A 67,765-nucleotide genomic window follows, 5' to 3' on the forward strand; every position below is an offset into this window, starting at 1 on the left:
AAAAAAAAAATGACTCATGCAATCATCCATTCATTGCCTTCACAGGCATTAATTAAATGCCTACTATGTGCTAGACACTGTTGCGGTGTGTGTGTGGGGGGGGGAGGCAGAATGCACCCAGCATTTAAGAGTATTTCTGTGGGGGTGGATTTAGGAATCATCCAACCACCCCATTCAGTAAATGTTTATTGATCATCTACATACCAACAGTGCAAGGGTACTGGGGCATGCACAGTGAAGAAAACAGACAAAACCCATGCCCTCCTTGAGCTGACATTTCAGTAGAGGGAACTACCAAAAAACAATAACTACAATTAGCGAATCATCTCGTTTGTTAGAAGGTGATTACAGCAGGAAAATTTAAAAGAAAAAAGCAGACAAAGTGAAGGGATTAGTAGCTTGAGAGAAGGTTGTTTGCTGCTTTAGTTAAGGTGCGAAGGTGTAAGATCACTGATAAGGTGATACAGGAGTAAAACACTGAAGGAGTCAAGAGAGGGAGCCCTGGGGTACCTGGGGGGAAGGCTACTCTGGACAGAAGGAACAGACAACGCAAAGACTTTGAGGTGGGAGAGCACCTGATATTTTTCTGGAAGGGCAAGGTAGCTGGCGCCCAGTGAGTGAAATCACAGGACAGCTTGTCTGGGTTTAGTTTAAGGATTTTGTTGTTTTCTGGTAGTTTCCTTTTTTTTTTTTTTTTTTGACACATTATTCACTTTTTAAAAACTTATTAAAAAGAGTAAGATCAAATAGTGTCTTGATTTCAGGTCAAGTTCCTGAACTCAGACAGACTGTCGTTCAAAACTCATTATCTGGGGCGCCTGGGTGGCTCAGTCGGTTAAGCGACCCACTTCAGCTCAGGTCATGATCTCCATAAGTTCGAGCCCCGCGTCAGGCTCTGTGCTGATAGCTCAGAGCCTGGAGCCTGCTTCAGATTCTGTGTCTCCCTCTCTCTCTGACCCTCCCTCGTTCATGCTCTGTCTCTCTCTGTCTCAAAAATAAATAAACATTAAAAAAAATTAAAAAAAAACCTCATTGTCTATGTCCTGTAATCCTGAGGCAGCTAGGTCACCACTTTGAGCCTCAGTTTCTTTATCCGTAAATTGGGTATTAACAATAAAATAGGGATTTAGTGAGCGTTTAGCGGAACAATGCAAGTAAAGCATTTGGTCGGGTGTCTGGCACATAAGAAGTTCGTCATAACTGTTTCTGGCCACTATTGCCCATTACCGCTTTCCACCCACCAACTCTTTTTAGTGTAAGGTGGGTCTGTTACAAGAGAATAGTCATTTCCCCTTTAAGAACTCGATCCGGCGGGGAGCCAGCTTCCCGGCACCCTTTCCAAATTTTCCAATCCCCGCTTGGCATTTTCATCCCGAAGGCCTCCGATTGGACAATATGCACCAATCAGAGGCTGGAGCGGGTTCTGCCAGCGGCCCAGCTCCGCCCCCGAGTGGGCCCGGCCCCCTGCCCGGTCAGCCCCGTTGCTATGGGGACTGGTGGGCGGTGAGGGGGGAAAGCCCCGGATGTTCGTTGGGGATTTAACATGGCGGCGGCAGTGGCCGCGGTGGCGGCGGCGCAAGAGAGTTGAGGGCCGTGTGAGGGTTCGGAATTCCGAGTCGAGCGGCTAGGCCGCGAGCGACTGCAGCGCCGATCCGGTAGGATAAACGGTCTGGCCAGGGGATTGGGGTGGGCCGGGCGATGGCGGTGGGAGATCGTTTACACAAGTAGGGGGCGGGGCCGCTGGGGTCAAAGTTCACTCAGCAGGGAAGGGTCGCGTCCGAGGGGTCGGGGGTCAATATTGCTGGGGAGGGTGGGGTAGGGGAGGTCAGAGGTCAAACTAGCGAAGGGGGCGTGGCGAAGGAGAGCGCAAATTTCGAAATTTAGAATGGGGCGCGTTCGAGGGGGCTCGGGGCGAGTGTCAAAAATGGGGGTCAGAACTCATCACTTGAAGGCCGGGTGCGCCTACCAGGGTCAGAGATCGCAGCTAAGGGGGTTGGTGGTTCGCAGGTTTAAGGCAGCAACCAGCGGAGCAGATGCATGAGATTTAGGTTGGGGGACCTCTTTTTAAGGGATCAAATGTGGGGCGTGGCCAAAGGAGGGCAAAGGTCAGAATCTGACAGATGATGTACCTGAGGGTCAAAAGTTACAACCCTAGAGGGATGCATTGCTGGGGAGGACGGGAGGAATGTCCCAGAGAGAGGTCAGGGAAGACCTGGTGGAGTAAAAGCCCCCTCCCGCAAATAATGAAAATAATAGCAAACACTTACAAATCACTATGTGCCAGTTCATTTAGATGCTTTACATATGTTTAATCCTCACTACAACCTTACAGGGTTGGCACTATTATTAAGAGCCCAAGTGATTAGCCCAGGATCATCTAATGAATAAGTTGTGGGGTTGGGATTCAAACTCTGGAGTTCTGGGCGCAGAATGGTACGATGCTCTCAAACATAATCTTGTCTATCATTTAATGACGGCTAACTTTGTTCTCAGTGCTGTTTCATTCTACCACAATCTTGTGAAGTGGGTACCGGATACACCCACTTTGCAGACGGGGAAACTGAGGATTCCAAGCTGGGTCTGACTGATTCCAGAGCTCCTGCCCCCAGTCCTCATACTGTAGATTGTTGAAGGTCTGTTCCTGGAAGCAGGGGGCCGGGCAAAGCTGAGCCACTCCCTGGACTGGAATGGATTGTCTCTGGGCTTCTTGGAAGGGCGTGATCTGGGAAGAGAAGTTCCCTCGGACCTATGGGAGTGGGGTGTTTGTGGGTGGCCCAGAGTTCAATGAGTCTGATGGGCTTCTGCCTGGAGAGGGTGTCCTTGAGTGGGACCCTGTACAAAGTTGAGTATCCTCTGTACTGAAAGCCCCAAGCTCTCACCTTGGTCCTCAGTCGCCCTCACCTCATTTCCTCCCCATCCCTCCTCGAGGTCCAACCCCACTGGCCTGTTTGCTGTTCTTACTCTCTGTAGGCATATGCCACCCTCCAGGGCTTTGACCTTCCTGTTCCCTCTGCCTGGAATCCTTTCCCCACCCTGCCCCCTCACTCCCAGTCACTCCACCCAGTTCTCACAGTCCCTCACACTCTTTATCTCACTATCTTGTTTTCTCCCCAGCCCTTTGCTCTGTTCTTACTTGGTTTTTCAGGGCACTGTTTATTCCCTGCCTCCTCCCCAGAATGTGGGCCCCCCACGGCGGGAGTTTCTCCCATGTTGTTCCTTCCCTGAACACCCACCTGAAGCCCTGCCCGGCGGTAGAGGATGCTCGGCTGTTGGTGGTCGAACGATGGACGCTGCTGGGCGCCGGGACCATAGCAGTGGAAGAGACACAGAATTCCTGGCCTCCAAGGGCTCTCGGCATCCCTTCGTGGGAGCAGACTGGAAGCAGACCCCCAGCCAGTGACACATGGCTTCATCCGTACCCCTGGGGTGCCTGGCCTGGGAGGGGCGGTGGAGCAGGGAGGGGATGGGTACCTGCCCTGGGTCTGTGGAGCAGTACTGGGGACTGGTTCGGAGCGCGGGCGCTGGAGCGGGGATTCACACGCAGCTCCAGCACTCACGGGCTGTGGCTGTGGGCAAGTCGCTTAACTTTCTGGGCCTCCGTTTTCTTCGTCCGCAAAATGGAAATAGCGATAGTGGCCACCTCGTGGGATTGCCGTGAGGGTGCAAGGTGTAAAGCTCTTGACCCAGGACCTGGCACACGGTGGGTGCTGTGTTAGCGTTTGTCTTCCTTGGGAGGACCTCAGAGACCGTGGAGGGCCTCTTTCCATCCGCCTCCTGGCTTTCTCAGCCAGCCGCCCCGCCCCCTTCTGGGCAGGGTCACTGGGTGGGCACACTGCCAGGCAGCCCCATGAGGTCAGCCCAGCCTCGTGCCCTCGCAGTTCCAGCTTGCTCAGCATCCCGGGCTTGGCACAGAAAAGGAGGGACGGGGCTTTGGCACTGGGGACCCAAGTTCGGGTCCCTGCCCTGTCACCGGCCGAGGGACCTTAGGCAAGTCATTTCTTACTTGCCAGTCTTATTCCTGACGATACATTTTAGACTAGGGAAGAAAGTGAAGCATTCAGTGTAACAGAGCACTCCCCCCTCCAGCTTGGGCCTGTGACGAGCTCAGAGCTTGCAGTGTTGAGTTCAATGCCCAGCCCCCTCCCCAGCCTCCCTGCCGGGCTGCCCGGCACTGGATTTGGGGTTCAGCGCTCCTCTGCGGGTCTTCCTACTTTTACTGCCTTTGAGAGTGTTCCCGAATGACAGAGCAACGGCCCTCAACCCTGGCTGCACACTGCAGTCACCTGGAGAGCTTTCAAAAATGCTGTTGCCCAGGCCGGCCGTAGAGATTCCGACTTGGATCCGCTTGGGTCTGGGGTGGGGCTGGGATCAGTACGTGGCTCTGGTGGCCAGCCAGGGTTGACCGCCGCTGTTTTCCGGTTTCACGGATCATGTAAGTGGTATCCCGGTAAGCAGCCTGCTTTTCCTGCTCAACGTTAGAGTCCGCCTGTTGCTCCGCGAGGATGCGTGTCGTGCTAGGATTCATGGTCTCGGCCGTGAGTGTTTCTTTTTGTGATTATGCCACACAGGAGTTACCTGTTCACCTCTCGGTGGACATTTGGGTGGTTTCCCATTGGGACAGTGACGGTGCTGGGTCAAACATTCTAGAACGTGTTTCCTTGGATACCGTGGCCAGAGTCTCTCGCGGGCATGGGACTCGCAGTGGAACTGCTGGACCTTCCAAATTGCTGTCCTAAGCAGTTGTACCAGTCTGCTTTCCAACCTGCTTTGGGCGAGTTCATGGCCCCCGCTGAAATGGCTTTACTCAGCCATGAGATGGTGGCTTTATGCCCACCCCCCGCCCCCGGGCTGGCTGGGAGCAGTTGAGGAGGCGGTTCACGCGATGGGCTTAGCTGGGGCCTGACACCCACCGAGCCCCACACCCAGGCTTTTGCCCCGTAGGGCATCCGGGGCAGTGACCACAGCTTTGACGCAGCTCTCCTGGGGAGGCATCTCTCAGGGCTGACAGTGGGGAAGGAAACCGCACTGACTTGAACCTCCTCAGGAACGGGGCAGGGAGGAAGCAGGTGAAGTGTGGAAAGCGACAGGCAGAGCCTGTCACACTCTTTGCGTGTCTGACCACGGGTCCCACTGGCAACCGACACGGCCCTGGCCCTGCCTGCATGGGTTTTGGCATACAGGGACACGGGCCCCATCCCCAGACAGTGACGGCCCAGAGCGTCAGGGCTGGGATGGGGAAGCACAAGCAGAAGCGTCAAGGTTAGGATCCGGGAAGCCCCTGGCCCAGCCTGGGGAGTCAGTGAGGGCTTTCTAGAGAAGGAGACATCTGACCGGTGAGAAAGAGTGAGCCAGGCCTAGAAAGGAGGTGGAAAGAATAGAGCGGGTAGTGGGCATGGGAAGTGCAAAGGCCCTGAGATGGTCAGGTACCAGCACGGAGGCCAGTGTGACCAAGCAGGCACTGAGCTCAGGGAGGCGGGGGAGATGTGGCAGATGCACGGGGGGCCGACGGGCTGAGGCGAGGAGTGTGGGTTTTGTTCTGTGTCTAATGAGGATCGTTGGAAGGTTTCAAGCAACATTTGGTGTCTTTCTTTAAAAAAAAAAAAAACTTTGTTTTAAAGTTTATTTGTCTTGAGAGAGAGAGTGAGAGAGCACAAGGTGGGTAGGGGCAGAGAGAGGGAGAGAGAATTCCAAGCAGGCTCTGCACTGTGAGAGAAGAGCCCAACTCGGGGCTCAAACTCATGAACCCTGAGATCATGATCTGAGCCGAGATCAAGAGTATACTTAACAGACTAAGCCCCCCGGGCGCCCCCATCCCGTTTCTCTTTTATAAGGGTTGCTCCTTTTGCCACGTGGGGCCCAGATCATGGGGGGCGGTGGCAGGGAGACTGTAGGGAGGCTGCTGTAATAGTCCCAGCAGATGAGGGCGGAGAGGATGAGGGCGGCAGTGATGGAGGAGGGATCTGTGTGCTGTCGAAATTGTGGGTACTTTCCACATATTAACCCATTGGATCTCCACAGACAGCCTACGAGGTAGGTACTGTTATTGTCCCCACTTTAGAGATGAGAAAACTGAGACCCAGAGAGGGAGGTGACAAGTCTACGATTACGCAGCAGGCAAGCGGCAGAGGTAGGACGTGAACTCCAGGCCTTCAGACTCTGGAGTCACTGCCTGCTGTGGCTGTCCTCAGTGATTTGGAAGTGGTTTTGATGAGACAAGGTCTCTTCCTGTCCATTTGGGCCTGACCCAGGCTCCTCTTTATTAGATGGAAGCTCCTTGGAGGTCTGTTCAACCTGGGCTGTTTCTGGGCCCCGGGTCCCTACCTCCCTCGGGGCCCCCCACAACCCCTTCGCTCTCTTATCCACTGCCTCGCCCCTCCTTGTCCTGCTGGCTCACAGTAGACCAGACTTCCTGGCCAGACGCCGGTCGGGGTGTCCCCAGCAGCTGTTTATCCCATCACCCGAGCCAGGCGGCCACAGATGCTGCCAGCAGGAAGCGGTCTCCTTCCAAGTCACGGCCAGGGAAATGGGACCCTTCCCGCCCCAACCACCCTTCCGGGGCTGGGGCTTGTTGTCCGCCGGCCGCCTTGGCCCACAGGAAGGTGTGGGGGGAGCAGAGGGGGGCAGAGGGGAGCTCTGCCAGGTCCCAGGGGAGCTGGCTGTGGCGGATGAGACAGAAGCCACCCCTCACCGCAGCCTGTCTCCTGGGGCCCTCTGGTCCCGCCCTGCCTTTCCCCAGGTGCTGCTGCCGCCCTCAGGGGCAGTGACCACTTCCGTGCCGGGGGCCACGCCGTCCACAGCATCCCTGCTCCCCCTAGCTGGGGCCCCTGGGAAAGAGCCGGAGCCTCCCGGCCTCACGTTCCTCACCTGTGAAATGGGCCGTTGGGAGGGTTGTAGATCATGCTGGAAAGCGCTTAGCACGTTGCCCGGCCCACGGTGAGCTTGCGGTAACAGTTTAATAATTCAACAATTTTAACAGTCTCCGTTTCCGTGCGCCCCGTCCCCCTGGGCTGCGGCGTCGTCCTCACGGGCTCCCGGCCTCCGGGGCGGCCAGGCCAGGCGCTGGCTGTGCTTTTTGAGCATCCTCGCGGTGGCTCTGCCCAAGGGCCCCGAGGGGGAGGGCTGAGTAACCTCATTTCTCTCTGCCAGCGTCTTCTTCGTTTTAAAGAGGTACGTTTTTGCTCCGTGTGCACGTTGTCCCCTACACTTATAAGAGTTGCAAACCTCCGCACGGCACAGCAGGCTACAGGGTGACAAGGAAACCCCTCTCCGGGCCTGGCTGTCCGTCCCCTTCCCAGAGACAGCCATTGTTCCCGGCGTCTTGTCTTTCTTGCGACGTCTGTTCCTGCACACGATCTGCCCCCTTTTGTTTCTCCCCAGGTGGAGCCGACTTCCCATGTTGGTATTCTGTCCCAACCCTTGCAGTTTTCCCCCTTCCATTCTGTGGAGCGCTCTCTGTGGCCGTGTGATGTCCCTGATGCGCCTGTGTTCGCGTCAGTGGCCGTTCCCGCCCTTCCAGCCTTTCCCTCTTCTGGACAGGGCTTCACGCGTGTGACTGCGGCTGTGGGTGCGGCTCTGGAGGTGGGCTCGGGGGGTCTGAGGTGCGCACCCTGGTAGCTCTGCCCGTAGGGCTCTGGCCTGCCCGTTTACACCCCAGCCCCGGGGTCTGGTGGCTCCGAGTTTGAGGAGGTTGAGGTTTTCCTCCGGCCTGGCCGCGTTGTTGGGTGTTACCTGATACTTTGATCTTTGCCCGTCCTTACCTGTAAGGTCCTGATTTTCATGTGAATGAAATGGAGCATTTCTGTGTTTGTTGAAAGCCATCCAGGCTTCCTTTCCCGGGAGCTGTTTGTGGGATTTTTACTTTCCCTGAGAAGGGGAAACTGAGGCACAGGCTGGCAACCCCTGCGCAAATAAGTGGCAGATCCGGGACTCGAACCCCAGGCCCTCCTGGCTCCAGTCTGGAGTTCTTAACTTGAGTGACACGGTGGAGACTGAGGGCATGGACTCTGGCGCCAGCTTTGCCCCTATTAGCTGAGTGGTCACTTAACCGCTCTGTGCCGTGGCGTCCTTATCCGTAAAATGGGGACGACGATGGTACCTCGCAGAAGGGTTGTTGTGAGGATATAAATGCGTAATCTTCAGGCAAAGTGCATCGAAGGCGCTCAGAGACTTAGCTGCTAGTGATAATACGCATAGTCTCACCCGATACCAGGACTGTTCACCGGCCTCCCTCTGCCTGCTCCTGCGAACTGACTTATTGGCCCCCGCCAGCACCCTCCAGATCGGGGCGTTACTGTTACTCCCCTTCCACAGGGGAGGAGATTGAGAGCCTGGGAGACTTGCCTGGGGCCACTGCCGAGTCTGCCTCCTGACCACCTTGGCACACGACCTGTGCCGCCCCCGGAACTAAGCCTGAGGGCTTAGAAGGCTCTCGCGCCCCCCTCCCCCCTCCCCCCCCTTTGTGTCTTCCCGGGGTTCCAGGCCCTCCCTGCTTCCACCCCCAGGTGCCTGGGGCCTGGCTCTGGAAACTCCTGATAAAGTGGCATTGTGCTGAGGTTTCGGCCGGCTCACTTCCCCAGTCTGGCTTCAGCCGCTCCCACACAACGGGAAGGGAAGCCGCCTGGCTATCCTGGGCCTCCTCCCGCCCTCCTCCTGCCCCTTCCTCCCCTCCCCTCCCCTCCCCTCCCTTCCCCTCAGCAGTCAGTGCTGGGAATAGGGAGAAAGTAGGACATGGCCGGAGGGCAGGGCTCTTCAGCACCTGCCCCTCAGGTGAGGACCCCCAGGCCGGTCTGCCTCCTCTCTCCCTAGGGACCCCTCCTCTGCTGCCCGCGGGCGCCCCCAGATCTTCCACAGCAGCCTGACCCCAGATGATTTGACTCTGAGATGCCGCGTGTGTGTCTATGTATGTTTATGTACGTTTATGATTCTACTACTTTTATACGTGTACCAATCCTGAAGCGTAATATGCCTCCGGAAATGCGCGTAAGCGCACGCCTCGATTTCACATAATTATAGGAGGAACCGACACCTCACCACACCCGGGGGGAGACAGGACACCGCACCCTGGAAGCCTCCACCCCCACTCTCTCGATCACGACCCCAGGAGTGATCAACCCCCTGACCTTGGGGGTCCCTGCGTCCCTGCTTTTCTGGAGAGTTCTTACCAGGCATGCGTCCCCCACCTATGCCTGCTTTTGAACTTCACATACATGGAGTCCTCCAGTGCGTCCTCGTTTGTGCCTGCCGTCTTTGGTCCGCAATCTGGGAGGTCCAGCCGTTGCCTGTAGTGTGGCAGGCCCCTCGTCCGCCGTCACTGCTGTGTAGTATTCTGTCGTGGAAATAAATCAGAACAGATCTCTCTGTCTCCTGCTGTGCAGGGTATAAATGTCCTTGAACTTGTCTGCTGGGGCACGTGTGCATGCTTTTTCCAGGGAATCTACCCAAGGTGCCTTGCTTGGGTCAGAGGTAGGGTATGGTACCAATGTGCACTACGCATCCTCACCAACGTTTGGTCAGACTTTCTTTTTTAATTTTTTTAAGTTTATTTGAGAGAGAGAGAGAGAGAGGCGAGGAGGGGCAGGGGGAGAGAGAGAGAGAGAGAGGGAGGATCCCAGCTAGGCTCTGCATCAACATCGCAAAGCCCCATGCGGGGCTCGAACCCACGACTGAGAGATCATGACTTGAGCCGACACCAAGAGGCGGACAGGACACTTAACCAGCACCCCTGGTCGGTCAGAGTTTTTAATTGAGCTTGGAACATTTTATATTCTGTTCTGCAGAAGTAACATGTGCTTGTTTATCATTGATTGGAGTCCTCTCGTTATTCTGTCCTTCCCATGTTCCTGTCCCTGCCAGCTCTTACCCGTCCTTCCAGTAGGAGTCAAGTGCTTATTCCTGAGTAGGCGCTGTGCTGGGGCCACGGGAACCAGAGGTGACCACAGTAGGTGGGCCTTAGTGTACCCTGTCTTAGTGCACAGACCTTGGTCAAAGGTCGACACACAGACGGGTAAAGGAAGCCAGACTCCCAAGCCCCCGTCGTCCCCCAGTGACCCTGTCTCATCAACGGGCACCCCATCCATCCTGTAGATCCGGCCAGGAGTCTAGTATCATCCTGACTCCTCTTGTCCTCTTTCTTCGCATCCACCATGGTAGGAAAGCCACTCGCTGTACCTTCAGAACAGAACCTTTCACTCTCCCTGTGTCAGCCCCTACTTAATCCACTCTCTTCCCCCACCTCCTCACTCCCCGCACCCCTGCTGCCCCCACAGTCCATCCTCCCATGAAGACAGAGGGAGCTGGGGTGACATCGTGTCTCTGCCTGCTGGGGACCCTCTGTGGCTTCATCTCTTTGGGGCAGGGGCGGGGGGAGGGCGTGAGATCCTGGCCCAGCTTCCTTGCCAGCTTCCCCTTCTCTCCTGCCATGCTGTTCCTGGAACATTCTAGGCTGGGTCCTGCCTCAGGGCTTTTGGTTCATGCTGCTTCCTCTGCGACCTGTCACCGTCTCTTCCCGCCTTCCCCTGCTTGATTTTCTTTGTAGCACTCATCCTACATTACATTACATTAGGATTTGTGGGTCACTTGGCTTATTGTCCTCCCTGCCCCTCATAACTTGGCTTCATGGGCTGGGGGGTAAGCGTGGGAGACCCTTACCGTGTCCCTTGCTAGAACCTCAGCTTGATGTGTATGTGTCGTGATTGCTCAGTCAACGCTGGTGGACTAAATGTGAAAGCAGGAATGAATGAGCTGTGCTAAGCTGTGAGTGCTGCTGTCACCTGAGTGCAGTGACCAATGACGGGAGATCTGCCCCAGGTAAGGAGGGAACACCACTTGAAGGGTGGATAGAGGTTGGCTGGGGATGGGCATTTGAGGCTGGGAGAGCGCAGGGGCCTTCGGGGAATTGAAGGGTAGCAGTGTCAGTTCTGTGGTCAGTCTGGATTTTGAATGCAGACGGCCACGCGGGCCTCTCCACGTCCGGGTTCTTCTCTAGAATCGAGGCCACTCTGGGTGTTCTAGGGCATCTATGAAGTTCTGCTCCTAACATACTTAGCTGAATGCCTGGCGTATAAATATGAACGTGATTGTTTTCGTTTCCCTTCCACAAATACTCTGGCCCTTTGTGGCCTCCAGGGACACAGTGGTTGGTGGATAAACAGATCCCGTTGCTACCCACTTGGCGTCTGCCTCTTGGACTTTCAGCCTTCTGGGGCATCCCTGCTCAGAGGCAGGGGAGGGCCTGAAATGACCTCGGGTCTGGGGAGTGCTTATTCCCTAGACTGATTAATAGGGAAAACTAGTTGAAGGTTTGCACGTACCAGGCCCGGCGCCCCATGTAGCACTCCTGTGCGTCTGCTCAGTGCATCCCGGGATCCCAGAAGGCGGCCGTGACTATTTGACCCCTTTCATAGAGGGTAAGGGTGGTACCAGTGGGGAGTGCTAGCCTGTCCTGAAAGCTGGTGCTAAGCAGGTCTGGTGGTATCTCCTCAGCCTGCCGATTTGCCTTTGCCTGGTGGCCGGTCAGGTGGAGCAGCCTTTCACCTGTTCCTGGGACATCTGGAAGCTCCTCTCTTGTGAAGAGCCTGTTCAAGTCACTTGCCCATTTTCCATCAGGCTGTCTGCATTTTTATTTGTCAGTTCTTTGAGTTAAATCCTAGGTTCTGGATGAGAGCCTGTGTTTCTGAGATGCTATACGTATCTTCTCCTGGCCTGCTGCCTGTCTTTTCGCCTTCTTTGTTGTATCTTTTGATGAACAGAAGCTCTTAATTTTAATGTGGTCAAATGTATCACTCATTTCCTTTACGGTTTTATAGTCCTGCTTCTCACCTTTAGTCTTTCTTTGTCCTGGGTGTGTGTGTGTGTGTGTGTGTGTGTGTGTGTGTGTGGTGTGAGGCGTCCAGGTTCATATTCTTCATCTGGATCCCCAATCCTCCAAATACCATTTATTAAAAACAGGCTCACTTTTCTCCACAGTCAGGCTTCTCATAAATCACGTGTCTGTATAACTGGGTCTTTCTCTGAGTGCTCTGTCCTTTTCTCGCTCTTTTGGCCTATTCCTGCATCACTACCATGCTGCCCTAATTTCTGTACTCAAGAAGTTTTGATCATGGGGAGAGCAGACACTCTTACTTGTTCTTCAAGAGTGTCTGGGCCATTCCTGGCTTCTTGAGTTCTATTTAAATATTAGACAAGCATCTTGTCACACACACAGACACAACATTGTGTCTCCCCAGTCCATGAACATGGTATATTTCCCCATTTATTTGTCTTCTCTGACGTCTCTCAGGAACGTGCCCTGCTTTTCCAGCACTTGGACTTTTCCAGTCCTTGCCCACCTCTTGTTGGATTTATTCCGAGGTACTTCATGATGTGGCCGGGGGAGTCCGTGCCTTCCTCTCCCACAAGGTGCCTTGCACCCTAGGTTTGGCCTTTGCCAGGTGAGGCTCACATTAGGGGCAGGAGTCCCCCTCCCCAGACCCTGCTTCCTCCCTGGCATCACTCCTGGGCCCTGGGAGAAGGCGGGCAGGGTGCCCGGAGAGGAGGTTGTAATTTTCCTGAATGATTTCAAGGGCTAATTAAAGGTTTTCCTTGACTAATCAGCTTACAGTTTAATTATCGAGGAACAGGCTCAGGGATGCGGGAAGCAGTTCTGGAGGAGTCTCCTCACAGCGTCGCAGGAAGGAACCAGGACCCAGCTCTACCCCTCTGGGGTGGCAGGACCTGGGGATACCCTGGCACCCTCCAGTGGGCCAGCTGGTGTTTCCCATCCCCGTGAAAGAAGAGAGGTGGAGGGCAGCTGGTGTGGCTGAGGTCAGCGCGGGTTCCTTCTCCGCCTGACATCCTTCCATGTCTCCCACTGCCTGGGGGCGAGGACCCAAACCTGGAGCCCCCTCTGGTGGACCGGGCCCTGCCCCGATCTGCTTGCCTGCTGCACTTAGCCTTGCCCACCTTTGTTAAGTGCCCTCATCTCAAGTATTCCTCGCCGAGACTTGAACTAGAGGTCACCCTCTCTGGGAGGCCTTCTCAGGTCGCCCCTCCCCCTGCCCCGCCCACCAGAGCAGGTGATAAGCTCTGCTAGCTCCCTGCTGGCTGTCAGGGCCACTCACTCCACCCCTGCTAAGTGCTGGGCCTGGCGCCTGGTCCAGCATGTGAGCTGCAGAGAGCCCAAAAGGAGAAGGGGTTCAGGACGGGCCTTCCGAGAAGCCTGGGAGGGCTGGAGGACTGAGGGCTAGCTGATGCCTTCCCAGGGGAGGCTTCTGGCTGGGCCAGGCGGAGGTGGGCTCCTGGGAGTTTGTGCAGGGGGAGGGGACCTGGAGAAGGTCGTGCCAGGCCCGCCTGCATTCCTCTGCAGGCCCCAGATTCCTGGTGGCCCGAGGTGGGGGAGGATGAGCAGGCAGAGGGGCCTCCCAGGCGATGCCGATGCCCCTGCCCCTCCCCGGCCCTCCTTTCTACTTCGCTCCCCCTCTGTCATCAGTCTGTCTCACTTTACAAATCCCACCTCTCCCCTCCCACCCCCCAGGCCTCAGGCCTGGAGCTGTGTGTCCTGCCCAGCCCCTGACATCCCACTTACCCCCCGCCGCACCTTAAATCATCTGGGGGGATCGAGCCCAGATCGTTTGTTTGAATCCCAATCTCTGGCTGTGGGGCTCGAGCATTGATTAGTTTTTGTTTTGTTTTGTTTTGTTTTAAGTTCCCTGGGTGACTAGCTAAGACGAGAGCCACCGGCCTACAGAAATGATAGCAAACGTGTTCACTTCTGCAACGTTGGGGGCACTTTCCAGGCTCCTGACATGGCGTGATTGAGCCACGTCACCCCCACAGGCGCACTGTCGGAAGATAGGACTGTTGTTCCCACGTTACAGATGAGGCCGCTGGGCCGAGGGAGGGCTTCCGTGCTGGCGGTACAGCCTCTGCCGCAGTCCTGTCTTCCCATCCCTGGGTCCTCCAGGCTCCTGGAGGTGGCCTTCTCTGTCTCCCTGCCCTCCTCCTCTCTTTCTCCCCATGTCTCTCTGCCTTTCGCCTCTCTCCCCCTCTCCCCGGCCTCGATTTCTCACTCCCTCCTCCGCGAATCGAAGCTTGTCCGGCTTCCCGTTTAGCCAGGATCCTGCTGAAGCCACAGAGGGAGATGGTGTCCACCAGCCCAGGACAGGGATGGGAAGGATGCTGGCGTCACCCTCCCAGCCCCCATCACCTCTCCTGGCACCTGGAGTGGGGGTGGGGGCAAGCGTCCCACTGATATTTGGGGGTACTGGGGCCGGCTTGGCTGCCTCGCGGGAGGACTGTCCCGGCAGGTGGCAGACCCTGACGTGACCGATCCTGTGACCCAAGATCCCTCCGCGGGCCCAAAAGTCTGGTGGTGCCCTCTGTGGCCGGTTACCATTTCAAGCTTCTGCGGGACAACCCAGGGTTTGGTTTCAGCAAAAGCTTATGCTCAGGTGTGGAGGTTGCATCGCGGGGGCCTTTACATTTGAGGAGGACGAGGAAATGGGTCCAGTGCTCGCCAGGGCTCACTGGCCTCCTCTCCCACGCCCACTCAGGGCAAGGGCTCCCCACTGGGCCTACTCCGGTTCTGGCAGAGCTGCCCCTGGGGCCCCGGCCGGGCCCCGGAGCCCCGGATGCCACAGCGGCGTCGGTTCCCACATCTGGAGCAGGAGATGGGTTCCCGCTGCCTCCTGGGAGTAGCTGGGAGGAGTGAGCGAGTCAGTGGCGTGTGTGACGCTCAGCACAGCGCTGCCATCCGTATGTCGTCATGGTCGCTTTGGCCGCGATCGCTGTTACAGTTCTTAGAGGCAGGACACATGTTTGGATTTAGTAATAAAAGATTCACTGGGCGAGCAAGCCGTAATTCTTTGCTGTTATCAGTAGGTCACATTTCCTTTTGCAAAACGTGTAAAACCTTTGTGTAGAAGTGTTCATTCATGCTCAGAGGGGTGGTCTCATGCCTTCCCCAGGTCCCCGTCACTGTCCCTGTCACCGGCATCCACAGTTACCAATGATGTCACCGGGCTTTTTCATCTCGTAACGCAGTCCCCACCTCCCTGATTGTTTCAAAGCAATTCCCAAACGTCATATACTTTAGCCGTAAGTTTTCCCAATTTTCCTCCTAAAAGAGATTAAAGAGTCTAAAAGAACAAACCCACAATACTGTTGTCACAGGAAAAAAAGAGCTGGTAGCTCGTGAACATCCTCACATTTCTCCAATTGTCTTATCATCCTTTTTTTCAATTTGTTCGTTTGATTTGGAATCCAGACAAGGTCTGTGCTTTGCATTTGGTTGACAGGCCCCTTAAGGCGTCTGTCGTCTGTGGGACCTCTCGTGTCAGCGCTTTAGTGTGCTTGCTGTTTGCACTGTGTATCTATCAAAGACCCTAGTGCTTTGTCCCCTCGAGTTTTCCACAGTCTGGATCCAGCCGATGAATCCTTGTGTCTCTTAACGTGTTCCTCTGTCCCTTGTGCCTCCTGTAAATTGGGACTTAGGTCTAGAGGCTTGATTATATTCAGGTTCTGTTTCTTTCCCAGGTGGTACTATGTGTATGAACATCAGGTCAACATTAGTGCCTGGGGCGCTTTTAAAATAAACCTAGGGGGCGCCTGGCTGGCTCAGTCGGTTAGGCATCCGACTTCGGCTCAGGTCATGATCTCACGGTTCTTGGGTTCGAGCCCCGCGTCAGACTCTGTGCTGACGGCTCAGAGCCTGGAGCCTGCTTTGGATTCTGTGTCTCCCTTTCTTTCTTCCCCTGCCCCACTCACACTTTGTCTCTCTCGAAATGAATACATGTTAAAAAAAAAAAAAAAAAAAAACTTAAAAAAATTAAATAAGATAAAATAAAATAAGTTGCATTAAATTTTAAAAATTGAGTGGATCGAAAGAAAAATTCTTCCATTGCTCCCAGTCAGACTGGTATCCGGATACAGCAGAGTGGGGCGGGGCGGGGGGTACCTGAGGACAGAGGCCCGGGAGCTGCTGGGGCCTGGGCAAAGGGCTGTGTGTCAGCCACCAGCCTCCACGAACTGTCATCAGGAGCGCATGACTTCGGGTTCCTGCTTTGCCAGGACCCCTAGGCCCCCAGCTGAGAGCCATCCCTGTCCCCCAGCCCCATCCTTGAGTCACCCCCTAGCTGGCCACTAGCTGGCCTGGTGGTCATTTAGGCACAGAGCTGCTCTCCTGGCCTGGCTCTGCCCTTGGCCAGCGGGGCCAGCCTGGGAAGCTGTCCCATCCTCCACCCGCTTCCTCGGGGACACGATGGGGACCACGCCTCCCTAGGAGGGCTGTGGTCAGGACTCAGCCAGGCGGAGACCGTGCAGAAAAGGGTGTGATGGGAGCTACTTTTCTTCCACAGTCCGCGTGGGCTTCCTTGACCTCAACTGTACCACTGCCCCCACCGCTCCCGGCCACGCTGGCCTCCTCGCACATCCTGGTGTGTATCAGGCGGGCTTCGGTCCGGGGGCCTTTGTGGTGGCCATCCCCTCTACCCTGGGTTGCCTCGTGGCTTCCTCCCTGCCCTCTGGTCCAGCTCCAGTGCCACCCGCCTCAGAGACCTCCCTGACTGTGCTCCCTGTCGTCGCCCCCTTGTTACGTCCCATTTCGTTTACCTGTGTATTGTCTTATCTCCCCCACTGGAACTTCAGCTCTGGGAAGGAGGGACTGTCTTCTTTACTGCTGTGTCCCCAGTGCCTAAAACCGTGTCTGGCGCTCACTGTGTGCGTAATAATTACCGGGCGCGTGAAACGAGAGGATGAACACGGTTACGCGAGCAGACTTTGGCCTGCGTCAGACCTACCACGGACTCCTGGCTCTGATACACGCTGTGTGACCTTGGGCTGGCCCCTCCCCTCTCTGAGCCTCACTTTCCTCCTCTGCAGTGTGGGGTGTTAACAGCACCCTGCCCACCGCCTCGTTTTGGGCCAGCAGGGCGCCCGAACGGAATGCTTCGCAGCTGGCCTCGCTGCCGTCTTGTGTCTCCAGCATAGGGCACCGATGAGCCAGTAAAGTGTCCTCCAGGGGGACTCTTCACTAAATCTTAACTCTGTCCTTCTACTCTGTATGACTGGCTGTTGGTGCCCCAGGGTAGGGCAGGGCAGGGACACATTCCCTTGGCCAGAAGGGCTCACTCACTGAAGAGTGATGCACATGGGACACGGGAGTGTCCAGGGTACGGGGACCCGGGCCGTGGCAGCATCCAAGGGCTCCAGGGCTGGCTGCTTGCAGGCCTGTGCCTTCCTTGAAGGAAACAGGCCAAGAACTGCAAGGGGCCAAGGAGGACTTGTTGTGATTATGATAGCAGTTTACAGCTTGGGTGTGTGTGTGTGTGTGTGTGTGTGTGTGTGTGTGTGTGTGTTGAGAGATAGAGCTCAAGAGAGGGAGATTGTCTGAAGGTACAGGTGCATATAGAGGAAGCTTCCAGCCGTCAGAATTGCCGTCCCTGGTGTTTGCCACACGGGAGTGTAAAATAGGACATGTGTAGAGAAAAAGTACATCACTCCCTGTTCAGTTTAATGAATGATTCTAAGGTGTACCCCCATCTAACGACCACCCAGATCTGGAAGGTGGGTGTCACCAGCTTTGTCAAAGAAATCCAACCGTCTTTTTTTCCTTTTACTTTAAAAAAATTTTTTTAATGTTTATTTTTGAGAGAGAGAGACAGAGACAGTGTGAGTGGGGTGGGGCAGAGAGAGAGGGAGACACGGAATCCGAAGCGGGCTCCAGGCTCTGAGCTGTCAGCACAGAGCCCCACGCGGGGCTCGAACTCACGGACTGTGAGATCATGACCTGAGCCGAAGTCGGACGCTTCACCAACTGAGCCACCCAGGTGCCCCTTTTCTTCCTTTTAATTGTTGCTTCTATTTTTGTGAATTCTGAGAGCTATCAGATGCCCCAAGAGGACAGGGAATCACCTGACGGCCCCCCTTAGGCCCTCTTGCCCAGCTGAGAGGAGAGACACCCTGGCCCTGGGGAAGCCCTGTGTGCCCACCTGCAGGTATTCCGGCCTCACCGTGGTCCCTTGGTGCCTCCCTACACAGTCTCCCATATTGCTCCGCAGCTTTTAAAGCCGAGTGTAACGACACCAGACCGCCAGCTCTCGGCTGTAATTTGCTCTCAATATTTTGCTCTCGAGGTTTCTCTAGGTGGACAAATGAAGTCCTGTGCCAATAGGAATGTTCCCCAGTGTGGGTCGGAGCTGCCTCCCCCGCCCCCACAGTTGCCAGATGAAAGCAGCCCAGCCCTGGGGGAGCCTCGGGAGGGCATGGGGGGGGGGGGCGGTGGTTTGAAACCTCAAGTGACATCGGCATTTTCTGTCCATGGAGGGCACTGCTGGCTTCCCAGGTCACCACATGGGACTCAGTCACAGGCCCTTGACATGTAAGGGGTCTTCACTGAGCACCTGTAAGGGATAAAGGAACGCTGGTATCATCCGGGGTCTGTTTGTCCCACTACAGAGGAACGGATTGCAGGCTGAGGGCCAGACGGTCTCTTCTCTTGCCTGCCCCCCCCCCCCCCCCCGTGCCCCTCTGCTTCCCCTGGTAGCCAGGCTCATCCAGCCTTTCCGGAGAGGCCCTCGGGGGTGGAGATGACTATCAAAGGCTCTGGATGCGTTCCCTGGCTCTGCCGCCTATTGGCTGGGTGACCTTTGGCATGCGGCGACTTCCCCCTGTTGGCCTCAGTTTCCCCATTTATAAAATGGGACTGTATAAAGATTATTTCATCCACGGAAAGCACTCAAAAGAGACTTGCGCGGAGAATCCTTGTACTGAGTGCGAGCTGTGTTATTGTCCTCACTGCCACTCACTCATTGATTTTGTAGATATTCCCTGAGTACCGCTGTGCCTCCAGCTCTGTTCTGGCTGACGCCGGGGAAAGGCTGGTGGCCGGTCAGCCCATGGTCTTCCCTCATGGAACTTGTGCTCTAGTGGTGGAGACAGCACCAGTCGGTGACAGCCAGAATGACCGTGGAGCACAGATCACTGCCTTGGCTGTGGAGGAGGAAGCCCAGAGAACTGGGCTTAGGAAATCAGGGAAGGCTTCTTGGAAGAGGAGACTTCTGAGCTGAAGGCTAAAAGAGGCACAAGAGTTAGTATGCAGAATGGTGTTCCAAGGAGAGTGAATAGCATGTTCAAAGGCTAAAAGGTGGGCAAGGGTCTCTGGCATTTTATTTTTTTTTATTTTTATTTTTTTCAACGTTTATTTATTTTTGGGACAGAGAGAGACAGAGCATGAACGGGGGAGGAGCAGAGAGAGAGGGAGACACAGAATCGGAAACAGGCTCCAGGCTCTGAGCCATCAGCCCAGAGCCTGACGCGGGGCTCGAACTCCCAGACCGCGAGATCGTGACCTGGCTGAAGTCGGACGCTCAACCGACTGCGCCACCCAGGCGCCCCTTTGGCATTTTAAATAATATATATAATTGAAATAATATATATAAAATATATAATTCCAATAAACATTTGAAAAAAAAATATATATATATATATATATTTTCAAATGTTTATTTATTTATTTTTGAGGAAGAGGTAGAGAGCAAGCAGGGGAGGGGCAGAGAGAGAGGGAGAGAGAATCCCAAGCAGCCTCTGTAATGACTGAGCCACCCAGGTTCCCCTCAAGTATTAATATATTTGACTAAGCTTTTATTTTGAGATAACCGTGGATTCACTGGCAGATGCAAGAGATAACACAGAGAAGGCCCCTGTTTCCCCAGAGGTAACATCTTGCAAAAACTATAGTTAGTACAAGACCACAACCAGGATAATGACATTGATACAGTCAAGAGACAGAACATTCCATCACAAGGTTCCTTCCTGATGCCTTTTTATAGCCACATGCCCTCCCTGGCACGTCCCTACCTCCTGACAATCACTCATCTGTCCGTTCCCCATTATTATAATCCTGCATTTCAAAAATGTGATGTACTGTGAAACAATTTTCACAGCCCTGATGTAAAGAACTGTAACAATAAGGAGAAGTAAAATATAAAATAAAGCAAAAAAGCTTACAGTTTCAAAAAGAAAAGAATGTTATGTAAGTGGAATCCTACCGTATGTAACCTTTCGGTTGGCTTTTTTTTTTTAACTCAGCCTAAATCTTTGGAGAGTTCCCCAGGTTGTTGCGTGTATCGATAGTTGGTTCCTGGAGCGCCTGGGTGGTTCAGTCGGTTAAGTGTCTGACTTGGGCTCAGGAAATGAACCCACGGTTTGTGAGTTGGAGCCCCACGTTGGGCTCTTCGCCTGCTTGGGATTCTCTTTCTTTCTCTCTGCCCTTCCCCCACCCGTGGACACTTGTTCTCTCTCTTTCTCTCTCTCAAAATAAATAAACATTAAAAAATAGAATAGGTATTTTTTAAAAAAATCGTTGGTTCCCTTTTCTTGCTGACGAGTATCCATCCCATGGTATGGACGTACCACAGGTTATCCTTTCACCCATGGAAGGACCTCTGGGTTGTTTTCATTTTGGCGGCTATTACAAATAAAGCTGCCATAAACAGTTGCATACAGGTTTTCGTGTGAACGTAAATTTTTGTTTCTCTGGGGTAAATACCCAGAAGTGCGCTTGCTGGGCAGTATGGCCAGTTGCACGTCTAAAGAAATTGCCAAAAAAAGAAGAAAAGAAAGAAATCACCAAACCGTTTTCCAAAGCGGCTGTACCATTTTACGTTCCCCCCAGCAGTGTGCGAATGATCGTTTCTCTGCATCTGCACCCGCATTTGGTGTTGCCGCTGTTTTTGATTTTCGCCGCTCTGTTAGGCATGTTAACGGTAACTCATTGTGGTTTTAATCTGTGTCTGTCGCCACACATCCTTTCATGGGCTGATCTGCTGTCTCTTCACCGTCTCTGGTGAAATGTCTCTTCGTGTTCTGCTCATTTTCTCCCGGGGTTGCTTGGTTTTTTTACTGTTGAATTTGGGGAGTTCTTCTAGAGACTAGTCCTTGGTCAGATAGGTGGCTTGTAAATCTTGTCTCCCAATCGGTAGATTTTCCCCCCCTCTTCTTGTGGACTTCTGCAGAGCAAAAGTTTATAATTTTGATGAGGTCTGCTTTATTAATTTTTCCTTTTATGGGTCTTTTCATATCCAGTCTAACATTTCTGCCTAGCCTTAGATCCTGAAGGTTGGTTTGGTCGGTTGGTTTCTGAAAGTTTTGTGGTTTTATATTTGAATTTCTGATCCATTATAAGTTAACGTGGGTGCAAAGTGCGGGGTTGAAGATCAGGGTTCATGATTCCAGCACCGTTTACAGGAAATGCTCGTTGCTTGTGCTTTTTGGGGGGCCAGAAGTAAGTCACCACAGCGAGATACTACTTCGCACCTACCAGGATAAATGTTACCAGTAAAGGGAAACTAACAAGTATTGGCGAGGATGTGGAGAAGCTGGGAGCCCTCACGCATCACCGATGGGAATGTAACACGGTGCAGCCGCCGTGGAAAACAGTCTGGTAGTTTTTCAAACGGTTAAACACAGAACCATCATATAACCTGGCAGTTCTACTCCTTAGGTATATACCCAGAAGAGTTGAAAGCAGAGGCTTGAATAGATATTTGTACATCAGTGTGCGTAGTTGGATTATTCACGATAGCTAGAAGGTAGAGGGAACCCAAGTGGCTATCAACGGATGAATGGATACACAAAATAGGATGTGTATATATACAACACAGTGAGTTATTTTTCAGCCACAAAAATGAGTGACATTTTGAAAAATGCTCCCACGTAGATGGACCTCGAAAACATTATGCTTAGCGTAAGAAGCCAGACATAGGAGAAGTGTAAGATCCCACTTAAAGGAGACACCCAGAATAGGCAAGTTCCCGGAGAGAGTAGAACAGAGCCTCCCAGGGCCTGGGAGGCAGGAGGGAATGGGCGCTGCTGTCTCATGGCTGCAGGGTTTTTGCTGGGGATGACGAAAACATTTTGGGTGTAGACGGTGGTGATGGGTTCACAACACTGAGGAGATACTTAATGCCGCTGAATTATACACTTCACAAATGGTTGAAATGATAAATATTGTGTATATTTTACCACAAAGAAGGAAAAGCCAGTGTTTATTTATTTTAAGTATATTTATTGATTTTGAGAGAGAGAGAACATGCGTGTGCCCGCAGGAAGGGGCGGAGAGAGAATCCCAAGCAGGCTCTGTCAGCACAGAGCCCCAATGGGGTTCGCCCTCACCAACCGTGAGATCGTGACTTGAGCTGACATCGGGAGTCGGACGCTTAAGCGACGGAGCCACTCAGGCGCCCTGCAAAATGAGTTTTTTAAACACCAGTGTGTATATTTGTGCAGGTCTGTTTGCGGGTCCTCGCTCCGGCTCGCTGACCCGTATGTGTTTATCCGCACTGATTACTGCGGCTTTGTGAGTGGGCCTTCACATCAGGGGGAGTGAGGCCTCCACTTTCCTCTGTTCCAGAATTCTTGGGCCTGGGGCCTGTCGCTTTTGGAGTTCCTCTCAGGCCCCTTTGTGTGGAAGGTGGCACTGTGGTTTACCCAACTTCCGAGACCCCCTTGACGCCTGCCTCGTCCTCAGCCCCTGTATCTGACTCCTCAAGTATCGCCCTGGCCTGTCCCCCTCTCTCTGCGTCCCGCTGTCCCGGCTGCCTTCATCAGTTGCCTGGACCGATGCTGTGTCTTGTCACTTGTCCCCCACACCCACTCAAGCCACCTCGGTCTCGTCCTCCGCAGACGGGACAGCCAGAGTTCTCTCTGGCAAGGACAGGCCCCTCGCCAGCACCCACCCGGCTCCCCCTGGCTCGCCTGTGGCCTGGCTGCTGCCCCTCTCTGGCCCTGCTCCGCCGCGTTCTCGTCCCTCCAACCAGCCTGGCTCAGCTGGAATTTCACATTTCATTTGTCCGATCCTTGATCAGGGGCCCCAGTGGGCAGGGACCAGGCTGCACCCCCGCCCCAGCCCTGGTGACACAGGGCAGACATGGATTGGATTTCTCTTGACAGAAACCCTGAACGTGGGCAGGAATTTGCACCCGCGATTGGGGGGAAAGGGAAGGTGAGGATATGAGCCCAGAGAGGCTGGGAGAGCCTGGGGAACCCTGGAGAGGGGGTGGCTTTAGCCGTGCGTGCCCGCTAGCGTTTCGGCAGGAAAGGGACATAGATGGATTTACAGAGGTCTTCCTGGGCCCGTGGAAAATAGGCAAAGGCTTGGTGGAGACACTCGGCGGGAAAGGAGCCTGATGGCTTTCAAACTACGATGGGGTGTGCATCCTAAGTAGAAAATGCAAATGAAAAGTAGGCCGAGAGGGGCCAGACCTCCCCTATCTGACAGGCAAGGAGCGAAGAGAGCGAGACAGCACCCTGGGCTGGGAGGCCGAGGGGCTGTGGGGGGTGGGGAGCGCTCATGTGGGCGGCTTGGCGGTGATGGTCCTTGTCCAGCGAGCCCGCTTGTCAGCACGTGGCCCACAGACATGCTGGCACACCCGTGAAGTGACATCTGCACACGGGCGTCGTTTTGCCACACCATTTGTAAGAGCAGAAGGCTGGAAACCACCTACCTGGCCCCGTGGGGACTGGCTCGGGCATCCCGGTCCTTCCGCGCAACAGCTCAAGTGCACGCAGTGCTTTGCAACGATCGAGGCCTGGAAAATCACCTAAGACAGGTAAAGACTATGTATATAACGTGTGTATATTATACATACATAAACACATACACAGATACATATATATACGTATGTACTTGTGTCTAACATCGTGATTTTATTTATTTAAAAAAATTTTTTTAATGTTTATTTTGAGAGAGAGAGAGAGAGAGAGAGAGAGAGAGAGAGAGAGACAGCACAAGTGGGGGAGGGGCAGAGAGAGGGAGACAGAATCAGAAACAGGCTCCAGGCTCTGAGCTGTCTCGACTTGGGAACAGCAGATCCTGACCTGAGCCGAAGTCAGACCTTTAACTGACTGAGCTGCCCAGGCACCCCCGTAACATAATTTGAAATCGTTAGCCTGCATGCCGAGGAGGGTATCAGACACGAATGTGTAGCGTAACCAGTTACTGTGAAGGGGAAACCCACCTAGCGCCCCCGCCCCAGGAGAAGAAGCAGCTGGCGCCAGCCCCCCAGGACCCCCTCTCAGGCCCTCCCTGCCCCAGAGGCCGCCCCTCACCTGCCTTTGGAGACAGTCACCGCCTGGTGCTTCTCCTTGGGTTTTGCCGCCTCTGTCGTCATCCTTAAACAGCATATTTCATTGTGTCTAGTTTTGAGCTCTTTCTAAACGAAGTCATGGGACGCATTGTTTTGCGGTTTGCTCCTTCGCTTTCGACTGTCCATTCACAGGTAGCTGTGGCTCATTTCTTCTCACTGCTGCGTACCACCCCGCGGAGCCAGCACATCCCAGATGGTCATCCGTCTCTGGGGGACGAGCGTGTGCGTCGCTCCCAGTCTCTCTAGCTGATTCCGACTGTGCTGCGGGAACTTACCCGGGTGCGTCCCTGAGGCCAGCAGTCCGCTGGCCGGGAGAGCTCAGTACGTGCCCGGGAGAGCGCTTTCTAGGTGTCGAGGGAATGTGCCCGGGAGAGCACGTGCTAGGTCCCCAGGGTGTGTCTTCACCTCCGCTGGGTGCTGCTGAGCTCCTCCCCTGTGCCGGGAGTGCGGAGGACCCAAGGCACGTTTTTAAGAAAAGCAAGGTCGGAAGAGTACGCGTGGTGTGCTGCCATTTCTGTTTTGTTTTTGTTTTCTCAAACGGTGTGCGAGCACGTGTGCGCACACGCGTGCACACGCGCGCGTTTGTGCAGGCTCTCTCAGGAAAAGAAAAGAAACTGCGTAGAGGTTGCCTCTGGGGCTGAGCTGGGGCCGCCCGGGAGGGCGCAGTCCTGTCACTGTTTACCCTTTGGTGCCACTGGCTTTTGAACCCTGGGCCTGTGTCCTGTAGAGCCAGAGAGAAGGAAAGGGAAGAAAGGGGATGGATGAAGCCCAGATTGACGGAGTGTGATGAATTTTGCATGGGTTTATTGGTTTAGTCTGTACTTGGGGGTTATGTACACAGAGCCGTATAACAATCTGTTCCGGTGTGAGATGATCCTGGAGCCACCTCTCCTTGCCCCTGAAGCCTGTTCCCAGGAGGACCCCTTGTTTCCAGTGTGGCTTCTGGGGAAAGAGTGCTCCCTCCCTCTCCCCCCATCCCTCCCCTTGGGATCTAGTTTCCCTTGGCTGGCCAGAACTGCCCAATCCAGCCAGCCAGCCAGCCCGAGCCCAAACCTGCCTGTCCGGTCTGGGAAGGTCTGGGGGCCCACCCACTTGGCTTCTCTCTGGGCGGCTGCCTGACAGGTGCCCCACCCCATATAGGAGGGCGTGGCCTGGGATCTAGGACTTCTGGGGTCTCCTAGACCTGCCCTGCTGTGGCCCCCCCATGCCGGACCCAGCCTGGGCCTGACTGGGAGCCCCTGGCTTGGTGGGTGGGTGGTAGACAGGAGGAGGGAAGGTGGGGTTTCCAGGACCTTGGAGCCGGTGCGGTCCTCCTGGTCCCCGTGATAAAGTCCTCGGGGAGTTGGCCGCCGGGAGTCGTCACTGTAGAGGCGCCAGAGCAGGAGAGTGGGAAGGACACAGGCTTCTCTGTCCACCTGCCCGCCTGGGCCACTTGCTCGCTGTTCTCACGGGCTTACCATCGACTGGGCACCCGTCCTAGGCCACCTGTGAGAACCTGAGAACCTGGTCTCCGCCGCTCACGGGACCCCGCCCCCATAGGGAAGCAGTCCCACTCGACGTCAGTCCCTGGAGCAGGGAGTTTTGTCTAGTTTGTTCCCTGCTGAATTGCCAGGGCCTCCAACAGGCCGGCCTGGCAGGTGCCGGGAGCTCCGGAAATGTGTGAACGAATGAGGGAGACCGACATGGCAGAGACAGCGTGGCCTGGAGGAGTCAGCACCAGGATGGGGTCTGGAGGAGGTACCAGACCCAGCCCGGTGTCAAGGAGGGCTTCCTGGAGAAGAAGGTGTCTGAGGCAGGGCCGGAAATGTGGATAGGGACACAGCAGGCAGCCCCACCGTCTTGCCCCCCGAGTCCCCTGTCAGGGAGAAGACAGACAGACACACAAAACACATTTTACGCAGTGCGCTCTGACCTGGGCCGGTGAAGGCTTTGTAGAGGAAGTAAGATCTGGAAGGGGAGGGAAGAGGGAGACAGAGGTGGGGCGGGGTGTGCACACACCTTCTAGGTTTCCCCTCTCTAAACATCTCTCTCCTGTGTGGAATGGGGGTTCAGGGCAAGCCAGCCTCATGCTCAGGACAGCTGGTGAAGGGCACAGAGGCCTGTCCGGGAAGCCTGGTGCCCGATCTCCCTGCTGGGTGCCTGGGGCAAGTGTTTCAACCTCTCTGGGCCTCAGTTTCCTCCATTGTAAAAGGACCCTGGTAAAGTACCTCTCCCTTTTAGGGCAGTGGTGAGTGTGTTGTAGGTGCCGAGAGCGGGCCCAGCCCAGAGTCAGTTCTTGGAGAGTCGGGCCCCTCACTTGCAGAAGGTTAGTTGCATCCTCGAAGATGGGAGCCAGCGGGGCGTGACAAGGCCCCAGCCCTCCCCGCCTTTCTCCCTCCACATGTCCACCATTCAGGCCCACCAGTCCCACTTTTGCGCCTAGAGATGGCCATGTCAGGGGTCCGCCGTGACCTTCCCTGCATCTAATGAGAGAGTGGGGTACAGCAGGAGAGGCCCCCTTCGCGGCCCCTCTCGGAGCTCTTGCTGGAATCACGAGGTGGCCGGTGGGGGCAGAGACAGCAAGCTCTGGATCTCCAGCTGCCCCTCCGCTTCGGAGGGGCCCCCCACCCTGACCAGCGCCCCCCTCCCCCAGCCGGGACTGTCATCTCAAACCTGGCTGCCTGGCCAGCCACTCTCGAGTACTCAGCCCCATGCTGTGTGGCCACTGCTTCCCTGGCCCCTGGCACCAAGCCTGGCACGGGGGTGTGGGGTGCCAGTGGGGAACTACCCCGTTGAAGCAAAGGGCTGGGGCTTGGGTCCCCCGTTGCTGTGTCCCTGCCCAGGTCCTCCCTCCGCCGGGGCAGTTGTGGCCACGTGGCCCCGGCTTTCCAGGCTCGGCCCCTCCTTCCCTCTGTTCCTCCCTCCTCCCTCCTCCCTCCCCCCTCCGAGCGCGGCTCCTGCCAGGGCGGGCCTCGGCACCACCCGCTGCCAGAGAGGCTGGGGTGCAGAGCCAGCCAGCTCTCTTTGGTGGGCGCCTGCGTCGTGGGCCGGGGAACCCCTTGATCCCCGTTCACTGCTCTGCCGGCTGGAAGCCTGTCTGCTGGCCTGCCCCAGTGAGGGTGGCCCGGGACAAGGGAAGAGGATGGTGGAGGTGAGCCGACCCTGGCCTCGGGCAGCAGGGGAGGAAAGGGGAGGACCACATGGGGCGTGGGAGGGCAGTCCTACCGCCTGGCGACCAGAGCCACCCGGGCCAGGGTAACACGTGCTCAAGGGCTCACACCGATCTCGGGGCCAGGGGCGAGGTGGCCGTGTTTCCACGTGCTCAGAGGCAGGTGTCTGTCTCCTGGGGCTTCCTGCGTGCCTCAGCGCAGGCCCCTGAGCACCTCTGTGGGGGCACATTCCTGGGGCCTGCTTTCGTGGGGGTGGTCCTGAGGGGCTGTGCCCCGCTGGGTCACCCCAGATGACCCTGGGGTTGGCCATGGGTGTGCCTGGGTCTGGTGTGGGGTCTCGTTACCTTCTGTGTGTGGAGCTAGGGTTGTGTGGGTCTCGGGGTCTAACTCTGTCTCGGGGAGTGTTCCTGAGTATGTGTCTGGGTCCTTTCTAGGTAAATCCGACAGTTGTGGACCATCTGGGATTGTGTATATGCGCGCGGGTGCCTGTGTTTTAAGGTGGGTGGCTGGTCTGTATGGTGTATCTCGTTGGCATGTGTTGTGGGTCTCTTTCGGGAGTCTGTGCGTCTCGGCGGGGAGTGGGGGGTGGTCTCTGTACTCTGTGTGGAGAGGCAGCTGCGGGGCTGCCGATTATCCTGGCCCTTCCATTCTGGTTCCTCCGGGCCAGGCCCTTCTTCACGGCCGCTTCTCCCACTCGGAGCTTGGCCACGCGCTGCTGGGGCCTATATTCCGGAGGCGGAAGCTAAGGCTCAGGGTGGGATGTCCTTTCCTGCTCCGAGGCTCCTGTACGGCTGCTGTCACCAAGATGCGGTGGGGCGGCTTCATGTACTTCAGTGTCTAGGGCTCGTGTGTGTGTGTGTGTGTGTGTGTGTGTGTGTGTGTGTAGCAGGGAGTTGTTTGGCGCGGGGGGGGGGGGGCTCCAAACGCTCTTTCCTGCCTGTGACCCCCTCCCTCCTTCCTGCCCTCCCTCAGGGGAAGAATGAATGAAGTCCAGTCGGATTTTCCTGGTCCCTGGGGGCTCATCCACACTTTCAGGCTTGTTGTGGCCTCTGTCCCCACCCTGGGCACCTCTGGGGGTGCCCTTTGTGTCTGTGTCCTGTTGTGCCTGGTGGGGGGTGCGGGGCACCGGGCCCGGGGCTGCCGGAGGAGCCGCCTGGCCTCCTTGGGGCTCTGGGCACCTGCCCGGCCCGGTTGGGCACAGGAAATACTGTGTCTTCATTCAGCGCCGCTCTGAGCTGTGCGCCACCCTGTGTTGGGCAGGGCTGGGGACCCAGAGGGGCTGAGATGGCCCCAGGCCCTGCCCTCTCGGAGGGCTCCTGGTGCAGCGGGATCGGCAGACCCGTCGTCGGACAGTGCAGCCCGTTCTGCCCCCCATCCGGGCCCTGGAGAAAGCAAGGCAACAGAGACAGGCTGGCACCCCTGTGCTGGCCAGGAGACGGCTGTGCCCGGCCTCCTCTTTCATTTATTTGTTCCTAGCAGCAGGTTCACCCGTAGCGAGGACCCGCTTGGTGGCAGGTCTTGTTCTAAATGCTTTTCACGCGTCGCCTTATTCCGTCATCCAAACAGTCCCAGGAGACAGGGACTGTCGTCATCCCTGGTTTGCGGATGAGACCCAGAGAGGTTGAATCACTTGCGCAGGGGCGCACAGCTTGGGAGTGGTGGAGCCGGTGGCAGAGCTTGGGTGGCCCACTCCTAACCACCCACCGCCTCCCGAGTCCTTGCCTGGCACTGTCTGCACAAAGGCCGGGTTGGGGGGGGCAGGGCTGCTCCTCGCTCCCCAGACTTCCCCAGGCCAGGGGGATCCCTGGATCTGTGTCATCTTATGGGATTTCACCCGTTATGGAGACCAATGGGTTTCCTGCGGCATCTGTCACTGTATGACCTGCCTCTTGCCTGTCGCCAAAATAGGCTGTCACTTCTTCACGTTTGGAGCCTCGGCAGCACAGCGTGGCTGGGGTGGGCCTCCCTGGGGTGGGCAGGGCCCCGGGATAGGAGCGCAGTGGGCGCCCCTTGTGGTGTTTGGAACACGCACCAGCTTCTTCACAAATAGCCGGATTTGGTCTCCAAAGCCCAGACCAACTCCTGCTGGAGCCTCAATCGGACTTGCAGGTGGTGTGAGGCAGGGATCGGGGACTGATGTCCACTCTCCGCCTCCACCAGCCTCGCCTGTCCCCCCTCAGGGTCTGGACGCATCACTTGGGCAATGGCATCCCTCCTTTGCTCCACAAATACTTGATGAGACCCCTGCTCTCAGGGAGAGGAGGAGGAGGGGACCAACAGTCCGCATGTACACGAGGTCAGGTACTAATAAATGCCACAGAGGAGGATAAAGCAGGGGTGCAAACTTTGTCAGGGGTCAAGAAAGACCTTTCTAATGAGGATTTATTTGCACAGAGACCCAAATGTCAGGAGAGGGTGAGCCACGCAGCTCCGGGCAGAGGGAAGCATAGGTGCAAAGGCCCTGAGGCTGGAACAAGCTTGAGGTGTCTGAGACAAAAATGCAGGAGGCGAGCGCAGTTGTAGTGAAGAGAGTGGGAGGGATGAGGTCCAGAGGTTGAAACAGCCCAACTGGTCTGGGGCTTGGTAAGTCCCAGTGGGGAGTTTTATCCAAGGGGGAGGCCTGGGGAGAGCCATTGATTTACCGTTGCTTCTGGTTCCCTCCTAACCAAGGCAGCCTTTCTGATCTTGGTTCTGGTTATCGGCATAGAGTTGTCTCTGCTGTCGTTCTTGTCCCATAAACCTCTGGGGTCCTTTGTCTGGAGCAAAGGCCTTGGCTGGAGCCTGGGCCACAGGGAAGCAGGAGGCAGAGGGGGTGGTGACCTTCTCTGTGGGTCAGAGTGGGCACTTTTGTGATCTGGTGCAGGGCAGCCCTGGGCAGTGACTTCCCCTCTCTGGACCTCAGCGTTTTGGTTTGGGAAGGAGAAAGGAAGAGGAACTGTGTGGAGGGCTCACTGTGGCCTGTCTGCACGCCTGGTGCCGCACGCCTGGTGCGGGCCTGGGCCAGAGTCGGCACCAAAGCATGCGCCCGTCCCCTCCATCCACTCGGCCACCAAGAAGGAACAGCCCGCGCTAGGTGCTGGGACCGAGCCGTAATCAACTGAAACGTGGGTCCCGCCTGTGCCGAGCCACTGACTTAGTGGGAGACAATAGGCACACTCATGAGTGTGTAACCTGTTGGGTGATGTGAAGGGCCGGGAGAGGGTAGGCAGAATGTGCCAGGCACCGGGGGTGCGGTGATGGGCAAGACTGGACCGAGCCCCCGCCCCCGTGGCGCGCTTGCTGCAGCCAGTACGGAAAGTTGGTGTCGGTCCTCAGCAAGTCCCGTCATCGCGACCATTACCACACGCCTGGAGCCTGCCCGCTTCTCCCTCCTGAGCCCCCACGTGGGCCTGCCCACCCCTGTCTTCCGCTGGACCGTCACGTCCTGCACCTCCCCGGGCTCCCCGCTCCCAGTCTGTGCCCCACACTTGGCCATGGGGAGCCTGTGGACGCGAGTCAGGCCACGTCCCTTCCCTGCTCAGAGCCCTTGTGTGGCTCTGCCTCACTCCAGGGAAAGGACAGAGTGATCTCCGTGGCCCCCAAGTCCCTACATGATCTGCCCCCACCGCCTGCCCCGCCACTCGGCCTCCTCTGCTCTGACCACACCTGGGGACATTTGTCCTGACTCTTCCCTCTGTGCTGCCCTGCCCAGTGCTCTTCCTCCGGGTATCCCAATGATTCCCTCTCCGCTCCCCTGTCAGATCGCTGCTCAAGTGTCCCCTTCCCAGCCACGCCCCCCATCACTTCATTGAAAATTCCAACCTCTCCTGACCCTCAACACTGTCCTGACCCTTCCTTTGTGTATGTTCTCAGCGCTTACCATCTCACTTACTAGATGTTTTTCTGATTCAGCTCATTTATCGACAGTCTCCTTTCCCGTAGACCGTGAGCTCTGCACGGGCCCGGAGGCTTCTGGCCGTCCTGACCACCGCTAGGAGCCCCGGCCCTAGCCTGGCAGAGATCAGCCCTCAGTAGCTATCGACGGTGGGTGGGTGCAGGAGCGTGATGGGGTCCTTTGTGGGTAGAGTAGGTATTGTCAGGCCCAGAGCTCGTGGCAGGGTCTGGGGTCAAGGTCCCTGAGGATTCCTTGGAGGAACTCGGCTCGGGGCGGGAGACTGGGAGAGAGATTTGGACTGGGGAGGGCAGGGCGCTGTACAGGTGGGCACCCAAGAGCTGAGCACAGGTATGGAGGTGGGAAGGGTGGGGGATTAAGGGAGGCAGCGAGGCTTCTGCTGGAGGCCGGGAAAGGAGGCCGGACTCCCCTTCCGTTGTCAGAACACAGCCCGGGGAGGTGGGGTAAACTGAGGTGAGGAGGGACTTCCCAAAGCTGGTGGGTGAAGGTCTTGACAGAAGGGTGAATGGGAGCCAGGGGTGAAAGCCCTGAGTGCAGGCCGGGGCCAGTGAGCCCTCCTCCGTGGTCCTCTTCCTGATCGAGGGGTTCGTTTGGGTGGACGTGAAAGCGAGACTGTGATCCTGTCACATCCCCTGTTCTTTCCCTGGGCCCCTGGGTCCAGCTAGGTCAGCTCCCAGAACTGCAGCTTTATTCAGAGCCTGGGGGGAGGGAAGGGGACAGGAGGCAAGGAGTTTTACACGCGCGCGCGCACACACACGCACACTCCCCAGACACAGCTTCGTCCCACAAGTGGATCTCGCTCTCCCCCTGGGGCCGATTTCCTTGGTGGGGAGAGTTTGGGTGGGTGGGAGGGTGGGTATCATTTTCTCCTGAAAGCTCAGAGTATAGATCCAGTGAACGCAAGGGTGACTAGAAAATGAAGCTTTTGCTGGGACAGGTTGGAAACCGCCTGTCCCACATGCTGAATAATTCAAAAGACTTTCTTTAATTGCAATGACCGTACGAGAGTAGAATGCAAAATGGGCCTGCGTTCTTGGGATCAGACCCTAGACTTCAGAGGCATCTGCACGCTGTCCTCCTCTATTCCCTCTGTCTGACGTTGCTGCTTCACCCACCGCCCCTGGGTCCCAGGCACATCTCTGCCAGAGTGCCCCAGGGACCGCCCGGGCAGAGTCAGAGGTGTCCAAGCAGGGCTGTAGCGTAGTGGGTACAGATGAATCCGTTCATTCACCACAGGTTCCTTGAGCGCCTAGTGTGGGCTGGGGCCATGTTGTAGACGGGGTACACTGGGGAGCAAGACAGAAGACAGGTGCAAAGAAAAAGGCATAGAGGGAGCCGGGACAGGAGCAGGGATATTTGAGCACAGACTCGGGTAGCGGGGAGGAGGGAGGGAGCCATGTGCAGATCAGGGAGAATGAAGTTCCAGCAGGTGAGGTGACGGGCCAGTGCAAAGGCCCTGAGGTGGGGACACGTCTAGGGTTTGAAGAACAGCAAGGAGGCCCACGTGGCTGGGGCAGAGTGAACAAGGGGGCAGAGGTGACAGGCCGATCGTACAGGCCATGGGGCCACACGGAGGAGCCTTGGGGGCCAGCAGAAGGCTTAAGGAGGTCGACCCTGTAGTAGATACCCCTGTCTTCTAGGCCCAGCTCTGCTTGGTAACCTGAGCAAGAGATTTCACCTTTGTGATCCTCAGTTTCCACGTCTGCGAAGTGGGAATGAGAATAGCTGCCCCACCGAGGTCATAGGGGGTCCGTGAGCTCCGCGTCCGTATCTGCACAGGGTCACGGGGGCCCTCGTGGTGGTGGTAGTGATGGAAGTCCCAGAGCTGAGCCTCGGTGTGGCATATTTGGTGGCAGGGACTGGTTTGTGGACATCTTTTCTGCTTCAGATTGTCCTGCCGAAGGCTGCGGTAAAGGCAGATAAGGATGGGAGGCAGGGGCAGGAACCCCACTCTACCCTTGGGGGCCTGGGACGGGTCAGACAGGGGGTAGGGGACCCTCAGCCCCAGGAAGGGTCAGGGCAGGACCTGAAGGGCAGGGTGTGGGTGTGGACCGGAGGCTTGAGTGGGAGGGAGAAAGGCACCCTGGTGATGACGATGATGACGGAAACAAGGGCGTCCCTGTGGCCCTCCGGGCAGGCCAGGCAGGGAAGAGCCTGGACTCTGGTGCCCACCTGCCCGAGTTCAAATCCCGGATGCCCTGGACAAGGGACTTCCTCTCTCCGGGCCTCAGGCTCCCAATGTGTGAATTGGGGCCAGTCGGTTGTGAGGGCGGAATGGGACTGGGGGCAGAGGGCGCCGAGCAGAGCCTGGCACGCACGGACCTCCGAGGGGGCAGCCGCCTTTATTTCCGAGAACTGGCCGGGCACGGGCTTCGGGTTAACAGGCCTGGAGCCTCGTGTCCCCCACTCTGCTGCCAAGCTGTGTGACCTGGGCAAGTGGACCGTGCCCTCCCCGTGCCTCGTTTTACCTTGTCTGTAACGCATAGTGGCTGCTTCCTCGTGGGTCACGTGTGCAGATTACATGAGGGACTCCGGGCAGGGTGCTTAGAGGAGGGGCCGGCACACAGTGGGTGCTCAGGTCAGTGCTGCCCACAGCTGCTTTCGGGCCAGGCGGTCAGGGCCTCGTGTTCTCACCTGTGACTCCTGTAGGAACTCCAGGAAGCAGGCACTGGCATTATTGTCTTTAACAGAGGGGGAAACCGAGGCACAGAGTGGCCGAGCGGCCGGCCCCCAGACACACAGTGAGCTCCCGAGGTGGGTTGGTTGGCAGGGACAGGAGCCAAGGCGGCACAGGGCACAGCAGCCGGGCTGCTCAGGGGCCTGGGGACTCGGTGGGGGCGGGGAGCCGGGCAAGGGAGCCGCCGGAGCTGGGAGCTGTCCCAGGGTGGAGCCGGGGCCTGATCATTATAAACACGGCCAGTTCCTCTGTTTGTCCCGCCCTCCATGAGGTGCCCAGAGGGAAGGGGTGGCCCCCTGGCAAATATCCGGAGGTGTGTCCTTCCATCCCCTTCCCCTGCAGGGGTCACACGAGCGGAGGGCAGGATAAACAGGCGGGCTGCAATGCGCAAGGGGGGCTTGGGGCTTCTGGGGGAGGGTTCTGAGTTGGCTGTCCCACCTTGCAGGCTGCCTCCCGCGTGGCGTGCCCCGTCTCCGTGCTGAGCTCCTCCCACCTCAGGGTCCGCCCCTCCCTCTCCCGGATTTAGTGAGGGGTCACGTGGCTAATCTTATGCCCCTGGAGTGACTTGGTGCCCTGGGCTGTGGGCTGCTGGGTGGAGGATGGGTAGGGCTGCGTGAGAGAGGCCAAGGTGAGGGTGAGGCTGGGCCTGGGGCCGGGTGGGGGCACCTCTGGGAACACAGTGAGGAGGTGGAGGCGAGGCTCCGGGGTGACAGCAGGGAGGATGGGGGAAGGTCCGGCCGTGGGGACAAGGCGAGGACGGGTACTAGGAAGGGGGGGACAGCCGAGGGCAGACGGGCTGGAGAGCCCGGACAGGGATGGAAGTCTCCCGGGAAGGATGGGCAGGGGTCAGTGGGCTGGAACGGGGGAGAGACATCGAAGGGGCTCCCGGCTTGGTTGGGGTCAGAGAAGGGAAAGAGGCAGAGGCAAAGGGGCACCCGCCCTGGCCAGGGCTTTCACACCCCACTTCCTGGCAGCCAGGGGCCCCAGAGCAAGCTGGGAAATTGGACCTGCTCGGGAGCCCTGGCCAGATCTGGCTGTGGCCACCTGCTGCCCAGGAGGCCCCGACCAGTTGAGACAGGTTGTCTGCTGGGTCCCCACCCCCTCCCACTGGGCTCCTGCCACCAGACCGGTTCTCCCAGATGGCTACCCACTGATGGTCCTACCTCTGGGCTAGGGGTGGCAGCCTGTTCTAACCTCACAGAGCTGCTCCCACAGGAGAGGAACAGGGAGGGAGGAGAACCGGGGGCGAAGGGCCGCATCCCAGGCACGCTTGAGAGTGTCCTCATTAGGTCACAAGACTTACTAAGCTTGGGGCCGACCCTGTGTCAGGCACTGTGCCAGGCTCTGGCGGGCCAGCATGAACCAGACGGAGATCCCCGCCCAGTGCGTTTCCCCTCATCCTCTGGGCCTTCGTTCACACGGCCTGTCTTCTGGGAAGCCTCCCCTGACCCCCACCTACCATCCTTCACGCCAGTCTGGTACTCCCTGACCCCAGCCCTGACCGCTCTGGGCTGTCAGAGGGCTATCTTGGTCACCACTGTGTCCCAGCATCAACCAGTACGTGACTGGGCACAGAGGAGTGGGTTATTGGTGAATGAATGAATGAATGAATGAATGAATGAATGGTTTTCTTCCCATTTTACAGATGAGTAACTCGAGGCCCCAAGAGGAGACGTCACCTGCCCGAGGGCACTTCTAGCACAGCCAGCATCAAACCAGGTCTGTGGGACTCTGGGGCCCATGTGTGGGACAGGGGAGCAGGACCTGGGGCCCTTCCTCCCTCAGACACTGCAAGGAATACTCCTACTCACGAGAGTCACACACGTGGACAAGGCCCTCACTCCACACCCGGCTCCGCTCCTGTTAACTCAGTTAATCCTCACAGCAGCCCTGTGCCGGTTGATCCGAGGCACAGAGAGGTCAAGTCACTTGCCCAAGGTCACGCATAGTAAGTGGCAGAGAGAGATTTGTGCTCTGGCCATTTGACTCCCCTTGCCCTCATCGTCCTGGTCTCCCTGTGGGACACTGCGATCTGCGCATCTCCCCTACAGCCCCTTTGGTTGTAAAACTGGCTTTCGTTGAGCATTTATGCCTTGCCTGGTACTGTGCTAAGTATTCACCTGGAGACCACGGCCCCTAAAGGCGGGCGTGGTTTTGTCTGCTCGTATCTGCTGCACAGAACTTTCCCCATTGTGTGAACTCACTTCTGTGAGTCTCGGTCCCTTCATCTAGAAAGTGGGAGTGTTGCGGTGAGACTCCTAGGGGTCGAGCATAGGACAGGGACTGTGATTGGGTAGGTAGCCAAAAATGTGTGGGGTTAGCCCAGATTCCGGGCTGGGAAAGCAGAGGTAGCTGAGGCCAGGCCTTTAGGAATCGGTCACTGAGCACACTCTGTGTGCCTGGCATGGTTCTGGGAATGGGGTGGGACACAGAGACACTGGGCAGGTGAGACCTGGCCTGTGGTGCTGATATTCCAGTGCTGACGGGTATAGACACTGAGCTAGTAAACACAAGAACAGTGGAATTTCCAGACGTTAAATGTGTTATGAAGTGATATCGTGGAAGGCTAGTGGGGTGGTCTTTTACTTGAAGATTCACCAACTCTGAGACTTGAAGGAGGGGAAGGAGGGAGCCATGTGTGGATACTGGGGAATAGTGTCCCAGGGGGCGGGAACAGCCAGTGCAAAGGCGCTGAGGTTTGAAAACCAGTGTGAACGTAAACAAAGGGGAGGTGACAAGGGCAGGTTGTGTGGGGTGGGCCACCGGAGGACTCGGCTGAGGGCTCTGAGCGGGGGCAGGTGTCCACAGGGTCCCTCGGGCTGCATGTGGGAGACGGGAGACCAGGGAGGAGACGAGGACGGACAGGACCAGGGCAGGGCCGGAGGAGCAGAGAGGACTGGGCGGGTTCTGGTGAGTGGCCCCCTCCCGCAGGCCTGCTGATAGGAGCCCGCGTCTGCACCCTCGTGGTGCCGAGAGCCTCAGCGCCATGTTTGGGAAGAAGAAGAAGCGGGTAGAGATCTCCGCGCCATCCAACTTCGAGCACCGCGTGCATACGGGCTTTGACCAGCATGAGCAGAAGTTCACGGGGCTGCCCCGCCAGTGGCAGAGCCTGATCGAGGAGTCGGCCCGCCGGCCCAAGCCCCTCGTGGACCCCGCCTGCATCACCTCCATCCAGCCCGGGGCTCCCAAGGTAGGCCAGCGCCCACCTCCACCCCTCCTGCCCCACACCGACCCCCCACGGCGCCCCCGGCCCTTAACCCCACGCTTGATCGACACACCCCAACCGTCCGCCCCAATCCTCGTCCCCCCGTGCCGACCTTTCACTCCTCCACCCGCTGATCCCTCCCCTTGCCTCTCAACACTGACCGCTACCTTGACCCCTGCAGCAGCCCCCCACACCAGCCTCCAAGTCCTGCTCCTCTCCCTGGGCTCCATGCCCCTGTCCCCAGTAGCAGAGACTTGTCCTGGGGCGAGGGACAGATTCCCCCCCCCATCCCCCATGGTCAGGGCTAGGCTCAGAGGAGCTGCTGACCCAGCCCCACAGTCCCGGCCAGCTTCTGGAGGACACCTGAGCTGAGCCCTGAGGGACGCGGAGGAGTCATTGTGCCGAACGGAGAGGAGGCTCGGCTTTTAGTGGAGGAAACGGTCCAAGTGAAGCCTTGGGGGTCTTTCAGTTTGGGGCTTTGGTTTCCTGCCACCTTGGGCAAAAGGGTGGAGTTGGGATTTGAACGGAGGTCTTTTTCCAAGGCCTGTGCTCTTAAGCCCTTTCCTGTCTGCGTGGTCCAGGCGCCCAGGCGTGGCCCGTGGTGAGGCTGGCCCGGTGGTGGCAGGGCGTGAGCCTGCCCGGCCCGGGAAGCTGGCTTCAGAGCGTGGACTTCACCCCAAGGGCACTGGAAACCAGGAAGGGCCGGGGGCCAGGGGCATGCAGCCAGGGTCGTTCTAGGGGCGGAGATGGGTGTGCCCGTCCGCGGGCCCAGCGCCTGGGGACAGGCCTGCAGCTGACTCATCCTCTCCTGGTGCCCGGCCCCTGCCTGGCGGGAGGGCGCCCTTAGTGATCCGCGTGGTGTGGCGGGTGGGGACACAAGGGCGGACGCTCACCAGGATGACCGGAATCTCCATCCGGTGGCCCACCGAGGTGTGAGGGCATCCCACGCAGGCCTTTTGAATATTTTGAAGTCTTTGCCACGGCTTAAAGCAGCCGAGGCTTCACCTCCGGATCTTTCTTTCTGGCTCTCCTGGGCCCCACGCAGCCCCCCTCAGTTCTACCCCTGCTGGTCCCGTGGCCCCTGGAGCACTGGCTGTGGCCTCCCCGGGGGAGCCCCTACAGTCTAGCCCCTGCTTAGCCTGTCCGCCGTGAGCCCTGCCAGGAGGATGAGGTGCCTGGTCGTAATTCATGCAAAGGTGCCACGTGGGCTGGTGTTCGCTGCCCTCGGCTGGGAATCTCTCCAGTCCTCCCGGGCCCTCCCCCAACCCCCAGGGACTTAGCCTCTTATCCCAGTACCAGAGTCTGAGCGGATATCTTCCTTCTTCACTGGGCTCCCGGGCAGGGCCGGGCTTCTGCGCTGGTAGCCAGGCCCAGGAGAGGCAGGGGCAGGGGCGCTGCGGCCTGTAGGTGGCTTTTGTGTCATCGGTGTTTTCTGCACAGCAGAGGCAGCTCCGGCCTGAGGCTGCCTGGCCGCCCTGGGCCTGCGTCCCCGCATAGCAGTGACTGATAGCAGAGGGATGGGGGTGCTTCTCTGCTCCCCGCGGCCTCCTCCCAGCCCCCCTCACTCACTCACCGGTTCAGCCAGTGTTTACTGAGCACTGTCTCCATACCTCCCAGACACTGTTCTGGGCGCTGAGATGTGCAAGAGCACAAAAACAGGAAGAGACAGGAGCTGCCTTCATGAACGTTGCACTGGGAGTGCAGGCGATGGTCAGCTTATGAGTGCTTCGTGTCTGCTGGTTTTGAGTACTCCAGAGAAAAAAGAAGGCGGGGAACGGGGAGAGTTAGGGGCGGGCATTTTAGACTGCGGGTGGTCAGCAAAATCTTCCCTCTGAGACGCCGAGCAAGCCTGAAAGAGGGAAGGGAAGGAGCTGTGGGCATACTTGGGGGGAAAGATGTTCTAGGAAGAGCGGACAGTCAGTGCAAAGGTCCTGAGGTGGGAGCGTGCCTGGTATGTTTGAGGAGGCCTATGTGTCTGCAGCTGAGTGGGGGCTGGGGGAATCCTGGAGGCCTTGACTCAGTACTCGAGGGAGGAGGTGGCCATGGCCCGGATCGGGGTGGACTTGGCAGGTGAGGCTTGGGTGGATTCAGGACACACTCTGGGTCCACCGGGCCCTCATGGGAATTTGCATTTGCCCCCGCTGCTCCTGGGGCACTCTTGCCCTGCGCTTCGGGTCCGGTCCTTCCCGACTCTCCCTGTCCTCCACCCTCGGCTTCCAGGGAACCCAAGAGTGTGGTTTTGGGGCTGACGGCCCTCGCGGGCTGCAGGGGAGGAGGAGGTCTGAGCCGTGCCCTGGCCCTAGCTAGCATCCTGTAATTTTCGGCTCTCCGGGGCTGATTATGGGGTGGCGTGGGCTCTGCACTCCTTCCCCTCCGGCTCACAGGGCAGAGGCCCGCTCCCAGCCTGGAGAGCAGAAGACAGGGAGTGCTTCTCAGGGGGCCCAGCCAGCCCAGGGGCCACAGCCTGCCCTGTGGGAGGTTAAGCCTCCAGCTCTCTTCCGGCGGTAGACAGATAGACAGACAGACGACTCAGTGGTATGGGAGGGGCTGCAGCCTTCCCCCCCTCCCCCGCCGGTGCCTCCCCCAACTGCCCGGCCCCATCATCACCCCATGGCATTTCTTCATTCCGTCTCTGTCTTGTCTTTGTGTGTGTTGTGTCGTGCTGTCCTTGTGTGTCGGATCCACGTCCTGTGTCCTCCTCTTCCTTGCCCGGCCCCCATCCCGCCATTGCCCCGGACCCCAGACCATCGTGCGGGGCAGCAAAGGCGCCAAGGATGGGGCCCTCACGCTGCTGCTCGACGAGTTTGAGAACATGTCGGTGACACGCTCCAACTCCCTCCGGAGAGACAGCCCGCCGCCACCTGCCCGAGCCCGCCAGGAAAACGGGATGCCCGCAGAGCCGGCCAGCACGGCCAGAGGGGCCCCAGAGAAAGTGGGCGGCCAAGGCCGGGTCGCCGGTCGCAGCGAGGCGGGTGGCGGCAGTGGTGACAGGCGGCGGGCGGGGCCAGAGAAGAGGCCCAAGTCTTCCAGGGAGGGCTCGGGGGGACCCCAGGAGTCCTCCCGGGATAAACGCCCCCTCTCTGGGCCTGACGTCGGCACCCCCCAACCTGCCGGTCTGGCCAGTGGGGCAAAAGTGGCAGCTGGTCGGCCCTTTAACACGTACCCGAGGGCCGATACGGACCACCCGTCCCGGGGTGCCCAGGTAACCAATCCCCCTGCCCCAGGACCTCCCGCCGTCCCTTTTTCCAAAGCTTCCCCTGTTCCCCACCCACCAACCCCGACCTGTGCCCAGCCCGCTGTCCATCTCCATCCTGACCGCCATGTGTCTGTCCCGCAGCCAGGGCCCCTGTCCTGCTCAGGGAGCAGAGCCGGCCCCCGTCCCCTCCACTGACAGCTGCCTCTCTTTTCTGTTGCAGGGGGAGCCTCACAACCTGGCCCCCAATGGGCCGTCGGCAGGGGGCCGGGCTGTCCCCCAGTCCTCCTCCTCCCGGCCTCCCACCCGAGCCCGTGGACCCCCCAGCCCAGGAGTGCTGGGCCCCCATGCCTCCGAGCCTCAGCTGGCCCCCCCGGCCCGCCCCGTCACCACCCCCGCCGTCCCCCCCGCCCCTGGGCCCCCCGGGCCCCGCTCGCCACAGCGGGAACCCCAGCGAGTATCCCACGAGCAGTTCCGGGCCGCCCTGCAGCTGGTGGTGGACCCCGGCGACCCTCGCTCCTACCTGGACAACTTCATCAAGATCGGCGAGGGCTCCACGGGCATCGTGTGCATCGCCACCGTGCGCAGCTCGGGCAGGCTGGTGGCCGTCAAGAAGATGGATCTGCGCAAGCAGCAGAGGCGCGAGCTGCTCTTCAATGAGGTGGGCCTCGGGCCCCCTCCTGTCCCCTCCTGTCCCCGCCGTCACCCTCCTCTTGGAGTCCTCCACCAGTGGGTTTCGAGGCCCGTTCTGGGCCAGCCCCTGTAAGGGTGGGGATGGGAGAAGGCCGTTCAGGGCTGGGGTTCCCTGGGGCTGGGTTCTGGGCCTACCTCCTCTCCTTACTCCTCACACCTCCCCGGGCTGTCACTTCTGCACCCCCGTACCCCCCGCTGCATCTCTGTCCTGTTACTGGCCTTCTCTGAGCCCCAGGCCCCTCACACCCTCCCAGACTGGCCCCAGAGTCCCAGCCCTGCCCCTTCCCGGGTCCCCTGTCTCAGAGAGGCCCCACCCTCCCTGACCCCAGCTCAGAGCTCTGGCCCCTCCCCGTCTCCCAGCCCATCAGCCCCTGCGTAGCCCCAGCCTCTCCCGCTTGGCCCTGCCCAGCCTTCCCCTCTTGGGCGCCCCCTGGGCATTCCCCACACAGCCACTAAAGGGCTCTTTTTGACATGTGACATGTGAGACTATCCCACGCCTGCGCCCCCACCCCTCAGTGTCCTCAGGATGAAGGCCTGGCCTCTTGGCCGAGCATTTGAGGTCCAGCCCCCATCTAGGCCCTTGGTTCTGTCCAGCCTCTGGCTTTGGCTCTTGTGGCGTCTGCCAGGGAGCTTGTTACAGAGGCAGACTCCCGGCTCCTTCCCCAGAGGAAGCAGGCCCCGGACTCTGACGCAGGAGTCCCAGGACGGCAGGCCTGGAGGTGGTCTAAACTGTGGCTTTTGCCTCCCCGTCTCAGTACTCCTCAGCTGTCCCCATAAGCCTTCCCCCGGCCCCCCAACATTACAGGGCTCCAGCTGCACCGGGAGCTATTCAGCGGGACCCCTGCAAGCGGCGTGTTCCCACCCCCGAGCCCCGGCTTTGCCTCGTTAGGCCCTCTGCCCCTGAAGTCCATCCCCCCCAGCCTTTTATTCTGACCTTGGCTGATAACCTGCTTGTGCTGAGGTCTCATCCCTGTGCGTAGATGTTCTCTTCCTGAGTCCCTCTCCCAACACCAGCCTGGTCATCAGGGCCACTCAGAGACCAGCTCAGGACTGGTCGGAGAGCAGGATCCGAAACTGGGGTGTGGGGGGGCGCCCCCCCACCACGCAGGCATCAGGCCTCAAGCTGCCGTTGGGGTCTGTTGGCTTTGGCACTGGGGCAGGCGGTCCAGGATGACCCCGGTGAGCGGGAGCGACAGGTGGGACTGGGCCTGCGGCATGGCGGGGCCCAAGCCCGGGGCGGGAGAGGAGGCGGGAGGGTGGCCCTCCCCACCCCGCTGACCCAGCCCGGTGCCCAGGTGGTGATCATGCGGGACTACCAGCACGAGAACGTGGTGGAGATGTACAACAGCTACCTGGTCGGGGATGAGCTCTGGGTGGTGATGGAGTTCCTGGAGGGCGGCGCCCTTACCGACATCGTCACTCACACCAGGTACCGCCAGGCAGCTGGACCCCGGCGGGCACCCAGCCTGCTGCCTCCCCAGGCTGTCCAGCGGGAGCCGCGTCCCCTCAGACCTGTCCCACGACAGGATGAAGTCCCCTCGGACCCCTTGGGGCGGGGCCGCGTCTCGGGGCCAGGAGGGCCGCGTCCCCCTCGGACCCCCGGCCGGGGCCCTGTCTGCCCCAGTCGCTGACCCCCATCCCGCGCAGGATGAATGAGGAGCAGATTGCCGCCGTGTGCCTGGCCGTGCTGCAGGCCTTGTCTGTGCTCCACGCGCAGGGCGTCATCCACCGCGACATCAAGAGTGACTCCATCCTGCTGACCCACGACGGCAGGGTGAGGAGCAGGGTGGCTCGGGCTTCCCCCGCCTCTCCCCAGTTCCCCCCACCTCTCCCCAGCTCTCCTCTGCTCCGAGGGTATCTCTGATCCCGGGTTCAGTGGCTCAAGGAGCAGTAAGTTTGCGCCTCATGCAACAGTCCGGAGTCGGGTCCGGGGCGGTGGGGGGCTCCGCTCACGCATCCACGGGGGGCCTGGGCTGGCAGAGTCTGCCTTCAGCGCAGGATGCTGGAACTGTGGTCTCGCATTGGGCCCAGAGAGGGGAGAGGGCGTCTGAGTGGCCGGCCACTGCTCTCGGCCATATGCTTCCTCCTCTACCAAGAAACTGTTCCTAGCCGAGCACCCAGAGGTGGGCCGTCGACCGCCATCCCGCCTCCCATCTTCTGGACCGACGCTCCAAATTTGAGGTCCACGGATGAGCCTCCCGGGGCCCAGAACCTGCATTTATATTTTTAAGAGTAGATGTGATTTTCAGCGGGAGGGGGTCCTTGACTTTCACCAAAAATCTTGTTGGTGATTCGCCTGTCCTCCCCCAGGAAGGTTAAGCCATTCCAGTAGAGGTAGGGGTGGGAGCGGGCCCTGTTTCACTGGGAGTCTCAGTTGAAATCCACCAACTCCTAAAGCCGTCTGCAGACGTGTTTGGGGGACATCTGGGAGCCTGAAATTGTGTGCACGCCGTGTGCGTGTATTTCCTGGGGGTGAGAAGATCCACACATACCCTCGAGAATCTGAAGGGGGCTCGTGGCTCCAAAACAGGTGAAAATCCGTGGTTCTGGGAACGTGGTTGTTGCCGCGTGGGCCACACCCCTCCTGCCCTCGTGGGCAGGGCTGTGCCCCTCTCACCTAGAGATGTGCTCCCTCCAGGGACACCGGGGCCCAGGGCATGGGCCTCTGGAGCCAGCCGTGATCTCCGCCCCCATGAGGCATCTGTTACCTGTAAGGCTTGGGCCACTTCCTGCAGGAGTCCCAGGGCAGACCCTGTCAGGGAGGCAGAAGGTGTGATCCTGGGGAGGTGACACACCTGAGGGCCCCCTGCTGGCAGATGGTGGAGCCGCTCAGTGGTCTGGCTCCAACCTCCAGGCTGCAGGTGGACACTGCTCACTCCCACCTCCAGCACCTCTGACCCCCGCTGCCTGTGCCCGGTTGCAGGTGAAGCTGTCGGACTTTGGGTTCTGTGCCCAGGTGAGCAAGGAGGTACCGCGGAGGAAGTCACTGGTCGGCACGCCCTACTGGATGGCCCCAGAGCTCATCTCTCGCCTCCCCTATGGGCCAGAGGTAACCCGGAGGTGGCCCGGTTGTCCGGCTGTCGGCCCTGGCGTACAGCGTGACGGTCCGAAACAGCTGGAGTGCTGGGGGCGGGGTGGGGCTCAGTCTGGGAAGTGGGTCACCAGGGATGGGCTTGTGGGAGAGGACGCAGGCACGCATGTGCTCTGCGCATTCGTCCCTGATTGGGTGCTAGTTCGGAGCCACGCCCAGGGCTGTGAGTGACAAAACCAGCTCAAACGGTTAGCTGGGTCTGGGTCCCAAGAACTGTGAAGTTGGGCATGGTGACCGGCTTCGGGCCCAGCCATCCATGCGCTCTGTCCGTCCCCAGCCCCGACTGCTTCGGCGTAGTCCTCAGTCAGGCGGGCACCGCCCTTGTTGGAGCAGAGCTGGCCCAGCCCCTCAGTACATGGCCACGTCCCCACCCCACGAGCGGCACTGTTTTCCTGGATATTAATCTTAGAATTGACTCTGATTGGCTCCGCTTGGGTCACGTGCCTATTCCTGAACCAATTACTATGTCCCACCTGTGCCGATTGGGCCCCCTGGTCCGGGACCCCAGGATGCTCTGCAGAGGGAGGGAGGGAGGGTCGCTCCCCCGAGGAGACCTGGGCGTGGTTAGCAGAAAAGTGAGGGGTGCTGCGTGCGCAGAACCCTTCGAGGGCTCCCTGCGGGAAGAGTGTGTGGGTCTGGCAAGGTGGGTGCCAGAGCGGGTGTTCAGGGCCCAAGGACCCCAGTCACGAAGAGGCAAAGGCAGAAGCAGGGCCCCTCCCCACCTCCGCGGCTTCCCCCAGCGCCAGCCAGTCCCTGCACAGCTCAGCCCTACCGTCCTTCCCCACTGCAGGTGGACATCTGGTCTCTGGGGGTGATGGTGATCGAGATGGTGGATGGGGAGCCCCCCTACTTCAACGAGCCACCCCTCAAAGCCATGAAGATGATTCGGGACAACCTGCCGCCTCGACTGAAAAACCTGCACAAGGTGGGCCCCGCCCGGCAGGCACGTGGTGTAGGGGAGAGGACGCTCTGTGCTGAGCTCCCCACCCCCTACCCCCGCGGGTCCCCTGAGCCCTCACCGACCGTCCCACAGTGGTTGTGCTTAGGCTGGCCTGGCTGAACACACACAGCATAGCCAGGTGCAGGAGAGGAGCCTTCCTGGTAAGGGAGAGGTGCCCCCAGGGCTCAGCTGTGGTCACCTCCTTACAAACCTTGAAAATGCAGAAGAAATGAGCCCCTGGCTGGATTTGTTGCTCCCCCCGGGGCCCGACCCTAGTACACATGGGACCTCCTGGCCCCCTCCCTGGGCAGTGGGTATTGTCATCCCATTTGACAGAGGAGCACGGAGGCCCAATGGCAAGTGAGCGGTGGAGCTGGCACTCAGATCCCCTGACTGTCTCCCTCTCTTCCTGACAGGTGTCCCCGTCCCTGAAGGGCTTCCTGGACCGCCTGCTGGTGCGTGACCCGGCACAGCGGGCCACGGCGGCTGAACTGCTGAAGCACCCGTTCCTGGCCAAAGCGGGCCCGCCCGCCAGCATCGTGCCCCTCATGCGCCAGAACCGCACCAGATGAGGCCCAGTGCCCTGTCCCTGAACCAAAGAGCCCCTGGGGTCACCCCTGCCCTGCCGCAGGCCAGTAGGGGGCCGGCCCCCACTCCTCAGCCCGGGAGACACTCCATGTGGCACCGCCCTTCTTGCTGGGGGTGGGGGGGTGTGCAGGACCCTACTACTGAACTCCAGTTTTGATTTTGTGACTTTTGAAAAAACACAGGGACTCGTGGGAGCACGTGAGGATCCCAGGACCCCCACCCTCGGGGACAGGCCCTCCCTGTGTCTTCCTGTCTCCAGGAAGGAGGGGCAGCCCCCCATCACTGGAAGTCATCTGCAGTGGGGGCTGCTGTGGGTGGAGAGAACACTACGAAAGGTGTGTGTCTGTCTGCGTGCGTGTGCTCACGGGTGTGCATGTGTGTGCGCGTGTGCATGTGCGGAAGGTCCATCCGCTCTGTCCTCCAGCCTGCGAGTGGGTATCGCTGAGACCTTACCTAGCATACAGCGCAGCCCCCTGTCCCCGCCTGAGCCATTGTGGGGGCGGTCATGAATGTCTGAAGAGTGGCCTTTTCCCCAAGTCCTGCACCCCCTTTCTGTGGCTGGATGGGGAGACGGGGGTCAGGGCTTCCTGCCCGTCCCCAGCCTCTGCAGAAGACGACTACTGCGCCTGGACAGCCTCCTCTTTTCTAGAAGTCTATTTATATTGTCATTTTATAACACTCTAGCCCCTGTCCCGACCTGGGGACGGATGGCCCCTGTCCTAAGGGGCAGCGTCAGGGACAGAACCACCACTTGAAGAATCAGGTTCCTGTCCCCTTGGAGCCGCCCCATCCTCCCCTCCCTCAAGTTAGTTTTACAATTAAAATGTTTTCTTGTTTTGTGTGTGTGTGTGTGTGTGTGTGTGTGTGTGTGTGTGTGGAGCCCCACCCCCACCCCCATCCAGGCCGGCTTGGTGTGGAATTGGGAGGGGTTGGGGTGGAGAGAGGGCAGCCTCTGCGGGAGTTCGGGTCAAAGAAGCCAGTAGCACCCCCCTGACCAGGGGCCCGGATTCGCTCTCCCACCGGCCTGCCAACGGCCAGGTTCCCGGAGCCCATGTGCCACGACCACCAGTTTGCCAAATCTGAGATTTGCTGGAAACTTGTTTCAGAGGTTGTCTTGAGCATGTCCAGTGGATGGAAATGATCCTTGATGAGTTGACATTCAAGTAAATTGGCCATTCAGAAAATCGGTCAGCGGGCAGGTGGGCTTTTGAGGAATCGGCCGAGGCAGATGGATCCCGAGTGGCCAGCTGGAAGATACTCCATTGGCCAAAGCCTTCCCTCCACGTCAGGGTCCCGGTGGGGGCTGAGCCTGGGTCTCCACAAGGGGCGAAAGCAATTGGCTGACGTCACGATAACCGCGCTGCCTCTCAGTCCCGGTCACTGACCGCCCCGGGCTGGTCCTGGGCTTGCCTGCGCGCATCTTCCCCGGAACCCGGGAAGTGGCGGGGGCGGCGGCAGCGGGAGGAGCCAGTCGCATCACCATTGGCACCCGGGACCTCAGCCTGGTGTGGGCATGAAGTATGTAGAGATTCTGGCTCGGGCCACACCTCCTGTTCCCCACGGTCACATCACACCCCCTCCTCCGCCCCCAGCATCCCTCTCCTCAGGCCCTGAGCTCCCCAAGGATGGGGCACCGTGTCTGTGATCCGGGCCGGCCAGGAACACGCACTAAGGCTAGGTGGGGAATCGGGTCGAAACCTACCAAGGGCGACAGCTGTTGCCGAATGTGTGAATGTGTTGGAGCCTGGGTGGAGCTGTTACGTCCCTGGGAAGAGCCAAAATTGGTATAAGGAGGAATGGAAAACAGGAAAAGTCCAAAGTAACACACACCCCCGTCCCCCGCCAAACACACACTAACGAAAAAGCTTGGAGCTTAAATGCTTTTACAAATGAGTTCTACCAGACTTGGATCCAGTAATTCCTACCTGGTACAGTTTGTTCCAGGAAACAGAAAAAAGATAGAAACCCCCACTCATTTTAGGAGGCTGGTAAGCCTGTGATTCTAAAACCAGCGAAGGACGGTGAAGAACAGAGCCGCCGAGCTCACAGCCTGAGTGCCTTGTTTCCCTGGGGCCCCCGGGGCCTCTCCAGGACAGGCCACTGCAGGCGAAGGACGGGAAGTCCCTTGTAGGGTCATTACATGGTGGAGGCGACCCAGCTGTGATTGTCCCCTTCAGTCACCGTCACTGCAGTTTAAAGAATGGTTTTGGGTGGCCTTGAGGATGTCTCTGCAGGCCCTGTGCCCCCGTCCTGTCCTGCCTCCACAGAAGGGACTCCTGTGACATCAAAGGCCTCTAGTTGTCTCAAACAAGAGATTTAATACAGGGGGTTAGTTACGAAAGTATTGGGAAGTCTGTGGGAGCCGACAGGGCCAGTAACCTGGCCATGTGTGGAGCTAGAGGAACAGAAGGGCTCAGTGGCACCACCAGAATCCCGGAAGTCCCCTCGTGCCTCTGCTGCTGGGGGAACAGGGGTTCTTCCAGCTTCCCGCCCCCCCAGCACCGGTGCCTCCTGCAGGCAGAACTCTACTGACCCCGGCTCGCAAGGGGGTCTGTGCAACTTAGTTCTTCAGGCTTCCAGCCTCGGCAGGACAGGGGAGCACTCAAGGGCAAGTGTGGCACAGTCGCAGCCGGCCTCTGAGTCGACCTGGTGCCACACAAGCAGCGAGGGTTACCTCAGCTCCAGCAGGGGGTGCTGTGCTCTAAACTGCAAAGGCCTGGGAGGGGCAAATCAGGATGTATTAGCCTGTAGGTCAAAGGCATGTTTAACAAAAACCCAAGATGAGTGAGTGAAACAAGTCAGACCAATGGTTCTCTGAAGTGTGGTTCCCAGACCAGCAGCATCCCTGGGAACTTGCTGGGAATGCAAATTCCCAGCTCCCCCCCCCCCCCCCCCACCCCCGGCTGAATCGGTGGTCCAGAGGACTGGAAGAGGTAGGCACTCCCCTTTAAGGACATGACCAGAGGTTGCACCATTGCCTCATTGGCCAGAGTTTAGTCACATGGTTTCCTCCAGTGGCAAGGGAGGCTGGGAAATGTAGTCTTTATTCTGGGCAGCTGTGTGTCTGGCTAAAAAGTCTATTAGTGTAGAATTGTGATTCTCCACCTCTGCTGTTCACTAGACTCACTGGGCTTCTCCGGAGAACCCTGAGGCCGACCCACGTGTATTCAGGAGCTTAATATACAATAAGGATGGCCCCACAAAGCAACGAGGGAAAAATAGTTTAATAATAGTGTTGGGGAAATTGGTTCATTTTCTGGAGATAAAAGAAAACTGAATCCATACCTAACACCACAACAAAACCCTAGATCTGTGCTGTCCGAGGCGGTAGCCACTAACCGCATATGGCTATTTAATTTTTTTAATTAATGAAGCAAAATGAAGCGTTCAGTGCTGTGGCTGCAGTAGCCACATTTGACATCCTCAATTGCCACTTTTAACCAGTGCTACTAATTTGATGGTATAGATATGAAAGCTTTCCGTTATCTGAGTTCTATTGGACAAGGTTTCTCTGATGGATTCAGCATCCTCTGAAAAACTATAAAGGTGACGGAGGAAAATACTTGATGACCAGGAGCAGAGAAGAACTTAAAACTCCATTGGAACAAATTGTAAAGCAAAAAAAGAAATAATAATAATTTGACTATGTTAAAATTTAAAGCTTTTGTTCAAGGAAGGACATCATGGGCAAATGTAACAGGTTTCAGAATGGGAAGAAATATTTGCAAAGTCTAACATGGAGATTTGTGTGTGTGTGAGAGAGAGAGAAGAGCGTGTGAGCGAGCAGGGCAGAGGGAGAGAGCGAGAATCCCAAGCAGGCTCCATGCTGAGTGTGGAGCCCAACTTGCATCTCCACCCAAAACCCTGGGATCGTGACCTGAGCTGAAATCAAGAGACACTCAACTGACTGAGCCACCCAGGTGCCCCGAGAAGATTTTTTTTTTAATCAGAAAAGAGTGACCCAAATAGGAAAATGGGCAAATGGTATAAACAGGCAACTCATAGAAGAAAAGAAATTAAAAAAAAAAACAAAACACAAAAGACCAATCAGGGTGTGTACGAGCACAAACTCACTGGTAATTAGAGGAAGACAAGTCTGCTAAAAATTAGAGTGTGGTTTAGTCTGATGAAGTAAGTATTGCACATATGTATCTCCCAATAATTCTGCCTCTGGGTGACTTCCCAAAGAAATCATGGGACCGGGAGGGAGCGAGCACGAGGATGTTCACTGCAGCAGTGTTTATGGGGCAGGAGCAGGAGGCGGCCTGGGTGTCCCTCCTAGGGCAGTGAGTGATAAACACGGACTGCACACCAGCTCGTGCCGTGCTCAGGACCCAGGGACCAAGTGCGCCCATGGGTAGGGGGAGCCAACCCAGCAACAGAAAAAAGTGAAATCAAGATCTATAGTACCAGGCTACGTGTGTCGATTACAAATTATGGGCATAAAACAATAATATTCATTTTTCAGGGTTACAAACAAGAAAGACTCATTTACATAATGAAATGGCTCCCAGTGGGGAGGAAGGGGGAGGGAGAGGGAACAAAGAGGAAGAATAAATGAACAAGAGAGAGGTTTGGGGAGGAATAAAGACCTTCAATGTCATGCTGATGGTCTGTCCTGTGAACAAAGGGCAACCCTCTTTGGTATGGCTTGGGACCTAGTCACGGGTATTTAAATGAAAATTATCCAGGTGATTATACACACACACACACACACACACACACACACACGCAGAGAGTGGGGGAGGGGGGACAGAGGATCTGAAGCAGGCTCCACACTGACAGCACAGAGCTTGAGGCAGGGCTCGAACCCATGAACTGTGAGATCATGACCTGAGCCAAAGTTGGACGCTCAATCGACTAAGCCACCCAGGCACCCCTGTGCAGGTGATTCTAACGCGCAGCCAGGATTGAGAACAGGAACATGGTGTGGGGGCCGCCCAGCACTTTGTCCGCCACAGTGTCACTGTTGGGCTCAAACCTCGTGCCTGCCTCCTGCCAACACCCCACAGCTTATGAAGAGGGGCGCAGGGAAGCATCTCATGCCTTCCCCCATTTCACAGGTGTGGAATCATGTCCACAGAGGTTAAGGCCCTGTCCCGGGTCCCGTGGCCTAGGAGGGCCAGGCCTAAAGTCTCAGGTGCCTCGTTGGTTTCTGTGCCAGGCCCTGGGTGGTCCAGACGGTGGGGCTGCAGCATTGAGCACGACAGACATGGTCCAAGAGGCTCAGCCTCCGAGCCCCGGGGAGGCTTTTCCTTGAGAAATCCCCATTTTCACGTGAGAGCTCTTCAGTCTTCAAGGTAGGCAACCGATCTGGCACGTTGAACAGTATCGTGTGGCCCAAGCAAAATCAAGGTCATAGCTAACATTCGTCAAAATAGTCCATGTCCAGGGCTTTGCTGAGCTCCGAGTTTACCTCGTTTAACCCTACAGGGTGTTGAAAGGCGTCCCTTGCGGCCTCCCGGAGATCCATCCACGCGGAGCCTCCAAATCCCTTCTGTGGAAAAAGGGCCCTTGCGGGTGTGATTAAGGGTTTTGAGATGCGATCACCCTGGTTCATCAGGCTGGGCCCTGCATCCAGTGACAACGTCCTGTCCTTAGAAGGGAAAGCGGAGGGAGGTTTGCGATGCCCAGAGAAGGCACGTGAAGACGAGGCAGACACGGGAGGGCTGCAGTGTGAACAGCACCCACGGCTCCCAGGCGCCAAGAAGATTCTCCCCTGAGAGCCTCAGAGGGGGCAAGACCCTGCTGACGCCTTGATTTTGGACTTCGGCCTCCAGGGCTGTGAGACAGCACCTTTCTGCTGGTTTAAGCCACCAAGTCTGCGGCGATTCCCTTACGGCACTCTGGAAGCTAATACAAGCCTCCCAGGAAGTCACCAACCTGAGGTCACACAGCCAGAAGGTGCGAGAGGCGGGATTCGAACCTAAGCACGTGGCCTGGGATTCTCTGCACATCACTGCCCTGTCACAGCCTCCTGGACCGGGCAGGGCTCCCTTCACTACTGCGCCTGAGGGGCCACAGGACCCAGTTGGAGATTGTCACCGTCTGTCTCCCGGGGGGCTGGGGGTGGCCAGTCAACTGGACCAGGGCCAGGCCCCGAAAAGGCTCAGGGGAGAGATGGTTGCTCAAGAAGCCTTAGGGCTGAGAGGTGTTGGGGCTGGGAGTGACTCTGGACAGCAAACAGGGTCCAGGTCTGTGGTTTGGGGACGTGGGGACAGCTCACGGCCTGTCCCCAGAACGTCAGACGCATCACAGAAGTTTGGGGCCCCCGGTTTCAGCAAAGTTAGAATCTCTCCCTTTCTTCCTCACTCCCTCTCCTCCCTGTACCTTTGTCTCTGTCTCTGTCTCTCTACCATATTCTATCGCTGACTCTTAGTATTTAAGCAGGTAACCCAAACCCATGGAACAAAATGTAAAAGATTCCAAAGGCGATAAATTGCAAAATCAACCCCCCTCCCTCCCCCGTCCCCCCTCCCCGGAGGCGACCCCTGGTACAAGTTTCTCTACAAGTTTCCCGCAATCTCCTTCCAGAAACGTATGGCATGTACCAGCAAATCCCTCCATGCATATGCAGATATGTGTCCTACTTTGCACAAATGTTAGCATAAATGTACACATCCTTCTGTGCTTTGCTTTTTCCTCCCTAACACTCTATGGTGGTGGTGGTACCTTGTTAGTACGGACACAGCAACCGCACTCCTTGTCGATGGCTATAGTATTATCCCATGGAGCATATGAACCGTGAGTTACTGAAACAGTCCCTGTTGATGGACTTTTCAGGAAGCTTGCGGTTGTTTGCCGTCCTAAACAATGCCTCGGTACAGATCTCGTACGAATACTTTGTATTTGGCACAAGGGCAAATGTATCTGAAATACACACGCCTTGCCTCTTCCCGCACCTGCCGCTGGACTCCCACCTGCTCTCTGCCCCAGGTAATGCCTTCCGGGTGTCTCTAACCTTCTAGATCCTTCCCTGCCCCTGGCCAAACTCATCCCAGTCTGTCTTTACCTACACCTCTGTCTCTGTGTCTTTTTGCTTCCCTCCCCACCACTCTCCCCTCCTCCTCTTCCTCTCTCCCTCTGCCCCTCCCGTTTCCCTCCTACCCAACTCATCCCTGCCTCTCTGTCGCCCCCTGCAGGACGAAGCTGGCTCCCCGCATCCTCCACCAGACTCTCTCCCATCCCCTGCCCCCTCCCGACCTGGCTGGGCTTCCCCACCCCCTGCATCCCTGGTGGGAAACCTACCGTCTGTTTCTCAAAGGCCCCTGGTACCTGCCCTCCAAGAACCCCACCATTCTCTCTCAACCAGTAGGATTGGGCCCTGGGGGTGATACTGGTTTTGCCGTGAGAGCTAGACTCTAGCTCTGGTGGGAGCTAGACTCATGCACGTTGGATGAGATTCCTTGACTGGATGGAGCCTCGTCCTCCTGCCTTCTTGTCCTCCCTGCTCAGCAAACAGAGCAACCAGTCTGTCGGCCCTGAGCTAAAAACAAAACAAAACAAAAAAACAAACCCGCCCAAGGCCCTGCCCTGGTGAGGCAGACATTCTCATGGGGTGACACGGTTCATGACCAAGTGAACATATCCACATACTCATAGGTATTTATAAATCATACAAAATTCAAGAAAGAAAGAACGGGGTGTGACGACAGAGAATAGCAGGGGGTGGGAAACTGACTTTGGCTGGGGAGGGCCCAGGTTGCTGTTTATGCACCGGTAGGGAACAATTGCCAGGATATACTGTTGGGTAGAATAAAGGCAGAAAGGTGTGTGTTATGAAGAAGTGACGTTTGAAGGGAAGATGGAGTGGAAGGCCTGGTAGGCAAAAGGGGCAGCCTGTGCAAAGGCCCTGAGGTAGAAAGGAAGTTGGAAGGTCAAGGACCAGCAAAAATATGGGATACCACGAGCGAGGGGAGAGTGTGGGCTACCTCGGATAGCACTGTGGGGAGGAGTTAGCTCAATATTATAGATGAGGAACTAAGGCTTGGAGAAGGAAAGTCGTTCGCCCAAGGACACACAGTGTAAGGGTGGCGACTGTTGAGCTCAGGCAACCTTATGCTCAACCACCAGCCAGTGGTTCCTAGTGTGGGATCCCAGGCCAGCATCACCTGTTGGCCCACCCCAGAACTACCAAATCAGAAACTCGGGGTGGGAGCAGGGTTTGGAGCCCGACAGTCTGCGATTAATAAGCCTTCTAGAAGATTCTGACACATAGTCAAATTTGAGAACCACTGAACCAGGCTCTCTTGCCTCCCCAGACCTCTGAGGAGGTCCTCTGAGGGATCCCTGTCTGTCGTGGGTTGCATGGCGACAAATGGCAGTCCCCCAAAAGATATGTCCCCAACCTAGTCCCCAGAATCTGTGAATGCTACCTTAGTTGGAAAAAGGGGTTTTATAGATATAATTAGGTTAGAGAGCTTGAGGTGGAAAGGTCATCCTGGATTAGTCAGGTGGGCCCTAGATTTAATGACAAATGCCACTGACCTATGCGAGTGAGGCAGAGGGGCCTGGGTGGCTCAGCCTGTTGAGCGTCCGACTCTTGACCTCAGCTCATGTCATGATCTTGTGGTTCGTGGGATCGAGCCCCACATTGGACTCTGCCCTGACAGCAAAAGGCCTGCTTGCAATTCTCTCTCTCCCTCTCTCTGCTCCTCCCCCCTCAAAATAAATTAACTTTAGGGGGAAAAAAGAGCGAAGCAGAGGGAAATCTGAGAGTGAAGAGGAAGCAGCATGACCACAGAGGCAGAGGTTAGAGCGAGGTGGCCACAAGCCAAGGAACACGGCAGCCGCCAAAAGGCACGAGAGGCAAGGAAGGATTCTCCCCTAAAGCCTCTGGAGGGAGCGAGACCCTGCCGACCCCTGATTTCGGATTTAGAATAAGCTTCTGTTGTTTCAGGCCACCACGTGTGTGCTCATTGGCTGTGCAGCCCTAGGAAAGTCGTACACCGTGTGTAATGGGGCAGACGGACCGACAGACCCCAGCGGGACTTCCCACCTGGGACGAGATGGAGCCCTGTCACCGTGCCCGGCACAGCCTTCATCTGTCCTCCTCCTGAGGGCTCTGAATCCTAGGAATGGCAGTTGGAGCTGCCGGAATGCAGAGAGGGGGCGGGGGCGGTGTCCGGGTAGCTCGGGACCAGCTCCATGACTTAGAGACTGGGCTGCTGACCAGGATCCCCTCTGAGGCCTTTGGGGCTACGGGAGGGGTTTTAAGGAGAGCAGAGCCATGGTCGGATGGCTGGTAAGAAGGGTCCCACTGGGGGTCAGGTACTAGCATGAGGACCTTGGACCCCAACCTCAGCCACCCTCCCTGGGGGTGCAGACTCTGGGGCCAGCCCGCTGGGGTTCAAATCTCAGTTCTGCCACGTCCTGGCTGTGTGACCTTGGGCAGGTCACTTTACCTCTCTGTGCCCCAGTTTCCTCCCAGTGAAGTGGGCTTAATAATAACAATACCTACCGCAGTGAGTGCGTTACGTGAACACACACGAGTGCATCGGGCAGTGTCCGGTCCAGAGTAAGCGCTCCATAATTGCAATCATTATTGTTGTTATATCTCATTATTTTCTTCCGCTGTCGACACGGTGGTGCCTCCCAGACCTGGGTCTCGGCCCTGATCTGTCCCTCAACTGTGGCCTCGTACATCCAGTCACCGCCTGGCACCGTCCCTTTGGATGCCCTGCACTTTCCTGTCTCTCCTCCCCAAGCCCGCATCTGTCCCGCCTTCCATACTCCCCTCTCTGATAATGGTGCCACCATCTGTCCACGGCCCAGGGCCAATCAAGAGGGGATACTGAACCTGTCCTCTGCCTGTCATTCCATGACCCCACCCTGGTCCTGTCCACCCTCATCTGCCTCCTCGCTGTTCCCCTGACCACTCTCAGCCAGAGATCATTTCCCAGCTGAGACCTTCCCCGGGGTCTCATTTAGAATGTATTCCACCTACCTACCTACCGCTCCCTACCTAAGCTGCCCCCCAATGCCCTACATTCCTCTGTTCCAGCTGCCTGGGCCTCCCTGCTGTTCCCCAAACACACTAAGCTTGGTCCCACCCCAGGGCCTTTGCACTTGCTGTTCCTGCTGCCTGGATATGCTCAGCTCTTTCCCTTTCTTCAGGTCTCCACTCAAATGTCACCTCCTTCAAGAAGCCCTCCCTAACTACCCTAGTTAAAGCAGGCTTCCTGCTCCTCTCCTCCGTCCTCACAGTCTGTTCTTTTTCGTCAAAGCACTTGATGCTGTTTGTTAATTAACCAGCTACCCCTGGACTTGTTGAAGTCCATACCTCCCCCGACAAGGCCTGAGGCTCCGTGAGGACAGGAATCTGTCTGTTCTTCCACATTATCTCCCCAATGCACAGGGCTGGGGGATATAAGTAACAGTGGTACTTGATAAGTATTATTACTTATTATTATGTAATCCTTAAGTATTTGTTAAAAGAATAAGAGATAGAAAGGCAATGGGAAGCCAGGGATCCTTGTTTGCTTTGCATATATTTTTTTCTTCACACGAATAGTAGCATATAAGGTCCCCTGTCGGTCACCTCGCTTTTTTCACTTAATAAGCTTGTAGATAATTTCTTATTAGTATGTAGAGAGAGTTGCCGTATTCGTTTTGTTTTGCTTCTTACTGAGGTATAATTTACAATACAACACACCCATTTTATTTTATTCTGTTAATGTTTATTTCTTTTGAGACCCAGAGAGTGCGCGCCGGGGAGGGGGAGGGGCAGAGAGAGATCGGGAGAGAGAGAATCCCAAGCAGGCTCCGGCTCGAACCCACGAACGGTGAGATCATGACCTGAGCCGAAGTCAAGAGTCGGACGCCTAACTGACTGAGCCACCCAGGCGCAACCCCCCCCCCCCAAACACACCCATTTTAAACACACCGCTGGGCGAGTTTTGACAAACGTATTCACACACATATATAACCACCACCACTAAGACAGAACTGCCTCATCCTCCCAGAAAGCACCCCCCGCCCCCCGCCTCGTGCCTCCTTAAAGGGGACCCTCCCGGGCCCAGGGAGCCACCAGCCTCCTTTCTTGGATTCTAGGCGACTGCCACCTCTTCCGGCATTTTCCCTAAGCGGAACCGCAGAGCTCGTGCGCTTTTTCGCTTGGCATTTGCCACTCTGCGTGACAGTGTGTGGTTTCGTGCGCGCGCTTGTATGTTTCGATGCTTTATCCCTTTTCCTTACTGAGAGGAGAGAGCATGAGCACCTTGCGCTGTTCTCAGCTTGGAGCTGTTACGAAAAAGCGTGGCGTGTGGCCCTTTGTGTGGACCTGTGCTTTCGTGTCCCGTGGCTGAGTCCTCGGCGTGGTGGGACGGCTGCGTTGTAGGGTGGGAGGATATTTGTTGTTTTTGTTTCCTTCATTTTTTTTTTTTTTTTTTTTAAGTAATCTCTACACCCAACGTGGGGCTTGAGCTCAAGAGCCCAAGATCAAGAATCGAATGCTCTTTCGACTGAGCCAGTCAGGCTCCCCGGATATCTGGTTTCATAAGAAATTGTTGGGGCGCCTGGGTGGCTCGGTCGGTTGAGCGTCCAACCCTTTTTTTTTAAATTTTTTAAATGTTTATTTATTTTTGAGAGAGATACAGCGTGAGCAGGGGAAGGACAGAGAGAGAGGGAGACACAGACTCCAAAGCAGGCTCCAGGCTCTGAGCTGTCAGCACAGAGCCGGATGCGGGGCTTGAACTCGAGAGCCATGAGATCACGACCTGAGCCGAAGTCATACACTTAACCGACAGAGCCACCCAGGCGCCCCACGTGTCTGACTCTTGATCTCGGCTCAGGTCATGATCTCACAGTTCATGAGCTCCAGCCCCGCGTTGAGCTCTAGGCCGACAGTGTGGGGCCTGCTTGGGATTCTCTCTCTGTCTCTCTCTTTCTCTCTGCCCCTCTCCTCCTCTCTCTCCCTCTCTCTCAAAATAAATACACTTACAAAAATTGTCGAAGTGATTTCCAAAGTGGTCCCACCATTGCTCATGGTCTTGAATGTTTCGTGACCCATGAGAGGTGCCCTTGAGGAGGGGCGCTATGTCGGTCACCCAGGCCTCAGCCTGTTTGGAAGATGGGTCCCCACACTAAGACCTTTATTCCTTGAAGGTGGAGGCAGGGGGACATTTGAGGCCTAATGTTGAAAGCCGCTTGGCTTTGCAGGGCCCCGGGTTGTGGCCTGGATTCCTCAGATTTAAGTAAGAATGTTTCTCATAGGAGTGTCAGGGGGAGAGGTGCTTCTGAAATTTTGGATTCTGGGGCCCAGAGGGATTGAGTCAGGCGCCTGGGAGTGGCACCTGGGAAGACACATTCTGCATAAGCTCCCTGTGTGAGTCTGACATGCTGCAAAGTTTGGGACACGGGGTCTGGGGGGTGAGTGAGGGGGAAAGTCATTCAAGGTGGAAAGAACTTTGGGAACAAAATCCCTGATGGGAGAGCACAGGTTATGGGGGCAGGGACCAGAAATCCAGGCCTCGAATGTCAGTCCAAGAGTGCCTGAAGGCACTGGGGAGCCATGGTGGTTTTAAGTGGGGGAGTGTCTGCTTGGGTTTGGGCTCTTGTAGGACCCCTCTGACCGTATCCGTGTGTGTGTGTGTGTGTGTGTGTGTGTGTGTGTGTGAGATATAGAAGGGGGTGAGGACCCAGGAAGCAGACGATGTGAAGTGTGGTGTGGAAACCATGACAGGCCAGGGGGGCAGGCGGGACAGGGGTGTAGACCCCACTCTACACACTCCTTGCCGCTCTTCCTTTTAGGTCTCTGGCCCCAGGCCACTCCCTGCCTTGGATTCTGACCCAGGAACAACTGTGACTCCCCTCGAAAGACACTCCCGCTCTTCTCTGCCCTTCCTCTTCCTCCTCCCCCACCCCTGCTCCTATGCTCCCTCTCCAGCGAGGACAGGAGGGCAGGCGGCCAGATATGGGTGTGTGTTGTGTGCTTGTGGCGGCGGGGGGAGTGTCTCTGGCCGTGCGTGTGCCAGGAGCTCTGCGAGTTTTTGGGAAACCCCTGAGGCCTTCCTGGTGCATCTGGGTGGCAGCCCTTGAGGGCAACAGTTGGTCTGCTCCCTCCCATGGGTCCCGCTTGCCACACACCCCGCCCCGCCCCACCCTCGCCCAAGACCCTGGCTAATTCTCACCTTTCCCAGGACAGGTCATCTCACCTCTTGCCTCAGTTGCCCAATCTGTGAATGAAGCAACCATGGCTAGATACCCCCTACTCGGGCTTGTTGTGAGGTTCCATGAGTTAAAGACAGACACCCAGTAAATGTGATCATTATCTCTCGCGTGCTTCTGTGCGGGCCAGTATTCCTCCCTGGGGGTGGGGGGATTTGATTCTGTGTCCCCGTCCGTGTGCCTCCGCGGAAACTCTGGTGTATCCACCTGTCGACCCGCCAGCTGTGCAACCGTGGATGAGTTACCAGACCTCTCTGCGTCTCCGGTTCCTCATCTGCAAAATGGGTGCAATGACAGACTCCATTTCCTAGGGAGGATGCAGCGATCGAGTTAATTACTCCACCTAAAGAACGCGGAACAATGCCTGGCACGCAGGCAGCCCGCAATTACACGAGCAGCTTCATTCGGGTGTGAGCTCAACTCTGAGTGTCTGGAACATGTGTCTGTCCGCGTCTTGCAAGAATCCGGGGCAGGAAGTGCCCGTGGAAGCATACGGAGTTATTTAGGGCAGCATGGGACCAGGCCTGTGCGGGTGGCCTCTCTTTCCTCATCTGTGAAATGGGAATAACAACACACCCCACACGGGGTCGGTGCGCCGGCAACACAGGCACTGGGTGCGCAGGGCCGGGCCGCAGCGCCACCCCTGTGTGCTGCCACCTTTCCTGGGTCTCCAAAGTGCAGATAATAGGGGCGTCCACCTCCCCTGTTGCTGGAGGACGAAATGAACCCATAAGCACTTAGAACAGCACCTAGTACACAGGAAGCACCCACTGTGAAAACTGTCGCCGGTAATCCGTGCGGAACTCTGTGCCTGTGCTTGCCCGGGCCGGTGTGGGACGGGGCCCCGGAGGATGTGGCCGCGGGCATCCGGCCCTACAGGTTCCTCCGGCACCCCACTTCCTCCGCACCCCGACCTCTTGCCCCCACCATCGCCCTACCCCTCACTCCAAAATCCCCAGGACTTCTGAGGAAAGAGGGGTTGGCACTCCGTAACCCCTGCCCCTGTCCCGGGAAGGGGTACAGGCCCCCCCAAACCCAGGTGGGGTTGCTGCTCCCCTCTCTGCTGCTCTCTCAGGGCTTCCCTGGGGTCCCCCATCTCGTGCCTTCACATCTGTCCCTCTGCATCTCTCTCTTTCTGAAAAAAAAAAGTTTATTGGGGCACCTGGGGGGCTCAGTCAGTTAACCATCAGACTTCAGCTCAGGTCGTGATCTCGCGGTCCGTGAGTTCGAGCCCCGCATCGGGCTCTGTGCTGACAACTCAGAGCCTGAAGCCTGCTTCAGATTCTGTGTCTTCCTCTCTCTCTGCACCCCCCCCCCCATTTTCTCTCTCTCTCTCTGTCCCTCTCTCTCTCTGTCTCTCTCTAAAGTTTATTTATTTTGAGAGAGAGAGAGAGAGAAAGAGAGAGAGTGCGTGCAGGGCAGATAGGGAGAAAGGGAGAATCCCAAGCAGACTCCGCACCATCAGCACAGAGCCCTAAGCGGGGCTCGAACTCACAAACTGTGAGATCATGACCTGAGCTGAAATCAAGGCGCTTACCTGACTCAGCCACCCGGGTGCCCCTGTGTCTCTCTCTGCCCTCCACCTTGGTTTCCAGAACAGGAAATGTCAGGGTCCCAAGGGTGTGGCCCAGGTGAGGGGGGAGGAGGAAGCAACAGAGGTGGGACCTCCCCCCAACCCCCTACCCTCTGGATGAGAACGGGGGTGGGGGCAGGAGGGGGTCTTCCTCAATTGACCTCTGAACCCTGCCATGCCAGGTCTTGATGAGGGCGGGGAGCCCTGGTATTAGCTCTTTCGTCACACGCTTCTCCCAGGGCCAATGCCTGGGCCCTCGGCCGGCCCCGGGGAAACTGAGGCAGGAGGCTTGGGAAACTGAAGCGGGGCTGGGCGCCCGGACTCCTGGGTCCCGGCGCAGGAGAGGACCCGGACTCCTGGGTCTGAAGGGGCAGGGGGCTGGGGCCCCGGACTCCTAAGTCTGAGGGCGGAGGGCCTGGGACCGAGGGCCTTCCCCCAACACACCCGTCTCTTAAATGCCCGCCGAGCGCCCCGCCCCTCCCGCCCCCAGTTAACCCCGAGCCCCGCGGCCGAGCCCGGCACAGTCGCCCGGAGCCCACAGACCGAGCAGGTGCGCGACCCACACGCGCTCGGCAGCGGGATGGACACCGACCAGCCCGAGAGCCCCCGGGAGCCGCCGTCCCCGCCGTCGCCGCCGTCCCCGCCCCCGCCGCCGTCGCCGCCGTCCCCCGCGCCCCCCGAGTCCCCCGGGTCCCCCCGGCCCGAGCAGCCGTCGGAGGCCTACGCCCGGCAGCTGCTGCTGGAGGAGTGGGGGCCGCCCGGCGGGAGCCTGGAGCTGCCCCCCCGCCTCACCTGGAAGCTGCTGTTCCTGCGACGGCCGCTCTACCGCAACCTGCTGCGCTCGCCCAACCCCGAAGGTGCGGGACCCGCAGGGCACCGGCCCCGAGGCCCCGCCTCTTCCGCCGCGCGCGGCACCCTCGCGGCCCTGCGTCTCTCCTTCTCTGCCCTTCTCGCTTTCTCTGCATCCTTCCCCGGCTCTCCCGTCATTGTGCCCCTCTCCGTCTCCTGGCGCCTCTCTCCGTCCCACCTTGCACGGCCCTCTGCCTCTGTCTGTATCATTTGCCCCTGCTGTGTCCCCTTGTGTCTCTTTGTCTTACCCCTATCTCTACCTCTCTCTCCCTGCCTCCCTCCGCCTGTATTTCTGTCTCTTTCTCTACGTGCCTCTCTCTCTCGGTCCCTCTGTCTGTCACGCCAGGACGCCCTCCTCCTTCCACCCTCCCTCTTCACCGCACCGTCGCTTTTCCCCCCCGGACATTCTCAGGGCTCTGGCCAGGCTCTGACTCACACGTCGCTGCCAGGCAGGTCCGGTCTGGCACAGATTCCTGCCCTTCCAGCGGAGCCCTCGGGGGGGGGGTGGGGAGGGAGTCCGGGGGAGGCGGGTAGGGGTGGGACGGGGTGGGGGGGGCGCTGGAGGCAATTTCAGCCTGCCTGAGGCTCCACTCACCTTGTGCATTTCAGGCATCAACATTTATGAGCCGGCACCCCCTACTGGTCCCACCCAGCAGCCCCTGGAGACTCTGGGTGAGTGCTGGTGGCTGCGCCCGAGGGGAGGGGACAGTCCTGGAGAATGTGCTTGTTCTAACGCTTTGCTCCTCCACCTGCCAGGCAACTTCCACGGCTGGTACATTAGGACCGAGAAGCTCCAGCAGAACCTCAGGTGAGCGGCCGGGATGCGTGTGGCCTGCGTTTGGTTCCCTGCCCCAGGGTCTGGCTGCGGGCCCTAGAGACACTGACTTTGCCCCTCTGGGCCTCAGTCTCCTGCTCGGTGCACAGGCTTTGGCATAAAAGAATGCTCGCAAAACACAAGGGAGGGTCTGGCTGGCTAGGTCCCGCCCGCGTGTAGTAGATGTTCAATAAATAACAGGTCTTAGTGTTGTTTTCTCCACTTTTTCCCCCCCGGGAGAGGGAGTCACCAGGCCACTATTGATTCTCCATCAAACCGAGCCTCATTTCTGCACATTAGGGGAGACGGTGTAACTCAGGGGCTCAGTCACACGCGCCTGGGTTGGGATCCCTAAGGCCAGCGACTTCCCTTCTTGAGCCTCTGTTTCTCATCTGCGTCATGGGCTTCCGAAGGAATGGCCCTCAGAGGGTAATAGAGGAACCCTCAAGGTGCTGACTGAGTGCTCGGCGCCCCTATGTGGGCGCCCTTGATGTCTCTGCGAGGGCGCTAGGACCCCAGCACGTCCCAGGCCTCACTGCCCGCCCCCCCCCCCACTGCCCTGTCCCGCAGCTGGACCGTGAAGCAGCAGTGTGTGGATCTTATGGCCGAGGGCCTCTGGGAGGAGCTCCTCGACGATGAGCAGCCAGACATCACAGTCATGGACTGGTACGTGCCCCTGCCCGGCCAGCCTGTCCCTGCCAGCTCACGGGAGGGGCTCCCGGATGTGGAAACCTCACCTTTCCTCCCCTTTGGTCTGAGCTCATCACCAAGACCGGCTCGCCCGCTGCAGGACCCAGCCCCGCCCGCTGCACTAGCCCCTTGGCCCTGAGACTCCCAGCTTTTGAGATGGGCCAGGCCAGAGGCCGGTCCTCCTTTCTGAGATGCTCGGCACCCCCTGTTCTCGAGATAAAGTCCTTCTTATCCTTTGGGGTTCCGTCACGCGTGGTTACACAAGAATCCTTTCCTGACTACCCTCGAGCTGGGGCAGACGCATTATGCATTCTGTGCCCCCAGACCTCCCCCCTCCCAGCCCCCACCATTCTTGGTTTCACTGGTGACAGGTCTGCCTCCCCCATCAGACTGTGACTCGCGCAAGGGCGGGGCGTGGGGCCATCTTGCTGTGTGGCCAGCACTGCCCGGCCCCGGGGTGCACAGAGCGGGTGCCAGTGAGCGTGTGCTGAATGGCCATCAGGGCCAGGGGTTGGGGCCGGGACGTCGGGGCCGCAGTGGCAGCTGAAGGCCTGGACCCCACCCCCAGGTACGAGGACAGCCGGCTGGACACGTGTGTGTATGAGCTGCACGTCTGGCTGCTGGCAGCCGACCGCCGCACGGTCATCGCGCAGCACCATGTGGCCCCCCGGGCCTCCGGGAGAGGCCGCCCCGGCTGCTGGATCCAGGTGAGGCTCTGTCCCCGGCTGCCATCCCCAGACACGTGTTCCTGTCACCTCAGAGAGGGCAGAGGGCAGGGTAGGGTAGGGATCGCAGGTCCCTAACGAGGACTTCTCCCCTAACCCTGGGTGCTGCCACAGGTGTCCCACGTGTTCCGCCAGTATGGCCCTGGCGTGCGCTTCGTCCACTTCCTGCACAAGACCAAGAACCGGATGGAGCCTGGGGGGCTGCGGCGGACGAGGGTGACGGACTCCTCCGTGTCCGTGCAGTTCAGGGAGTGACTGGCAGACTCCGGCCCTGTTCTGACCCCCGGTGTCACTTGTCCACAGCCTTGACACTTTACCCGATCCCTTGGCACCTCCCCGCCCCCCCCGCCCCGACCCTTCGGCTCTGTGGCCTTCTCTTCGCACCTCCCTGGTGCTCACCACCACCTGTTCCCTTAATCCCTTCGTGACCCCTCAGCTTCTCCTTGATCGCTGACCACCTCCTGGGCCCCTTATTCCTGCCTGGCCCTCGGCTCCCCGCTTGGCATCTTCCCACACCCTTGGACGTCTGACTCGTTGGCATTGCTTCCGCACTCTCTGAGCTCCGTGAGGGCAGCGGCCACTTCCTCCTGAGTTAGTGCTCGACAGACAGTAGGGCTTCGTGCATCCTTGTGGATCGATGAATAAATGCGTGTGCGCGGGGATGCGGAGTCTTTTCCCCGGCGTTTGCTTCTTCACAATGTCACTGAGTTCACACCGTGATTTTCCAGCACCCCACAACCCCTGTGCCCTTTGCACCTCCCTTGACCGCTGATCTCTCCACATGTCCCCAGTTTACAGCCTCTTGGAGCCCCCACCTGCCTCTTCTCTGACATCTCTTAGTCTCAGACTGTTCCTTCTCCCCGCACCCCCAAGTTCTCAACCCTTAGAGCCGTCCCCATATCTTTTCCCACAAGACCCTCACTTCTCCGCCTCAGTCCTCCAGAGCCCCCGAACCCAGCAAGGTATGGTATCCATCCGGGGCCATCGTGCTGGGGACAGTGGCGGGACAGACTGCAAATCTGAACGAAAATTTTTTCCATGTGTTGGGGAAAAAGAGATTGAAAGTCTTGAACCATCCCTAAGCCCGGGGCTCTGGCCAGATCACGCAGGAGACCCCGGTCTTAGCCTGGGCAGGGTCCTTGGAGGCCTCCTGCTGTTCCATGCGTGAATCCTGAGGGAATCTGGAGGTCCCTGGCAGGCCAGAACAGCTGGGGGCGGGGTGGGGTGGGGGGGACATTCAGGGGAGGGCTATCTACCAAAAAGTGTGGGAAGCATTTGAACGTTTAACAGTCAGCCAACGGTACATGTCACACGCGTGTCCTGTGGATGTGTGCCTTTGTGCACACCTAAATCCATGGCAGAATCTATGAGTATGTCCCCACCTACAGCATTGTCCCAAGTATAGGCTGATGCAGGCCTCACCACCCTGCTCTCTCCCCCGACGCCCGCCCCCCCCCCCCCCCCGCGACCGCCCTTTCCAGTGTGGACCTGGGCCCCAAGCACGAGTAGATGGCAGACAGGGTAACTTCACAAGCACACTCTATATTGCAGGGAAGACAGGGTGGGGAGGGGGCAGGAAGAAAGTTCTCTCCTCCTGGGACTTGGGGCCTTCAGCATACCCCAGGTGGGGGGCCTCTGCACTCTGTGGGGGTTGGACACGAGGTACCTCTAAGGCATCAGTAACACCTGCAACAGAGTCAAAAATTGTCACCAGCGGGGGATGCCAGGGGCTCAGAGATCCAGGGTGTGGGGGCTTCCGAAAGCCTGAGATGGGGTGGAGGGCTGGGGCTGGGCTCTGAGTTCAGGACCTAGGTGTGCTGGGAGCTCTTGGCGCTCTTGTAGGGGGAGGGACCCAACAGGTGGAGAGAGCTCTGACTCCGTGTAGGGCCCCAGGGTCTGTGAGCTTGCATGCGAGAGTGCAGAGTGGGCTCTGGGGCCTCCAAAGTTGGGTCTGGAGGACTCTAGAACCCTAGCAGGGCCTCCTGGGACTGGTTTCCAGGGCGGAGGCCCATCTAAAGGGTCTAGGTGGATGGGGAGCATGAGGGTAGCTGGGGGCTTCCTGGAACTGGGTTTGGGGTCTTGCAGTGGGTCAGTTTAGAGTCTGGGAGTCCCAGAGTTGGGTCTGGGAGCTCCAGGACCCGATGATCTGGGGGTAGGACGACTGGCTTCGGTTCTGGGGGCTCCAGGGTGAGAGGATTGGTGGCTCCCCATCCCCAGGCCAGGCCTAGGACTGCCAGGCTCTGGACGGATCCGCAGGTGGAGGATTCAGGAAGGTGGGAGGCGGGCTGGAGGGTGGGGTCAGCTTCTGAGTCCCAGAGCTGGGTCCGAAGGGCATGGCCTTGCTGGGGGGAGGGTGCGGGGAGGGGAAGGGGGCCCTCCGGGATTGGTTCTAGGGATTGGTTCTAGGGAGTCCCCACGTGGGTCGGGGGCGCCGGGGCGGGGGGGGGGGGCGGGGGGGCGGTTCGCGCTTTGGCCGCGGAGGCGGGGCCAGGGCGCGGGCGGGCACCTGCAATAGAGCGACGCGATGGTGTTGGACCAGTCTCCGAAGATGCCCTTGCGGAACTCTTCCAGGCGCGGGTAGGCGCCGGTCGAGAACTTGCGCGTCTTGCCGGCCTTGCCGCGCAGGGACCACACGGTGATCTCGCAGCGCGGGGCCACCACGAGCGAGGAGACGGCGTTGTTCCAGTCGGCGGGCAGGAAGGGCAGGTCGGTGCCCGGCTCCACCGACAGCTCGGCGCCCCCGCAGCAGTTCTCGTAGTAGGGGTCGCTCTTGTCGTAGAGCTTGGCGCACGTGCGCGTCCCGTCCGGCCTCTTGAGGTCGGCGGGCAGCGGGCAGGCGGCTCGGATGCCGGGGACGGCCACCAGGGCCAGGGCCACCAGCAGGGCGCACAGCGGGGACATGGCGACACTTCGGGGCCGCGTCCCCTCGAGCTTTTATGCGCCTGACCCGTGGGAAGGGAGAAGCTGCGAGATAAGGACGCCCTCCCTCGCCTCCCCCGCGGGGAGGCCTTCCTAACCGAGGCCGGAAACCCACAGCGGATGAACACGAGATGGGCAGATTTGTATACAACCTAGTAACTTTCACGTGGCAAACGTTATTTTTAAAAAGTCGATTAACGGGACTTGAGGACGAGTCTCTTGTAACAGGAGGGCAGCATAGCCTTATAGGTATAGGTACGAAGAGCTCTAGAAAACCGACAGGGATTGGAAACCAACCCCCCCTCCGCCCACTTCCAAATAAAGAGAGATCAACGGAGGGCGGGGTGGTGGTGGGGGGCTGGGTTTCCAGGCTGGGCAAGTCCCCTTATCAGGACACAGGACCTTGGGAAAGGAAAAGCTGGAGGTAAGGAGAGAGAGGCCCTGGAGGGAAGGGAGAGGAGGGGAGGAGAGGAGGAGAAAGATCCCACTCCCCCCAGAACAGGAGAGATTCCCAACCAAGGTTGGAAACCCAGAATCTGTGAATTAGACATATCAGGACAACACTTGGTTTTTACCACCTCAAGGCAACGTATAAAAAGGTTTGGGGGTGGGGGTGGGGGTGGGGGGGTGGGAGATCGCAACACATGGGCCAGTGTATCAACGATAGCTATCATATATAAAGAGTGCTTACAAATGGACAAGAAGATATCAAACAACCCCCCTCCCCAAGAAAGGCAAGCCTTGGAAGGGGAGAAGGGAGGGACAGGAGGCTGCCACAACCTCCTCCCCATTTCCCAGGAGCCAGAAGATTTGCTTAAGAAGACTGGAAATCTTGAATTTATAAGATAAACAGAGGACCTAGTGAGCTGTATAACATGTAAACCTTTTGTATGGCAACAAACACAGCCTAAACGAAAACCTTTTAACCTGGGACAAAGTAGACAATTCTTGTAACATACAGGAAGCGGTGACCAATCAGCAAGCAGAAATGACACAAGCCGAAGGGAAACTTAAGGAGCAGCAAAGGAAGGGTGGGTAGGCTGGGACCTCACAGGGGGACAGGGAGCTGGGCATCTGGGAGCCTGGCCGAGACCCTCCAGAGACTTGGGAGTTCCTGGCTGCCTGCCAGGCGAGCACAGAGTGAAGAGTGGATGAACCCATCGACAATCAGTGTTTCAAGTCTGTGGCTCTGTGGGTAAGGCCAAGTCTGGCCTTGGTTTCCTCATCTGTAAAATGGGTGATATTCCGGGGCACCTGGGCGGCCGATTGAGTGTCTGACTCTTGATTTCGGCTCAGGTCACGGTCTCACAGTTGGTGAGATTGAGCCCCCTGTCGGGCTCTGTGCTGACAGTGTGGAGCCTGCTTGGATTCTCTCTCTCTCTCTCTCTCTCTCTCTCTCTCTCTCCCTCTCTCTCTCTTCCTCTCAAAATAAATAAACATGAAAAAAATTTTTAATGGATGATACATTGTACAATAGGATA

At 57.8% G+C, this 67,765-nt stretch overlaps 3 protein-coding genes and 2 long non-coding RNA genes across 10 annotated transcripts; 2 read left to right on the plus strand and 3 right to left on the minus strand.

Annotated features, from left to right (window-relative positions):
• The first annotated feature begins 1,516 nt into the window (after nucleotides 1-1,516).
• PAK4 (p21 (RAC1) activated kinase 4) lies at nucleotides 1,517-46,384 on the plus strand. 6 transcript variants are annotated; one of them, XM_030298810.1, is made up of 10 exons: nucleotides 1,517-1,655; nucleotides 35,483-35,556; nucleotides 36,769-37,027; nucleotides 39,786-40,244; nucleotides 40,459-40,896; nucleotides 42,224-42,357; nucleotides 42,576-42,702; nucleotides 43,852-43,977; nucleotides 44,810-44,944; nucleotides 45,376-46,384. In XM_030298810.1, the coding sequence occupies exons 3-10, from the start codon at nucleotides 36,824-36,826 to the stop codon at nucleotides 45,529-45,531; spliced, it is 1,779 nt and encodes a 592-aa protein (XP_030154670.1). In that variant the 5' UTR covers nucleotides 1,517-1,655; nucleotides 35,483-35,556; nucleotides 36,769-36,823; the 3' UTR covers nucleotides 45,532-46,384. The 6 variants fall into 6 exon arrangements, with proteins under 6 accessions (XP_030154670.1, XP_030154675.1, XP_030154674.1 ...); XM_030298814.1 differs by lacking the exon at nucleotides 1,517-1,655 and adding an exon at nucleotides 23,423-23,582; XM_030298812.1 differs by lacking the exon at nucleotides 1,517-1,655 and adding an exon at nucleotides 27,115-27,249.
• On the minus strand, nucleotides 32,127-32,903 carry LOC115502952. The gene is made up of 2 exons (XR_003965258.1): nucleotides 32,839-32,903; nucleotides 32,127-32,446 (listed from the first exon to the last, which is right to left on the minus strand). It is a non-coding gene; the product is annotated as an uncharacterized LOC115502952 (long non-coding RNA).
• On the minus strand, nucleotides 33,013-34,319 carry LOC115502950. Its single transcript, XR_003965257.1, has 3 exons — nucleotides 34,276-34,319; nucleotides 33,629-33,803; nucleotides 33,013-33,064 (listed from the first exon to the last, which is right to left on the minus strand). It is a non-coding gene; the product is annotated as an uncharacterized LOC115502950 (long non-coding RNA).
• Nucleotides 46,385-60,829: 14,445 nt separating the features above from the next.
• Nucleotides 60,830-64,068, plus strand: NCCRP1 (NCCRP1, F-box associated domain containing). Its single transcript, XM_030299632.1, has 6 exons — nucleotides 60,830-61,144; nucleotides 61,746-61,808; nucleotides 61,893-61,944; nucleotides 62,521-62,616; nucleotides 63,209-63,347; nucleotides 63,480-64,068. The coding sequence occupies exons 1-6, from the start codon at nucleotides 60,868-60,870 to the stop codon at nucleotides 63,618-63,620; spliced, it is 768 nt and encodes a 255-aa protein (XP_030155492.1). The 5' UTR covers nucleotides 60,830-60,867; the 3' UTR covers nucleotides 63,621-64,068.
• Nucleotides 64,069-64,887: 819 nt separating this feature from the next.
• On the minus strand, nucleotides 64,888-66,297 carry SYCN (syncollin). The gene is made up of 2 exons (XM_030298698.1): nucleotides 65,872-66,297; nucleotides 64,888-65,051 (listed from the first exon to the last, which is right to left on the minus strand). The coding sequence occupies exons 1-2, from the start codon at nucleotides 66,264-66,266 to the stop codon at nucleotides 65,042-65,044; spliced, it is 405 nt and encodes a 134-aa protein (XP_030154558.1). The 5' UTR covers nucleotides 66,267-66,297; the 3' UTR covers nucleotides 64,888-65,041.
• Between the last annotated feature and the right edge of the window lie 1,468 nt (nucleotides 66,298-67,765).

Source organism: Lynx canadensis, chromosome E2 (assembly GCF_007474595.2).
Source record: "Lynx canadensis isolate LIC74 chromosome E2, mLynCan4.pri.v2, whole genome shotgun sequence".
Taxonomy (NCBI): Eukaryota; Metazoa; Chordata; class Mammalia; order Carnivora; family Felidae; genus Lynx; species Lynx canadensis.

Bases quoted from the DNA above. Each gene is read 5' to 3' on its own strand.
- SYCN (XM_030298698.1), bottom strand. From the start codon at position 66,266: ATGTCCCCGCTGTGCGCCCTGCTGGTGGCCCTGGCCCTGGTGGCCGTC.
- PAK4 (XM_030298810.1), top strand. From the start codon at position 36,824: ATGTTTGGGAAGAAGAAGAAGCGGGTAGAGATCTCCGCGCCATCCAAC. The intron at 40,245-40,458 runs GTAACCAATCCC...TTTCTGTTGCAG, and splicing joins ACCCGTCCCGGGGTGCCCAG to GGGGAGCCTCACAACCTGGC. The intron at 40,897-42,223 runs GTGGGCCTCGGG...CCCGGTGCCCAG, and splicing joins GCGAGCTGCTCTTCAATGAG to GTGGTGATCATGCGGGACTA.
- NCCRP1 (XM_030299632.1), top strand. From the start codon at position 60,868: ATGGACACCGACCAGCCCGAGAGCCCCCGGGAGCCGCCGTCCCCGCCG. The intron at 62,617-63,208 runs GTACGTGCCCCT...CCCCACCCCCAG, and splicing joins GACATCACAGTCATGGACTG to GTACGAGGACAGCCGGCTGG. The intron at 63,348-63,479 runs GTGAGGCTCTGT...GTGCTGCCACAG, and splicing joins GCCCCGGCTGCTGGATCCAG to GTGTCCCACGTGTTCCGCCA.